At 42.4% G+C, this 72089-nt stretch overlaps 2 protein-coding genes across 5 annotated transcripts; both read right to left on the minus strand.

Annotated features, from left to right (window-relative positions):
• Window positions 1–4530: 4530 nt before the first annotated feature.
• On the minus strand, window positions 4531–22920 carry LOC308658464 (keratinocyte-associated transmembrane protein 2). 2 transcript variants are annotated; one of them, XM_081311175.1, is made up of 3 exons: window positions 22743–22920; window positions 8123–8646; window positions 4531–5959 (listed from the first exon to the last, which is right to left on the minus strand). In XM_081311175.1, exons 1-3 carry the CDS (start codon window positions 22876–22878, stop codon window positions 5828–5830), a joined length of 792 nt encoding a protein of 263 aa, XP_081167301.1. In that variant the 5' UTR covers window positions 22879–22920; the 3' UTR covers window positions 4531–5827. The 2 variants fall into 2 exon arrangements, with proteins under 2 accessions (XP_081167301.1, XP_081167300.1); XM_081311174.1 differs by having other exon boundaries at window positions 22704–22920.
• A 3132-nt stretch (window positions 22921–26052) lies between these two features.
• VDAC1 (voltage dependent anion channel 1) lies at window positions 26053–56289 on the minus strand. Of its 3 annotated transcripts, none has more exons than XM_081303749.1 (9): window positions 56220–56289; window positions 45474–45546; window positions 44863–44912; window positions 43932–44084; window positions 43784–43836; window positions 35578–35805; window positions 28999–29149; window positions 27892–27949; window positions 26053–27026 (listed from the first exon to the last, which is right to left on the minus strand). In XM_081303749.1, the coding sequence occupies exons 2-9, from the start codon at window positions 45538–45540 to the stop codon at window positions 26935–26937; spliced, it is 852 nt and encodes a 283-aa protein (XP_081159875.1). In that variant the 5' UTR covers window positions 45541–45546; window positions 56220–56289; the 3' UTR covers window positions 26053–26934. The 3 variants fall into 3 exon arrangements, with proteins under 3 accessions (XP_081159875.1, XP_081159874.1, XP_081159876.1); XM_081303748.1 differs by lacking the exon at window positions 56220–56289 and adding an exon at window positions 55984–56128; XM_081303750.1 differs by lacking the exon at window positions 56220–56289 and adding an exon at window positions 50931–50955.
• Window positions 56290–72089: the final 15800 nt, after the last annotated feature.

Below are 72089 nucleotides of genomic sequence, written 5' to 3' on the forward strand. Positions count from 1 at the left end.
AATAAACCTAAAGGATATTATTTTGAGTGAAATAAGCCAGGCAGAGAGAGACAAATACTGTATAAACTCATTTATATATGAAATAAAAGTCAAACTCATAGATGTAAAGGCAGAAATGTGGTTACCAGAGCCTGGGAGTCAGGAGTGGTATAGCTGACAAAAGGAAAGATATTGGTCAATGGGTATAAAGCTATAGTTAGTAGGGACAAGTTCAGGTGCTCTATGGCACAGTGAGGTGTCTATAGCTAATAATAATGTATTATATAGTTCAAAATAACAATAAGAGCATTTTGTATGTTCTCACTTCAAAGAAATGATAAATATATGAGTTGATAGAATATCAATTACCCCAATTTGATCATTTCACAAGGTAAACATATCAAAACATTACATAGTACCATAAATATATAAAATTATTTGCCACTTAAAAATAAGACTCAAGCCAGGCATGGTGGTGCACACCTGTAATCCCAATGGTTCGGGAGGCTGAGACAAGTTCACAAGTTCAAAGCCAACTTCAGCAAAAAGCAAGACACTAAGCAACTCAGTGAGACCTTATCTCTAAATAAAATACAAAATAGGGCTGGTGATGTGGTTCAGTGGTCATATACCCCTAAATTCAATCCCCAGTACACCCAAAAAATAAAGAGTAATAAAAACTCAACAATAATAATATTACAATCAACTAAGGGTTCATATATAAAAGAAAGGACTCTCCCAAACTAGTAAGAAAAAGATAGGGCTGGGAATATGGCTTGGTGGTAGAGTGCTTGCCTAGCATGCACAAGGCCTTGGGTTCAATCCCCAGCACTACCACACACAAAAAGAGGAGGAGGGATATACCTCAATAGAAAAATAAATTACAAACAAGCATTTCACAAAAGAGGACAGCCAAATATCTAATAAACATATGAAAAAAATAATCACTATGATTATCAAGGAAAAGCTAAGTCAAACCACTATCCCCCAGAATAGCTGAAATTAAGAATACGAATAATGTCAAGCCTCAGCAAGGCACTGTTCCCTTTAATACAATAGGAAACTCATACAATGCTAGGGGTTGTTACAATCATTTTAGAAAATTGTTTGGCATTAGCTATTCAAGTTGAACACATACATTCAACAACTGAACCTTCTAAGTATATGGCTACAAAGCCACAACAATGTGAGAATATTCCTAATAGTATTATCCATAATTGTTTGAAACTAGAAACAATTCAAATGTCCATTAACAGTAAACTAGATAAGCATATGGCAGTATATGTTTCACAACACATACAATACAGCAAAGAAAATGGACTGCAGCCACCCACAGAACTAATATGATGAATCTCACAATCCTAATGTTGAATGAGAGAAGCCAGTAGTACAAAAGTACATAACACATACTGCATGATTCAATTTATGAGAATTTACAAACTATACCAGATGATGGGGTTTAGGGATATTTACTTCCATGGTAAATCTAAAAAGAAATACAAGGGCTGGGCATGGTGGCACACACCTGTAAGCCATGCAACTCTGGAAGCTGAAGCAGGAAGACTGCAAGTTTGAGGCCAATCTCAGCAACTTAGTGAGACCCTAAGCAACTAAGCAAGAGCCTGTCTCAAAATTTAATTTTTTTTTTTTTTAAGGGATGGGATTGGGCTTGGGTTGTGGATCAGCGGTAGAGCGCTCTCCTAGCATGGGTGAGGCACTCGGTTCTATCCTCAGCACCACATGAAGATAAATAAATAAAGTTATTGGGTCCATCTAAAACTAAAAAATATTTTTAAAAAGGGGTCATGTACCCCTAAATTCAAAAAAAGAGGGGGACTGGGATTATGGCTCAAAAGCACCCAAGTTTGGTCCATAACTTCCAAAAAGAAAAAAAAAAAGGTTGGAGGTGGATAGAAGGGAGTAATTGCCATAAATTAAAAATGATAGCTCCCTGTGGAGGCAGGGTGAAGATAGTGCTTTAGTGCTTGGGCAGAGGGTTTGGGGTACCAGCAAAGTTCCAGTTCTCTACCTGGACAGTAGTTACACAAGTATTTGCTTCATAATAAAATGTTAGGCTGTATACTGATTTTATCGTTTTTTTGTTTTGTTGTTTTGTTTTGAGGCAGGGTCTTGGTAAAGATTAGCTTCGAACGTATAATCCTCCTGTCTCAGTCTCCTGAGTCACTAGGATTACAGGCATGTGCCACCAATGCCCAGCTGATTTTATGTATTTCCTTATGATGTGCTATGTCATAATTATAATAAAATAAATTTTTAAAGGAAGGAAAAGAGAACATACCTAAATTATTGAGGACCTTTAGTAATATTTTCTTCTCACATTTCTTTAGCTGTCTTGTGTTCTAGAGCAATAGGGAATTTGGAGCCTTATCTAAACAAAACAAAACAAAAACTATCTACTCCTCCTAACAGACCTGGAAGGTCATAAATCACCAAGTAGGAACTTAGTAACAAAAAGCTCAATCAAGGTCATCCAGCCCCTGCCCTACTCCACACCCATCCTTTCCCTGCTTTTCTCCCTAGGTCTGTATTTCTAAAGACCAAGTAGAAGCAACATGGGCCAAGCCAACTTTAGCCCCAATAAGGCCCAAAATGTTTGTTATCCCTTGAGAACCCTGACCCTTCCTCACTCCCAAGGAAATGGCAGGAAATATGTTTGGCCTCTTTCTAGAGGCCACAGAATGGCCTGGGGAAGACTCTGAGCCTTGGGGTCAGGCCCAGAATGGGAATCCTGACCTCTGAGACTTTAGGGCCCACCACAGCTCTAACCCGCTCCAAGACACTGCTTCCCATGGAAGGGTCTCAGGTGTCAGTACACCCAACCCTCATGCCTGCAAGAGAGGGCATCCAGGAAGTAAAGGGGTTCCCAGCAGAGAAATTAGGCAGTTGAAGGTTTCAGTGCAGAGATATTAGAGTGACAGATAAAGACTTCCTAAGTAGGAAGGAAGGGCTTTTAAATCTGGAGCTTCATTACTGATAGAAAACAAATCAAGGATTATTTTCAGAAGGAGCTGAAAGAGATATAAACTTAAGAGCTCATTCAGTAGAAGCTGTTGCTTATCCAAAATCAAATCCCTTGAGTTACTTAAGCTGCCTAGACGGAACGTTATGAGAGATCAGGCTCCTGACATATGAGTCAGAAATGGTCCTCATTCCATTCCAGAATCTGTCCAAGCAACTTCCCTTCCTCATGTCAAAGTGAAAACACAGGTGAACAAAATCCTACTATAAAAATTACAGCCAAGGCTGGGCTGGATCAGGCCAAATAGACCTCAAACCTCAGGATAGCTTTCTTCTGTTGACTTGGAAAACATCTTGCCCTCAGAAGACAAGATGAAACAGCTTCAGGTAGAGCCCATAAGAGAGACAACTGTTAGAGCAGCAAACCAGCTAAGGCAGAAGTGCAATCATCATACACACACAGCAGGGGCGGAGAGAGCTAGAAGGCCTGGCAGCTGTGTCAGCAGCAACCTTGACCTCAACAGGCAGCAACTGCTCTAACCAAGACCTGGTATTTGGGGGAAAGGGTGACAATTCATAGCTAGTGTTGGTTTCAGCTTCAAGTAGAAATGTGGATGTGCAGATAATGACTGACAGGCTACATCCTGGCTCCCAAGCCCTAAGAGCCGTTGTGTCCAGTTTGTTAGCATAAACTATATACTATGTGATCCTCTGCAGAGTTGGGCTATCTTACTTTTTCTTCTCAAACATTGCATTGAATATCTTAGAAAGTGCCAGGCACAGTGTTGAATTGGGGGTAGGAAGACAGCAACAGCTACTTCCTATTCTCAAGAGACTCTGGGGCAAACAACATGCTCCCCAAAGAGCTTACACTCGTCCTGAGTTTACACCTAAAATCAAGAAACCCTCATCGAGACATGCCTGCATGCCAGCCTGTACAAATGCTAAATGTCTATTTCTGTCTTTCAAGTTTCAATACATTCCTTTTCAGTTAAGACACAGATGGGAGCTAAAGGGTGACTTATGCCATCAGTACCAACACTGAGTACAGTTTCTACTCTATCCAGAAAGGAGCAGATCATACACACATGAATAACATACATAAATGCTATAAGGTTCAAATGTGAGTTTTCAGTCCTTTGTCCAGCAGATGCCTCTGTGACTCCAACAACATTTTTAATTAATGTATAATCTGAAGCTCCAAAAGTCAAATGCTGCTTGATGGCAGCACGGGAACTTGAGTGGCAAAGACTGGGACATCAGGAAGTACCTAGGAGATCTAGATCCACTAAAGGGGGATGAGCCTCCAAGTTGAAAAGGCTCCCATAATAGGGAGTCCAGGATGCTAGGAAGAGCACATTGAGCAGGTCCTTTCCTTTGCCATCCTACTTTGTTTCATTTTCAATTTTGTTGGAAATTGGAGCTAAATAAGGATTTAAAATATAGGTAGCATTCTTACAAAGTTCTATAGCTAAGAGGGAATGATAGCAAGCTGATCAAGTTTGTTTCCTCTCCCAGACAGCACTGACCTCTGTCACATTACTACTAAAATGAAACACAATTATAAAATCATGGAATTATATCTTGGATTTATTTTTTAAAATCTTATTCAAAATATTAAATAATAAAATTTCAAATATGAAAAAAATTACTGCAATAAAACAGTTTGGGTGTATTTCCATTGTGCTTCCTTTCCTCATTGGGGCAGTCAAGTGTCCAGCCGAGAGGAAGGATGGACGGTGCTGCTTCTTCCATCTCTACACAAAGCACATGACTGTGGCTCGCCCAGGCCTTGTTTAACACATAGTAGAGGTGATGCTTTCTGAAAAGTTGTAGTGACACTTGTAAGTCAAACGTGGTTCAAATCACTTATTTACATACTGATCAATTCTTTGTGATAGAAAGACAGACTCAAAGGAAATACAGTTGCTATAAAAAATAAACAAACAAGAAATAATTTCAAATAATTACAAATAATTTCATTCAGGCATAATTTTAATTTGAAAGACTGAGATACAGTCTTATTTAAGTGATAATGGGCCCTAAAATTTACTCAAACTTACTATACAATAAAAACCAAAATGAACAAATGATATAATTTTAAACTCTGCCCACTGCTTGAAATTTTTGAGGAAACTGTGGTACAATCAACTGCTAACTAAAAGTAATTCTTCGTCTATTTAACATTTTACCAATTTCTACCTACAATTTAATTCAATAATTCAAACCAAAAAATGATATCTATATAATATTTTATCTACAATCACTGAAAATTCAGTCTCTTCTGCCAGAATTTTTAGACACATTTAATATGCTACCTAAAACTGTAGTGGGATTGAGCAGTCTCATTATCTTAAACTGTATTTTAATTGCCTAAAATACACAAAGCAATTTTCTTTTAGAGAAAAAAGTGTGTTACCTGAATGCAAAGTACTATTACATATACCCTTGCACCTTTTGGTTTGGGACTGCAAAGTCTTTAAAAAATAGTACCTGGATGGCAGAGAATGACTCTAAGTCAATAGTACTAACTATGTTAGAATTTAGTTACAAGTCTGGGATCTTTAAAAGTAGCATTACTTCCAGAACAAGTACAATGAATGGAAAATAACAAAAACTACCAGTGTAAATGTAAGGTAATGCTTAACTCACATTTCAGACAACACCTGACTGAATTCAGCTCTAAAAATGTAGATTTAAAAATCATATACTCCCTGTTTGTGACATTCAATTTCCAAAGCACCAAGGCAAAAGAGAGAAATGCGCCTCTCATTTAAGTACCAACTGCCTATGGCAAACAACTGCACAATATCATATAAAAAGTCAAGCAAATAAAATTATATAATGAGCAAACTCAAATCACAGTGCTTTAAAAAATATAATCATTGGTAATCTTCAGAGAAGGCATGGCCTCATTAACGTTCTGGTCTAGACGATGATATTCCACTGTTTTGGAACAAAGGCCATCACGCCATTTCCTGCTTTGAACTAGGAGGAAAATCTGGAATAAAAAAGAAAATTAATTAGATGTACAAAAGAGAAAAAAAAGATATAGTAAAAGTTTTTATAACAAGTGAAATCTCTCTCTCTTCAGTTCCCAAAACTAAAATATCAACAATAAAAAAGGCTATTTTGTTTTTTCATCTTATAAACAAGGTCAGACAGTGCTTCTCAGATGTCAATGGACACAGGAGTGACTCTGATTCTGGGGCTCTATTTTCAGCCTGAATTAGGAGTTGAAATGGAGCCCAGTATCCTACTTTTTCACAAGTCCATTAGGAGTTATAACAAAGATAGTCCAACACCAAACATTAGGATACAATATCACTAGCATTCAAAAATCTGTCTATCTACAAATTCAAAGCCAGTGATAGGTCAGTAATGACAAATAACCTGAGGGTTAGTTTGTTTGGTATTTTCTTTCTTTTGGGGGGGGCTGGGGGGGTGGGGTAGGGGTGGTAACCAGAGATTAAACTTTGGGGCACTTGGCCACTGAGCCACATCCCCAGCCCTATTTAGTATTTTATTTAGAGATGGGGTCTCACTGAGTTGTTTAGCGCCTCACTTTTTTGCTGAGGCTGGCTTTAATCCTCGTGCCTCAGCCTCCTAATCCACTGGAATTACAGGCATTTACCACCACGATCAGCTTTCTTTGCTACTTTCTATTATTAGATTAACTGATTTTCAAAGTTATAAACATTTTTGAAATTGCTCCAATTTTGCCATTTTTTGGGTAAGAGAATGAAGCTCAGAATAGGAAGACGACTTTCCAGGAATTAAAAGCAATAGTCAAAAACTGAGATTTCCTGATTAAAAAGGAAATTCTGTGTTTGATCTCTCTTTGAGTATTCTGAAAAGCTCAACTCTTCAGCCTTTATGAGACTGTATGGTACAGAGATGCACTCTTACATTAAATCACCCAGCCAGTGTTTTAGCATAGAAATGTTTGTTACAATATTATTTATGAACCAAAAATTGGAAATCATCTAAATGTCCAATAGGAAAATGGCTGAATCAATTATGCAGCTATCAAACAATGTTTTCAAAGAATATTAATATTATAGAAAATGGTCAGGATTTGTTAGGCAAAAAGCAAGATAAAAAACTATATAATATTCATTTAAAATTTATACACATGTATGTATGAATTATATATACACTTATAGATCAGAAATATTCCAAAATGTTAATACCCTTGGATAGTAGCTTGAATTTTATTTTCTAAACTCATGTTTTCTGAATTTCCTAAAATAAACATTAAATACTTTTAGAGCCAGTGTGAGTACTATTAAAAAAAAAGATTATAAAATCATAGTACTCACACTGAGATATCAATGCTAAATGACGACATAAAAATTTAAAAAAAAAAAATTTTTGTAACATGTTACAACAGCAACTCAGGAAGCTGAGGCAGGAAAATCCCAAATTTGAGACCAGCTCTGGTAACTTATTAAGATCCATTTCAGGGGCTGGGGATTTGGCTCAAGCGGTAGCGCGCTCGCCTGGCATGTGTGTGGCCCTGGGTTCGATCCTCAGCACACGAAAAATAAAGATGTTGTGTCCGCCGAAAACTAAAAAATAAATATTAAAAAAATTCTCTCTCTCTCTCTCTTTAAAAAAAAAAAAAAAAAAGATCCATTTCAGCCAGGCACTTGGCACACACATATAATCCCAGCAGCTTCAGATGCCGAGGCAGGAGATTCACAAATTCAAAGATAGCCTCAGCAACTTAGGCCCTAAGCAACTTAGCAAGACCCTGTCTCTAAATAAAATATTTTTAAAGGGACCAGGGTTAAGCACCCCTGGGTTCAATCCCCAGTACCAAAAAAAAAAAAAAAAACACCCTGTCTCAAAATGAAAAAAAAAAGGACTGGGGATAAGGCTCAGTGATATGGCACCCATGGGTTCAATCCCTAGTACTGAAGAGAAAAAAAAACAAACAAAAAAATATTGACCTTGCGTTTTACTCATTAAGAAATAATGACACTTTTTTTTTTAGAAACACATACCAGTGTTCTGTCTGTAGTTTGTTAAAATACACCACAGATTTACAAATCAATTAGACAGCTTGATATTTTACCAATTTAAACTAAAATATAATTGGTAAGAAATATAACTGAGCTAATAATACACAACGAGAGGCTGAAAAATCCCCCAAACTTACCTTCCTTTTATTGTGATATGTAACATAAACAATTGCAATACAGAAAGCAAAAATAATAAGATGAAAAAAGAAATGGCTGTCTTCCTCTTCAACATTTGAGGATGGGGCCTTAAAAGATTTCACTGACTGTTCAATTTCCATGTAACCCCTGTTTTCTTCTAAAGTCTCATCGGACTCATCCCTGGGGCTGGTGGTCCAGTCATATTCTGATTCTCCATAATCTCCATTGTCCATAGTGTCTTTGGCTGTAGATGGAGAACTATTCAATGCGAGAAGATCCTCCTCCTCTATGCTCGGATCTTCATTGTTATCAGCTTCCTCTTGGGACAGAGAAGTGGTAGGGGAGGGATGGGGGGCTGCAGATGCTCTTCCACTTTTCTCTGTACTGGTTGCAGGAGGGAGAGTGGTACTGATACGGGAAATAGAAGATTTGGTCAGGTTTTCTTGTATTACAGCTTTCATATTTGAAGTAGAAATATGTGAGCTTTGTACAGTTTGGCCCAGTGAATCTGTTAGTGATGGAGCTGAAATAAAGGAAGAAAGCCATTACCCTGAAATCTCCAACTCATCTCTACCAAGCTAAAAGCAATATTAAGTTCAATTTTTAATTAAGCATTACCCTCTGCTAAATTCTTACAACTTTCTCTCAAGAACTAGTTATTAAGTCTCAATAGCCAGCAATCAGTTATATTTCTTTTAAGTTAATTATTCATCAGGTAACAATTGCTTTGCTGGGTAGTAACAATTTAAGTAGCATAATGAACCCACTGTGGCATAGCCCACCACTGAAAGAAAACAGTGGGATCTGACTTTAGGTCAGATGAAAAAGTCCACATATGGCCCTTACCCACCCTGCTATCTTCCATTCATGGAGAGGCTAGACTTCAGTAATCTTTGTCCAGGCTCCTCCCTATCCCCCAGAACAGAAAGCTGGCTAATCGTGGGTCAAGAAGTCACAAAAAAGATATGTAATTTGGAAACTTAATACTTGTAATATAATTAATTTAAGAGAAGATATAAGCAAGCTGTCCAGCATTCCTAAGTGACACTTGAACTGGAAGACTCCCTCATTCAGAGTTTTTAAAGTACCCATAGAAGAAAGAAAGGGAAAAGTCATAAAGGACAAAAATTAGAAACTGGAACTTGAAAGCTCAGTGACAGCTTTGTTAGACTATGATAATGACTGGGGAAGGGGCAGGATCTGTAACTCAGTGATACAGCACTTTCCTAGCATGTGTGAGGCCCAGGGTTCAATGTTCAGCACCTCACAAACACACCAAAAAAAATATTTACAGCCTGGCGCAGTGGCACACACCTGCAATCCCAGTGACTCAGGGGGCTGAGGCAAAAGGATCCCAAGTTTGAGGTCAGCCTCAGCAATTTAGTGAAGCCCTAAGCAACTCAGCAAAACCCTATCTAAAAATTAAAAAAGGCCTGAGAGTGTAGCTCAGTGAGTACCCCTGGATTCAATCCCCGTATGAAAAGAAGAAGAAAACAAAAAGTATTTACAAAGACTGGAGAAGGCAATCTAGGTATAGGAAATGATATCTAATAGACACCCAATTCTCAGTTCCCTATGGTGCTACCTACTCAGCATGGTTTAGAAAATTATTTATGTAAGTAACTATATAACAAGAAGTATTAATAGAGGCAGACTCAACTGAGGAATTCCTGTTGAAATTAACCAGTGTTTCTAATACATAACCAAATGTAGAATTTGTTGAAGACCTTCAAGGACATCTATTATGCTTTTTTTTTTAAGAGAGAGAGAATTTTAATATTCATTTTTTTTAGTTTTTGGCGGACACAACATCTTTGTTTGTATGTGGTGCTGAGGATTGAACCCGGGCCGCACGCATGCCAGGCGAGCGCGCTACCGCTTGAGCCACATCCCCAGCCCTATTATGCTTTTTTTTTTTTTAAAGGCTTGTGGGATATACATATATTTAGATAATATTTTAAAGCCTATCAAATTAAAATAAAATATTTTATGGGGATAAGATTAAACCAAGCCACACTAGGCCTTTCACAAATGTGTGCATGTACAGACAATCCTTTATGTGAATATATTTGTTTACTTAACACAGTTGATATCTATTTCATGTAGCTGGTTTCAGCTAGGATGAATAGTGTCTCCCAAAAAAATAATTTAATAAATTATTTTAAAAAGATTAGGGCTGATGGATGTAACTCAGTTATAGAGTATCTGCCTAATATGTATGTGCAAGGTCCTGGGTTGGATCAACAGCACTGAAAAAAGTAAAAAAAATAAAATGATAGTAGCCAGACATGGTGACACATACCTATAATCCCAACTACTCAGGAGGCTGAAGCAGGAAGATTGAAAAGTTTAAGGTTAGCCTGGGCAACATAACAAGACCCTATCTAAAAATAAAATTTTTATTTTTTTAATTGTTTTTAATTTTTAAATACATGACAGCAGAATGCATTACAATTCTTATTACACATATAGAGCACAATTTTTCATATCTCTGTTTGTATATAAAGTATGTTCACACCAATTCATGTCTTCATACATGTACTTTGGATAATGATGTCCATCACATTCCACCATCATTGCTAACCCCCTGCCCCCTCACTTCCCCTCCCACTCCTCAAGTTATCTACAGTTCATCTTTTCCTCCCATGCTCCCCCTCCCTACTCCACTATGAGTCAGACTCCTTATATCAGAGAAAACATTTGGCATTTGTTTTTTGAGGATTGGCTAATCACTTAGCATTATCTTATCCAACTCCATCCATTTACCTGCAAATGCCATGATTTTATCCTCTTTTATTGCTGAGTAATATTCCATTGTGTATATATGCCACATTTTTTTAATCCATTCATCTATTGAAGGGCATCTAGGTTGGTTCCACAGTTTAGCTATTGTGAATTGTGCTGCTATAAACATTGATGTGGCTGTGTCCCTGTAGTATGCTGTTTTTAAGACCTTTGGGTATAGACCAAGGAGGAGAATAGCTGGGTCAAATGGTGGTTCCATTCACAGTTTTCCAACAAATCTCCATACTGCTTTCCAATTGGCTGCACCAATTTGCAGTCCCACCAGCAAGTGTGCCTTTTCCCCCACATCCTTGCCATCACTTATTATTGTTTGTCTTCATAATAGCTGCCATTCTGACTGGAGTGAGATGATATCTTAGAGGAGTTTTGATTTGCATTTCTCTAATTGCTAGAGATGATGAACATTTTTTCATATATTTGTTGATTGATTGTATGTCATCTTCTGAGAAGTGTCTGTTCATGTCCTTGGCCCATTTATTGATTGGGTTATTTGTGGGGGTTTTTTGTGGGGGGGGGGTGCATAGCTTTAAAGGGGGGATGGGAATATAGTTCAGTGGTCATGTACTTGCCTAGCATGAGTGAGGCCCTAGATTCAACCCCCCGTGCTACAAAAATAAAAATAAAGAAAATAAAAAATTAAACTCTCTTAAAGCATTCTCAGTTATTGGGTTCCTTGAAATTGTTTACTAGAAGAAAAGAAAAACAGGGGCTGAGGCTGTAGCTCAGTGGTAGAGCGCTTGTCTTGCATGCGTGAGACCCTGGGTTCAATTCCCAGCACCACATAAAAAGAAACAAATAAAGATATTGTGTCCATCTACAACTAAAAAATATATTTAAAAAAAGAAAGAAAAGAAAAATAGGACCTCTGGCAGAGTACACAATTCAAAAACTATTAAACAGGGACTTCTAAAAAGAATTTTTACATTCATCATTTCAACTTAGTTAAGTTCAGGTTATACATTACTATTTTTATAATGCATTTAACTTTTGTCCCAAAGTATAGCCAGTCATGTTTTTAAATAAAATTAAAAATTCAAATAACTGAGAGCCAAGTAATTAACCATGACTTTCAAAACAATTGTTATTCTACATCTGACTTTTTGGATACTCATTTATGTCTAAAGAACACAAGCTGATACCTGGGGGAGTGATTATAAAGAAAGTCTCCATGGAGCACTCTAGAATTCACAATCCTCAGCAGATCTCTCCTTCCATCCTTCATTCTCTTGGTATAACTAAAACCTAACTGTTCCTTAAAGACACACTAGCCCTACAACCCTTTTAATTAATAATTTATTCTCCCACCATCCTTGTACCACAGATTCTGCCTCATACAGATTAGACCATTCCCTCCATAAGCTCCACAAGCTGTGAGTCTCATATCTTCAGCTATCACTCACTTTTGTCAGGTTGTGTCCTCTAATTTTTAATGATTTCAGCTCCTGGCTCTTAAAGTTTAATACAAGACAAGTACTCCTGTCTTGATTTCAACATCCTTAACCTCCCCTCTTCTGATAATCTAGCCCTCCCTCCTTACATTAGTCTCTCTTGTCCATGGTCATTATCTCTTATCACAACTCTTCCATCAACTATTTCATGCATTCTACTTGCTGACACAGCCTCCTATCCTTTCAGCTCATCCCCTGGTATTCTCAATCCATCAAGACTACTACTCTCTGATCCTCACACTTTTCACCCATCCTTGGCCTCCACCAAACCCCACCAAAACATACTCTTCGCTTTTTTAACCAAGATTCAATTCTGTGATCAGCCATTACAATCCCTGCCCTACATCCACAGCCCCTTCCCTCCTTCTTACTCATTTTGACTCATTCATTTGGTGAGGCAAAATCTACCCCTCATTAAATCAAGCTTTCCGACAATTCACCAAGGGCATCAAGAAGCTGAACATGGCTGGAAATAAATATATATCCATGCTACTGTTTTCATTTGATATTCAAAACCAAAAATTCAAATCTATGTTTAAAGATATCATAGACTGTATTTTTCTAGTCCATTTGCTCTCCTCCCCTCTTAGGATGCAATTCACATTTTCCTCTATCAAATTTCCAACACCTTCTCTGTTACTCTCATTTTCAACTGACATCACTTCCTAACTTCTCAGTGAAAAATGAAGCCATCAGAAGGGAACTTTTGTGAACTGCCAGAACTCTGGACCCATACGCCTGCTTGACATCTCCTCTCAGATGTCTGACATTCAAATTAACAGGTTCAAAATGGATTCTCACTGGTTTACAGGAAGACAGATGTACTCTTCCCTATTTCTCCCACTAAGAATCACTAAAACCTTTGAACATTATATACATATAATGTAATAAGACTCTGAAAGGTGGAAAGAACAAGGCAGGACAGTTACAAGACTCAGAACCTAAGAAATGACATGGTAGTGACTTCCCTGGTACTATAGCTTGGATCTGTAATGTTCCCCAAAGGTCCATATGTTAAAGGCTTGGTGCCCAGCTTGGCAGTATTGAGAGGTGGTAGAAACTTTAAGACGTAGGACCTACTGGGAGGTCAGATCACTGGGAGCTCCCTTGAAGGGGATCATGGATGCCAAGCTCTTCCCTTCTCCCCAGTCCTTACCTCCTCAGCTTTGCGTCCCAGCCATGAGGTATACAGTTTTGCTTTACTATGAGCTCCTGCCATGATGTGCCACAACAGAGCCAAAACAATGGGGCCAACCAATCATGAACTGAAACTTCTAGAACTGTGACCCAAAGTAAATCTTTTCTTTTTATAAGCTCAACATCTCGTATTTGTTAGAGTGATGAAAAAGTTGACTCACAGTCCTGAATTTTCTTTTTATCTCATGTATCCCAAACTGGCAGATAAAGAAGCAAGCAACCTAAAAACAAGAAGGGGTATTGTTATGGTTTAGATATGGTATCCCCCAAAAGCTCATCTGTGAGACAACGCAAGAAGGTTGGGAGGAGAAATGATTGGGTTATAGCTTTAGCCTAATCAGTGAGTTAATCCCTAATGGGATTAATTGAAGGGTAGGTTGTGGCTAGAGGGGGGTGGGAATTGGAGCATGGCTTTGGTGTATATATTTTGTATCTAGAGAATGGACTCTCTCTCTGCTTCTTGATCACCATAATGTGAACCTCTTCTCTCTGCCACACACTCCACCATGATGTTCAGCCTCATATTGAGCCCCAAGAAATGAAGCCAGCCTTCTATGGACCAAGACCTCTGAAACTGTGAGCCCTCAAATAATCTCTTCCTCCTCTATAATTGTGCTGGTCATGTCCTTTAGTCACAGCAGCAAAAAAGCTGACTAAAACAGGTACAGACAGAATTGTCCCCCAAAAGGCTACTTTCTCTAGTCAAAAGATCAGGAAAGAATAATGGAACAGTGCCAGAAGAGAACAAATGTACAGTCAAGATTTCAACCATCATCAAACAATAACAAGGCCACCCCCACAATTATGTCAGTGCAGACCCTGAGGGAAGCCAGAATCCTACCCCCACCCAAGAAAAACAAGGAGACCACCACTATTTAGGTGTCAACAGCAAGCAAATGTAAATAACAAGATTTGTACCCCTACACAGAGTAATGTGTGTGCAGCAACCCCTGTCACAGCAGTGTTACAAAAAAAAAAAAAAAAAAAAACCTGAAAGAGAAAGATTAAATAAGTCCCATAGGATAGTACAAAAAAGTCCAGGTTTCAATCCAAAATCATCTGTCATGCCAAGAACCAGGAAGATGTCAAGCTATATGAAGAACACAATCAACAGATGCTAACAGAGCTAGCCACAGTGGTACACTCTGTAATCCCTGTTACTCAGAAGGCTGAGGCAGGAGGATCCCAAATCAGAGGCCAGCCTAGGCAACTTAACAAGAACCTATCTCAATCAATCAATAAATAAAGGCTGGGATGTAGCTCAGTGGCAGATTGTTCCTAGATTCACTCCCCAAAATCAAATGAATAAATAAGATGTTCAGGAGGTGAATTCAAGAGCAGAATGAAGGGAGTCAGGAGAAAAAAAAAAAAAACAGTGAACTGAAAGAACAACAGAAATTATCCAGGCTGTAGAAACAGACTATAGAAAAATAAACCAAACCTCAAAGACCTGAGGGGCAATAACGAAAAAACCTAGCATGTATTAGATTAGAAAGAGAGGAGAAAAAGGGTTAAACCAGATACTGAGGCTAGGGATGTAACTCAGTTGGTAGAGCATGGGCTTAGCATGTGTATGGCCCTGAGTTCAATCCCCAGTATTACAAAAAAAAAAAAAAAAAAAAAAAAGAAAGACAAAACATTTTAATAAAAGAAGAAGCTGGCTAGGTGCAGACACCTGTAATCCCAATGACTCAGGAGCTTGAGGCAGGAGATTGCAAATTTGAGGCGAGTCTCATCAATTGACTGAGACCCTGTCTCAAAATTTAAAAGGGCTGAGGATGTCGACCAGTAGAAGAGCAGTCCCCAGTTCAACTAGGAAGAGATGGAGAGAGGAAGGGAGGAAAAGAAAAAGAAAAATTTTTCAAACATTTGGAAACTAAACAATACACTTTTTTTTTTTTCCTGCCAGTACTGGAGATTGAACTCATGAGGGCAAGGGTTCTGCCACTCAGCCACAGCCACAACTGTGTTAGCATTACTGATTTGTGTTTTTCTTTTTTTTTTTTTTTTTTTTTTTTTTTAAATATTTATTTCTTAGTTTTCGGCGGACACAACATCTTTGTTTGTATGTGGTGCTGAGGATCGAACCTGGGCCGCACGCATGCCAGGCGAGCACTCTACCGCTTGAGCCATGTCCCCAGCCCCTGATTTGTGTTTTTCATATACCTTGACATCTTCCTAGTTCTTGGTATGACAGATGATTTTGCTCCCCACACTTTTTTTTTTTTTTTTTGAGATAAGGTCTTGCTAAGGCTGGCCTGAAATTTGTGATCCACCTGCATCAGCCTTCCCAGTAGCTGAGATTACAGGCATAAACCACAATGCTTTTCTTAAACAACACACCTCTATATAATTTATAAATCAAAGAGAAAGTCTCAAGGGGAAAAAAAAGCATTGAGCTGAATGCAAATGAAAATACAACATGTCAAAGTATGTGAGATACAGCTAAAGCAATGACAAGGAAATTTATACCACTAAAAGCATATAAAAAATAAAAGCATATAAAAGAGGGACTGTCTTAAAACAATCATGTAAGCTCCTATCTCAGTAACCAAGAAAAGACACAAACTCAAAATCCAGAAAGCAAATAATAAAGATAATATAAAATTGAAAACAGGAAAATACTAAAAATCAATGAAACAAAGAATTGGTTCTTTGAAAAGATAAAGATCAGAAAAACTGACAAATCCCTACCAAGAAAGACAAAACAAAATGAGAAAAAAGACATAAATTATCAACATCAGAAATTAACAAGGGATATAAGTCAGATACAACAGACACCAAATGAAAAATAATCATGAATCACACCACACACATAAATATGACAACTTGTATGACACAGACAAAGTTCTTGGAAAGCACAAACTACCACAATTCACCTACTATGAAATATATCATTTGATTAGCCCTATAAATATTAAGGAAATAGAATTCTTAACTTAAAGCTCCTAAGAAATAAATCTCTAGGCCCAGATGGTTTCATCAATTTCTACCACACATTTAAACAAGAATCAATACCAATTCTACACAATCTCTTCCAGAGAATAAAAAAAAAAAAAAACTTATCAATTCATTTTATAAAGCTAACCAAAAAAAAAAAGAAAAACAAAACATATTAATAAAAGAAGAAGCTGGCTAGGTGGCAGACACCTGTAATCCCAATGATTCAGAAGCTTGAGGCAGGAGATTGCAAAAAAAATACTTATCAATTCATTTTTTTTATTTTTTACTCATTTTTTAGTTTTCGGCGGACACAACATCTTTGTTTGTATGTGGTGCTGAGGATCGAACCCGGGCCGCATGCATGCCAGGCGAGCGCGCCACCGCTTGAGCCACATCCCCAGCCCCTCAATTCATTTTTTAAAGCTAACCAAAAAAAGAAAGACAAAACATATTAATAAAAGAAGAATCTGGCTAGGTACCAAAACCAAACACCTTACAGAAAAAGGAAACTACAGATTGATATCTCTTGTGAATATACATGAAAAAATCCTTAACAAATATTAGCAAATAAAAATCTGCAATATAAATGCTATATTTTGGAGGTTGAATGGCGCCCAAAGGCCCATGTGTTAAAGGTTTGGTTTGGGTCCCAGTGTTGTACTATTGAGAAGCTGTGGAACCTCCAGGTAGAGACTTGTGGAAGATCCTTAGGTTATTGGGGGCGTGCTCTCAAAGGAGAATTTTGGATCCTTGACTCTTCCTCTTCCTCTTCCTGCTTCCTGTTTGATGTCTGCCCCTCCATACATTTCCACTATGATGACAGTCCTCACCAGTGACCCAAAGCCATAAGACCACATAATCTTCCAATGGAACCTCCAGAACCATAAGTCAAATAAACCATACTCTATATAAGTTAATAGCCTCAGGTATTTCATTAGAGTAACATGAAGCTGACTAGTACAATAAAAATCAATTAAAAGATCTGGGGCTGTAGCTCAATGGTAGAGATCATACTTAGCATACATAGGCCCTAGGTTTCATCTCAGCACCACAAGAATACAAAAATTAAAAGTATAGACCATGAATAATGAAGTTTATTCTTGAGATGCAAGACTGGTTCAATATTATTAAAGCAATCAATGTAATCTACCATTTTAGATACAAAAATTAACTAAAAATAGCTGGGCACAGTGTTGTATCCTGAGGTAGAGGCAGGAGGACTGCAAGTTCAAGGCTAGCCTGGACAACTTAGTAAGACCCTGTCTTAAAGCAAAAAAAAAAAAAAAAACATTTTTAAAAAGGACTAAGGCTATAGCTCCATGGCAGGGCACCTGCCTGATATGTATGACAAGTTCAATCTTCAGCACCAAAAATTAAAACTAAAAATAAATCAGAAATATAAAACTATGAATCCTTTAGAAAAAATACAACACAATCTTTGAAATTTAGGGTTAGAAAAAACAATCCAGTCCCAAAATAGCCAAAAGACATGAAGAGACATTTCACAAAAGAGAATACACAGATGGCAAATAAGCATATAAAAAGATAATAAGCCATTAGGAAAATGCAAATCAAAACTACAATGAGATATCACTACACCTCTATCAGAATGGCTAAAATGAAACATAAGAACACCACCAAATGTGGTGAGGATGAAGAGAAACCAGATCACTCATATGTTCCTGGTGTGAATATAAAATAGAACAGAGGCTCTGGGAAACAATCTGGCAGTTTCTAAAAAAAAAAAAAAACTAAACTAAATATATAACTATCATAAAAAAAACTAAATATATAACTATCATAAAATTATACGCAAAGGAATTTATTCCAGAAAAATGAAAATTTATGTTCAGACAGAAATCAGTACACAAATGTTTACAGCAGCTTTATTCATAATAGCCAGAAACCGGAAACAACCAGACATCCTTCAACAGATGGATCATTAAAGTATAATATATCTGTACTATGGAATACTAATCAGCAATAAAAAGGAACAAACTATTGACACATACTACAACCTAGATGAATCTCCAGAGAATTGTGCTAAGTGAAAAAAGCCAATCCAATGGTTATATACTACATGATTACATTTATATAAGACTCCCAAAATGATACCATTATGGAAATGGAAAACAAATTTGTGGTTGCCAGAAGTTCTGGAGAGGGTGGAGCAGGAAGGAAGAGGGGTGACCTCAGAGGGGCAACAAGTGTGGCTATGGAAATACCCTTAATTGGAAATGCCAATGGAAATCTTGACTATATCAATGTCAATATCCTGCATGTGATATTATACTACAGTGGGTATGGAAAATCTCTATAATTATTTCTTACAACCGCTAATTATCTCAAAAAAAAATGAAGAAATGAATATCTAAACCCCACTCCAAAAAATTTTTTTTAAAAACCACCTTGCTGTACCCACAGTCTCCATCTCAAATAATGGAACTTCATCATTCTATTTATTCAATCCAAAAACCCTGGAGTTGTCATTTTCTTTACACCTCACATCCAATCTGTTACTATACCTTTAAAATTTGAAGACTTTTCACCTGTCCACTGCTACTGTCTACTCCAAGCTTCACCTGGATTATTACAACATCTTCCTAACTGATTGGCTCCTTCCACCCTAACCCATGCTGTCCACACTCAACAAGATAGCCTGTAAAAATTTAAATTGGATGAGGTCACTCTTCTACTTAAAAAACCCTCCAGGGGCTCTCCCTTTCTCTCAAAAACCAAAGTCTATATAATAGTGCAAAAAGATCTGGCCTGGTTAACTCACTCTCAGTGTCACTTGCTAATCTCCCTACCTGTTCCACCCCCACCACTTATTTAGCAAGTAGTAGGCATTTAATGTTTATTGAATGTGCTCTTCATCCAATTCTCACCACCAACTACACATGGCATCCCAAGTAGCATCTCTACACCTACCCCTGCTCCTGAAAAGCCCAGGAAACACTACCTGCTCTAAAAATACCTTTAATATTACCCTTACTAATGATGTAACTTCAATACCTAGCACCAAGTAGGAGCAGCATGTGTATTGTTCAAGAAATAAAAACTTAAAAGTAATACACAAATACCACACAGGAAAATAACTAAGAATTCATCTGATACATTTGATCCAAAGTAAATCAACTTCCTTGACCTCTTCTCCTTCAAATCAGAGAAGTTGATCCAGTTAGCTATTAAGAGTTTTCAGAACAGAGACAACTCCTGCTTTATGGATTTAATTGCTTAGCTTCTACAAACATACACATTACTCTAGATGTCTAAATCTTCCATTTCTACCCTTTCCTAATTGGTATTACCCCGTTAGCTAAAACTTAACATTTTAAAAATAGGACTTTTTAAATTCTTCTTCTTTAATTTTTTCTTTTTAAAAAAAAATGACTTAAAATTATATTGGCATTTTTCAAACTTGAGAATGAAGAAGACCCTGAGAACTCACTCACATGCTGGTTTAAGAAAACTTGCATTAAAAATTAAATGTATTGGGGCTGGGGTTGTGGCTCAGCGGTAGAGTACTCACCCTAGCATGTGCAAGGCCATGGGTTCAAACCTCAGCACCACATAAAGATAAATAAACAAAATAAAGGTATTGTTTCCAACTACAATTTTAAAAAAAAGTTTAAAAAAATAAATAAATGTATTACAGATTAAATTAAGGTGATCATTAGGGAACAAAGAGAGCAAATGAAGAAAAGCAGGCACTTTTGAAACAGCTCAGCAAGGCTTGAACATAAGCTGGTCATCCAGTGATACAAAATGAGTATTTTTTTTTTTTAGATTTTATCAAAACAAAAACATAAAACTTATGAATTCCTACACACTTCCAAGAATACACCAAGCACTGAAATTTTAAGAAACCTACTATGAAACCAATTTAAATAAACCTAATATGGTAACTTTCTCTAGGCTTATTTGAAATTTGAAACCCAACACATTCTAGATTTAAATTTTCTTATTATAAGAGTGATTACATTGACATTATCCCACATAAGGCATGCTTGCAAAAAAATACTTACATTACCCCAAACTTTATAAATGCTACACTACTGCAATGGAGCTTCTATAAAAAAACACATATATTCATTTTCATTAAAGTTGTTTTCAGTAGGAAATAATCTGAATTTATAACATTCAAAATAGGTATAAATAAAGACAATTTTAAAAGATAAAGATTCCCTAAAATCTTCAATATGGTTACAGCAATATTTAAGTACTCTAAGAAATAAAAACAGAGACAAAAGGACACCTTAATACTTCACAGTCCCCCTCATTTGCCCCTCTCCCCCAACACAAGATTTTCAACCAAAAAATCTATTTCTGTAACTACTTCCTAGCTATACAGACTTCTTAATCATTCCAGCTGGAAATATAGATATTTAAATGTCATTTTGTTCTAAGATAATCAAATGATCCAAACAATTATGCTACTCAAATACTTTAGGAACAGAAATACCAACATTAACCAGGGAAATCCTCATTACATTTTACTAATGATGAAAGGGCCTTGGGAAAATGGATCACAGTGACCACAGTCCTTCCCCTCAGACTTGCAAACAACTCTGGGAAGGCAATGCACTGCCTTCAGTGTTTTTTGAGGAAATATGTACCCAAAGCACTGTAGTAAAATGTATGGCTGGATGTTCACGATTGGCAAAGGAATAAATCTATACAGCATCATGGAGGGGGTGTGGTGGAGGAGGCCCATTTACCTCATGTCAGGGAAGTGAGAGAGAGAGAGAAAAAAAAAATAGGAGTTCCACAGTTCTCTTTAAGGGCGCCCCCCACCGGCATAACTTCCTCTAACAAGGTGCTCAAGAGGGCCAGGGCAAGCCCCTTGCTGCCTCCCACATGGCGGGGTACCATGCTTCCAATAAGAGGGTTTAAAACATTTTTTTCTCACTATTTTTCATCTGAAAACTCAAAAAAAAAAAAAAAAGACATTGGAAGAAAAGGACTGTGTCTTGGACTGAAAGAAAATCGAGACTACTGAACAAGATCCTGCTAAATCATTCTAAATTCTTACTAGTGGAGTTTTCCCCACTAAGTCTCAATCTTATCTTGATTTACAAAGTAAGGGTTACTTTACCTTGTAAGGGTTAGGGTTAGGGTTAAATTGCCATTGGGTTAAATTTAATTGCCATTAAACTGAGGCAGTGTTGTCCTGAATAACCCAAGATACAGAGAAGGGGACCACAGTTTACAAATAATCTTTTTATCTTTTTTTTTTTTTTTTTTTTTTTTTTTTTTTTTTTTTTTTTTTGGTACTGGGGATTTGGGGATTGAACTCAAGGACTGAGCCACATCCCCAGCCCTATTTTGTATTTTATTTAGAGACAGGGTCTCACTGAGTTGCTTAGTGCCTCCCTTTTGCTAAGGCTGCCTTTGAACTTGTGATCCTCCTGCATCAGCCTCCTGAGCCACTGAGATTACAGGCATGCGCCACGGCGCCGGGTTCCCAAACTTCTTCTCCCAAGCTCCTCAAGGGCCCAAGCCCCATACGCTAGCTATTCACCAATGCACCAGGACCTCCGAGACCTCAGAAATGCATCAGTACCCGAAAGCAGCTAGCGCGCTCGCTCGCTCGCTCGCGCTCTCTCTCTCTCTCTCTCCCTCTCTCTCTCTAACATTCACTCAGTTCAGTTCGTCCAGTCACTGGGTCACTGATCCCGCCCACCTCGGTCTTTACTACTGACCTCACTCATGGGGTGTGGGGGGTGGGGGCGGGAAAGGGGAGATTTTCCTTCCAAGACCCTGCTAGGTCCCCGCCCCGCCCTCCTACACACACACACTTTGGGACCCTCCACAGACACCACACCCCGCAACCCCGAGCCCCTGTCACCTCCGACCCCCTTTCGAGACCCTAACTCCCCATTCCAAAAAACTGTGGAAACCCAACAGTCGCCACTCCTTTTGACAGTCCATTCTTCAAGACTGTGAACCACATCACCACTCCCCCGCTCCCCGCCCATCTACATTCTTCTCCCAGCTCCCGGGCGTCTGCATCTCTCAGCCGCACTTCTGAGGCCCAGGAAGACTCCACCGTCTTGGACCCCACCATGTGCCCCCTTCTACGCTGGGCAGACTCTGCCCCAACTAGACACCGTCTGCTCTGGACACTCGGAAGCGCCCTTTCCCCTGGCCCAGTCTGTCTCCAGACCCGCGCCCAGGCCCTCACCTCCTTTCCTCACCCGCCCTGCCGTCGCGCCCCGTTTACCAGTGGACATGGCGGACGCCAGCAGGAGCACGAGGACCAGTATCCACGCCAGCCCTCCGGGGGTCTGAATGCCGGGCCCGGGAAGCTGGTTCACTTGCGAGGCCCCCCTCATCCTCCCCAAGGCGGCTGCGGCCATAACGGACTCGGCCGGGAGCCTGCGCTGTTGCTAGGCTTACGTCATGACGTCAGACCTTGCGTAAGGCAGCGCGGCCCTAGGCATCTACGTCCCAGCGCGATGACGTAGCATCTGGAAACAGGAATAAGGAGGAAAGGTGGTGGGAGTTGCCTCTTGGGCCGCGTTAAGGATGTGGTGAGGAAGGTCCTAAAGAGGGCCAGGGCAAGCCCCTCGCTGCCTCCCGCTTGTCGGAGTACCATGCTTCCAATAAGAGTGTTTAAAACATTTTTTCAAGAAAAATGTAGCTGTTTCAAGTAGACTGATCATGAAAGTGAACTCACCCACCTCCCAAAGGCAATGGAAACGAGAATGGTATAGTGGTCATATCTGGGTGGTAAATATTATTTTATTATTATCGTTCCCACAATCATTTATTATTTCGACAAATATTTAGCACTTCTCCATATTTCAGGGTACAGCAGAAAACAAAATGAACCACAAAGCCTTTGTAAAGTTTATTGGGAGGGAGACAACAGCGGGAAGCATAAGAAGGTAAAGAAGAAACAGAGAAGGTAGCTAGAAGTAGGGGTGAGGGGTTACCATTGTGAAGAGCTTCCAGATTTCCTAAAATACACTTTTGTTACTTTTTAAATTTTGTAAGTTAAAATACAAAACCCCCAGTATATGAAAATGCAAATTTAGAAACTTCCAGGAAGTTCAGTTGGGCCTTGGCATAATGCGTTGGTCTGTGTGTTCCTTCTGTGAATATTTCCTTAATAAACAGCTATAGGCTTCAATTTATAAAGGTCCCATTTGATTAATTGTCACGAAAGTTAGCATGGCATAAAGACATTTATTGTGTCCACAGTTTCACCACTGTCTGTGACTCCCTCAGAAGATTGCTGCTGTCCCCAGAGACAGCTGAACTGCCTCTACAGAGTAGAGAAGGGCCTGTGTTCTGAATCTGTTTTTCCCATAGCATTTATCTGGCTCCAGAGACAGCTCAGAAACACTTAAGTCTGTGTTAAAAAAACTAAGAAGCCATTCATCTGCTTATTTCCCAAAGTCCACCACAAGCCCATATAGACGGAATGGTGCCCTTATTACAAAACCTCCAAGTTAGCCAAAGCACACAGTCCCCCCACCCCCACAGCGCCCAGGAGCTTTCACTCCTGTGAGTACAGAAAACATCCCTCAGGCTAGGGATGAGCTCTATATACTGCATTTACCTAGCGTGTACAAGGCCCTGGGTTCCACCCCCTAGTACTACTGACACAAGATAAAAAGGACCAAGGGTGCTGGGTATGGTGACCTACCCCTGTAATCCCAGCGGCTAAGGAGGCTGAGACAGGAGGATTGAAGTTCAAAGCCAGCCTCAGCAACTTAGTGAGACACTGTCTCTAAATAAAATGCACAATAGGACTAGGGATGTGGCTCCTAGTTGAGTGCCCCTGAGTTCAGTCCCCAGTACCAAAAAATTGCGGGGGGGGGGGGGGGGGTGCCCTGAGGTGTAACTCAATAGATCTTTTGTCTAACATGCTCAAGCCCCTGAATGGAAACCCCAGTACTGCAAAAATAAATAAATGAAGTTTTTGTTGTTTTGTGTTTTTTTTTTTTAAGAAAACAGTTTAACAATTAAACCTCTCAATCCTAGCTCTTGCTTGTTTGGAAATTGCTTCAGATTTAAATAGGATTTTTTCCTGTAATAAACACACCTCAATCCTCTGAACCTTTGTCCACTTTGTTCATTTGTCTTCATAACAGATTGTTTCCAGTTCTCTTAACTAATATTATATACTCAAGACATTTTCATTTTTGCATAGGATATTCCAATGCACAGCATACAAAATAGGCAGACACTTATTAAGTAATTAGTGAGCAAAATGTTCCCTCATATTGGGGGCAGTTATACACTTCAAAATATTTAATACTATACTTGGCACCTGTCCGGATACACTCAGCAACCTGTTTACCAGAATCTCTGGAAAAATTCTAAACATTTACTTAGGAACAAGTTGTAAGTCCTTGTAAACCTGATGAAGATAGTATGACAAACACTAAGGCCCACAGTTCTGTGTAATCAGTTACACAAAATGTTAAAAATAAATCTGATACCTGTTTTGAATGTCACTATTAAACAACAAAAAAAAAAGTCTGCTTAAAAAAACAGTGGGGAAAATGTTCGTATTTGCTGAAGTTGGATAGTTCATTACACTTTTTTGTGTGAATTATCCATCATAATAAAGTTATACACACACACACACACACACACACACACACATACACACACACAAATATATGGAAAAATTCCAAAATGAATGCCTCCATGACCCACAGGGAAAAATCTGTGGATATGATGGTATTTTATCTATGCTTAGGTTACTTTACCCCACAGTTAAATTTATGAAAACATTACTCTCAGTGGGCCTAACCTAATCCACTAACACCTTGAAAGGGATGGGGATCTCCTGGAAGAGATTTGAAGTGTAAGATGAATATGACATGAGAGTTTTGGGGTTTTTTTTTTCCCCTGGCATTGGAGACGAAGGGGACCATGTGGTAAGGTATGCTGGTAACCTCTAAGTACTGAGGGTGAACCCAAGCTGACAGCCATCAAGGAAATTCAGACCTCTATCCTACAAGCAAAAATAACTGAATCTACCACATCTATGTAGGTTTAGAAGGACCACAAGCCTCTTGCTGGGATGAGAACATAGCCTGGTTAACACTGTGAGAATCTTAGCAGAGAGCCCAGGTAGGTGTGCCAGGGTTCTTCTGATCTGCAGACTGTGACAGAAATGAGTGTTCTTTTAAGCTGTTAAGTCCATAGTTATATAGCAAGAGAAAACTAATAAAACATACACACACACACAGTACAGAGCAAGGAAACAAAGAACAAATCTAAACAAGTGCCCTCTTCATTCATATATATATATATATATATATATATATATTTTTTTTTTTTTTAAAGATAGATAGAATTTTTTTTTTAAAGAGAGAGTGAGAGAGGAGAGAGAGAGAGAGAGAATTTTTTTAATATTTATTTTTTAGTTCTCGGCGGACACATCTTTGTTGGTATGTGGTGCTGAGGATCGAACCCGGGCCACACGCATGCCAGGCGAGCGCGCTACTGCTTGAGCCACATCCCCAGCCCCTCATATACATTTTTGTTAATAAGGACAATAGGAGGAGGAGGAGGTTTCAATATTTTATTCAAGTTTTATTTTAAGTGTTGTTAATTACAGCATTTGAAGGGGAGGATCTAATTCCACACAAAATGGAAGACTCTAAAATGTACCCATTAAACTGCTAAAAAATAAATTGAGTGGTGAGAATATAACAGAAGTCCAATTTAGATTCCTAGTGTTGTCACTGTGTGATTACAATCACGCAGACTCTTCCCAGCCTATAGCTGGAGCTCCTGGAAGCTATTTCAGACACTGGTGCAAGGGCAAGAAAACCACAACACAAAAAGGAATTAAGTCCTGAATTATTGGCTTCATCATGTCCACCCTCTCCACTCCAAAATGGCACGAAAAAGAAACAGTGACCACACCCTGCAGACTACTTTTGGTGTAAAAGAGGTGACGATGGGCTAGAATGGAAAAAGGTTATGAAGGTCTGTCTAAAAAAGTCCCTTTCAGATGAGTTTGTACACACCACCAAGCAATGAGCTCCTCATCAATTAGGGTTAGGAAACCAAGGTTTGATTTTCAGGAAGTCACAATTCCATTCATTTACTCAATACAGATTTACAAAGTGCCTATACATTATCATCTTCCATTTGCAGCCATTTCTAGATTAAAAAAAAAAAGTAAACCTGGCATCTCTAGAGGGGTCACCAAGTCCCTCACACACACACACAAGTCTACAGCTGAAAGGACCTTTTTTTGGACTCGATTTCTTCTGTACCTCTGAAATGGTAACACTTTAAAGCTGAATCCTCTTTCACCTGGAGGTCTAACATGATTTTTAGCAATTCTTGCATCCCAGACATACAACATTAAAAGGTACACTAAATTCTGAAGGTAACTATGCTGCAAAATAGTTTAAAATTAATGATTGTACAGTATTCATTTATGCTTGAAATTCCAGTCCTAGACCAAGCTTGTGGCCACCAGCATTGACATTCTTGCCATCCAGCAGAGCTGACAGTGTCAGTTTGATACCTGAAGCAGGAAAAGGAGAAAGGACAGAAGAAAGAAAAGGGAAGAAAGGTTAACACCAAATTCAGAATCTATATACTACAGTGAGCTTATACAACAAAATTACCATTATTCCACAGACCAGAAGGCCTGTCTAAATCTACCCTGGAACTCTACTTCCTTCTCCTCTCACCATCCCCCAGCTACAAGTAGTCTATCTACTGCAGTTACTGCACAGTAGGCTTCTTCAGCAACGGTGCCTTGAAAGGGAATCCCAACACAAATCAGTCCCGAAGTCTTACACTCACCTCCACAGCATGCATACATGTATAGCATGCATATATACATGAGCACGCACACACCCCCCAAGTGATTTTCCCAAGAGTAGCTTGTAATCTTTGATCTAAAGGGCTGATTTTCCCAGGAGTAACTTGATTCTAACATCATATAAACCTAGCCTTCCCAGATTGAAAGGTGGAATTATCTCCTAGAGCTCTCACACATCTAGCAGACTATACAGAAGACAACCTGCAAACCACTTTTCCTGTTTCTCTTTCTACAATAGGAATGATTTATAGGCTAGTATCATTATTTATATACACTGGAAATAAGTATCATTATTTATATACACTGGAAAAAAAGATGGAAGAAAGTAACCAAAATTGTAACATATGTTAATCTCAGCCTTTTTTCCTCTGACTACTATTTTTCAAATTCTCCAAATGTTTTAAATTTGCAGTTCCTTTATAAACATTTAATCATAAAACTTTATACACACACTTTTATAATGTCCTATATAGGCATTTTATAAGCCACAGCATAAATCAACAAGCTAGCATCACAATTTTCTTAAGACTGAGAACTGACATCACCCACAAGCAACACATACCTGGCTTTAGGGTCTGAGTATATCCTAAACCAATCAGGCTGGAGTTGTTCACTTTGGCCTAGATAGAAAAAAGATACGAGCACGTGAAAAGCTAAGTGTTTCATACTTCCACCTTCAAAATGGGTAATTAGAGATTTTTATTCAACCAACTCAGGGCATCAGAATCAAATCATCTTTTTTCATAACTGCCTCATTTACAGGATTAATTAAATTAAATATGAAATATCTCAAATGTAGGTAATGTGTCTTCCTGCTTGAATTGTTAAGAACTCTAGCATTCTTCATAAGAACAAAGCAGAAAGAATGAAGGCTGTTGGCAGGCTTTGTCCCTTACAACTCTTTCTTTTTGTTCATAACTTCCAAACAATGAGGCCCTTTCTCCCTAATGTGCCTAATGTTAAGAGAGCCAAATTCAATTCCCTGTTCAGGAGATTTTAAATGGACTGTCTGTAAATTATACAAACCAGCGGAAACCATTCTGCAACATGAAACTTCCTCATTCCACCCCAAAATGAGTAGAGCCTACAATGCCCCATGACCACAGAAATGAGCCCAACAGAATTTACTGCAAACACTGTGCACCAATTCAAGGACTCAAGAGCAAAGCCAAAAAGACACCAACTGACCACTGATTTCTTAATGTGCACTGCAAGAACTAAAAACAAGAATGGAAAATGAGAGTGAAAATAAACATTTAAAGCCCTACCGGTTCCTGTTCCATAACACAAACTGTAAAAGGGTGCCCCCTTTTACAGTTTGTGTTACGGAACAGGAACTGGTTAAAGGAAGAAGCTCATAGCGAGGCTGTCTGGTCAAATTCAGTTCTTTCCTGCTGGAGTGCCTTTGAGCAACTTAATCAGCTTCTCTAAGTTCCTCATTTGTAAAAACAGAGATGACTTTAAAAAAGCAAGTCAGTATCTATCTTAACTGGAATTAAATGCAATAATTCACAGGTAAAAGGTTCCATACAATGCCTCGCATCCATAGTAAGCACAATTGCTATTATAATTATACTCATGTGGAACTCTTTTCACAGTGAGAAAATCTCTAAGTGGAAGTACAAAACGCCAACATTCTTGGGAGTTGTGGGATTCCACAGGTACCCACCGAAAAGCAGGCATCAGGGTCAATCTGATACTTTGCTGCTATTCCAAAGCGAGTGTTACTGTTTCCTGCTGTCCAGGCGAGATTGACAGCCGTCTCCAATTTCTTGTTCACCTTCTGATAAATGGAGCCACCAAACTCTGTCCCGTCATTCCTGCAAATAAGTACAACACAGATGCCAAGCTGCCCAGAGAATGGGCAAGAGTCCATGCAGAGCTGCCCCTTATCAACCAGAAAGCAGGGATGCTGGAAATGCACAGAATCCATCACTGGTATGGAGAAGATCACCAAATTTCAAAAAACAGGTATTAAATTATAATAAGCCTAATAAGAATGGGAAACATACCAGAGTCAGGAAAGCTCAGAAAGTAGGAGCTATTTCAACCGTCACTGGGAACACCCAAAGGCAGTCCAGTCAACTACTAGAGCTGTCAAGAACCTGAAGTTTGCTTCCAAATGTTCTTTAAAATAGAAGCAACAACAAGGACACTGGGATTGAGTGATTTATTTTTTCTGTTGCTCTTGTCATTACTTTTATAAATGATTCTATCATAAAAACGGGACAGGAAGAAACATTTCCTCACTGCAGAGGGAGTGGGGCTATATGGCCAAGTTGGTGTCTGGTATCTGTTCAGACCTGTTCCACCATGTCAAAGGTTTCCTTTAAGATCATGCTGACATCAGAACTGCCCCTGTTGTACAAAGTTCTCAGTGTTTCTGAGAATGATCCTTTCACAGCAGTCTTAAAAGTTGCAGCAGCAGAAGCAGGGTGCGATGGTACATGCCTGTAATCCCAGAGGTTCGGGAGGCTAAGGCAGGAGGACTGCAAGTTCAAAGCCAGCCTCAGCAATGGCGTGAGACCCTGTTTCTAAATAAAATACAAAATAGGGCTGGAAATATGGCTCAGTGGTCAAGGGTACCTGAATTCAATCCCTGGTACACACACACACACACACACACACACACACACACACAAATTGCAGCAGCAGAATTTAAAGTTCCTGCAGCAACAGCACAAATATCACCAATGATGAAATGGGACTAAATCCTGCACAGATTGCTAAAAATGTTTTTCTAAACATGATTCAGGACTTTGAATTATTCCTAGAGATTGTGTTAGAAGTTGCCAATATCTGATATGGGGAACATAATTACTTTTCAGACTAAATATTGGTTATTTTGTTGTTATTAAACTGAAATCATGCATTTAACATGCTACACAAACACCAGAAGTCAATGAATCAATGAAAGGTGGACTCTTTGACCCCTCTTTGTTTATGCTCTTTATGTGAAGAGGGAACGTTTGTGAGTAGGACACCACAGATGTCCATTCAGTCATTGATTGCTACCTCTCAATATAAGCAGGGGTTCATTTGTGGAAAATAGATTACCCAACTGTGGTTTTTTTCCATGTAGGATGATTCTGATCATTCTGAGAACTTTTGGAAAATAAAAAAGTTAATAAATCTTACATATTTGTCTTTGAGTTAAAAAATGTAAAGGTTTGAGCAGGAGTTGTGGCTCAGTGGTACAATGCTTGCCTAGCTCGTGTAAGGCACTAAGTTTGATCCTTACCACCACATAAAAATAAATAAATAAAATAAAGTTATTGTGTCCATCTACAACTTAAAATATTTTTTAAAGAAAGTAAAAGGATTATGGATTATAGAAGGCAGTTTAATGGATAGCATCTGACTGACAGACTCTTAAACAGCTTGGTTCTTAAATGTAAAGTTTCTGATGATGGTTACAGACCTATCGATGATAGTTAACTATCTTGACTTTTTATCATTTAGGTTTTTTTAAGTTTCAAACTTCATTTGTTATATAAATTTTAGTATCAACAAAACAAAAATCAAAAAAAAAAATTTAAACAAGAGTTTTTTTTTTTCCCAGTATGTTGTTTGTCTTGTAATTTTATGGATTTGTTTATTTGTTTGGGGTGTTCTGGGGAATTGAACTTAGAACCTTTTACAAGCTAGGCAAGCTCTCTACCTGTGAGCTACATCCCAGCCCCCAAAAATCAAATTTTACCTAACTTTTAGATGTATAATAAATTCACATCACACAACAAATAGTTTTAATAGTGAACTTGCAGAATTCAATATTATAAGAAAATTCAAATGAATCAGCATCTTAAGGCTGATATATATTAGTAGTTTAGAAAATTACCAGATATTATTCACAAATTTGATGAATGACCAACAGAATTCCAAATTATCAAAGAAAACAAAATTTGCTGGGGCAGTAGTGCACACTCTATAATCCCAGAGGCTCAGGAGGCTGATGCAGGAGGATCAAGTGTTCAAAGCTAGCCTCAGCAGATTAGCGAGGCACTTAGCAACTCTAAATATTTTCTCTAAAGAAAATATTTAAATATTTAAAAAAGAAAAAACGGCTGGGGATGTGCCTCAGTGATTAAACACTCTGGGTTCAATCCCGGGTACCCCCTCCCAGTGCTGCAATATCCAAAGCCCTACAGGATTTGAAAGGGAGTTTCTTGCTATGTTACAAAATGTTTCTATCTTGGGCTGGGGATGTGGCTCAAGCGGTAGCGCGCTCGCCTGGCATGCGTGCGGCCCGGGTTCGATCCTCAGCACCACATACCAACAAAGATGTTGTGTCCGCCGAGAAGAAATAAATATTAAAAATTCTCTCTCTCTCACTCTCTCCTCTCTTACTAAAAAAAAAAAAAAAAAAAAATGTTTCTATCTCACAAAAATATTCTAAATGAAATCCCACCTGGCCAAACTCTCTCCTCTTTTCCAAACATACTGTACTGGAAATCCCTCCCTATCCCCATCCCAAGTCATTCAGATCCTCCTCCTCCTCCTTTTTGGGGGCACTGCTCAAGTTCTTTGACTGGGAAGTCTGCCCCACCCAGAGAACTTGCAGAACAGCATGCATATGGTTGTGTGGTCACTGCCATCCATAAAATGTACATGAAGAGCTGAAGGTCCATTTTTCCTTCTCAGTCAACCTGGGGTCTGCACACTGTCTATCATTACTGCTTTTGGATTATTGTTTATATGCACAGTACATACCAGGGCCCAGTCAGAAGCATCCTTTCTACAGCAGAAACCATAGAAAACATAAACTGTTCAAGTAGTCACTGCAAGCAGGTGGAGACAGGCTGGAACCACTGCTTTTCCTAAGCACCTCTGTACGTTTGATTTCATAAATATGGGCTCAGACTCCTTTGAGTAAAATTTAAGAAAATATTTAATGGTGTAATTTTTTTTTTTTTTTTTTTTTGTGTGTGTGTGTGTGTGTGTGTGTTTAGGAGATTAAACCCAGGGATGCTTAACTACTGAGCCACATCCCTAATCCTTCTTATATTTTATTTAGAGACAAGTTCTAAGTTGCTTAAGGCCTCACCAAGTTGCTGAGGCTGGTTTTGAACTCACAATCCTCCTTGCCTGAGCCTCCAGAGCCACTGGGATTACAGGCATGCACCACTAGGCCTGCTAATGCTGTAATTTTAAACAGGGGGTGGGGATAAGCATCCTCCAAGCATCAACTGGTCTTCAAGTTTGACTGAACACTCTCAAACATTTTTAACATAAAATCAATGTCAAAGTTCTGCCTCATCACTTTAAATACTTCTGGTGGAAAGGGCATGGGTGAGATGGACCAGCAAAGGGCTTAAGTACTACAAATTCTTGCTGTTTCATTCCACTTTGCTCTTCACCATACCCTCTCCCTGAAGTAGATGCGCACTAAATGCTTCTAAAGTCTTTACGTTTCCCCCCGAAACTCAGCCAGACCCTATGCTTCCAGCAAGTACAGAGAGCGCCCAGGCACAAATTCTCTGGGAACTCTGTCTTCCTCAAAAGCTCAAGCATGCTACAGAATGGCAGCCTGTTGAAAGTAATAGAGTTTCTAATGGCTTTAGTATGATATTCAAATAGGGAAATTTCTTGGGCATAAATGTGTTTTTTTTAAAAAAAGGCATAGTTTCCAGAATATTTTAAAACTGGGTCTACAATATTGCTTTCCTACACTTAGCTTTTAAAACATTAAGCAGAGGGAACTCCGTGTTCACATTTACTTACGGGAAGCACAAAGAAAGTCTGTTCCACATCTGACCTCCAGCAACACCAGGGCAGCCCCGAGAAGCTGGGCCAGCTACCTCCATGCCAGTGACAAAACTAAACTCTGTCGACTTGTTCCTTCTTGAAAATACCAAAGTTCAGGTATGAGGGTAACGTCCAATAGCCATTGTTCCTCCTAGAACTGGTACCAACTCCCAGTTCCAAACTGAGGAAGCACTTACCATTCTAGCCAGAATTCTGAATTTAAAAACATTTCTAATGCCTTAATATTTTTCCTATGACTTTTATTTTTTGTATGTCACTTTTTTTAATTAAAAAAAAAAAAAACAGCCTGGCATGTTGGTACACACCTCCCATCCCAGCTACTCTCTGGGAGGCTGAAGAAGGAGGATCACAAGTTCAAGACCACCCTTGGCAACTTAGTGAGACCCTGTCCCAAAATTTTAAAAAGGGATGGGGATGGAGCTCAGTGGTAGAATAGTCGAGGGTTCAATCCCCAGTGGGACAATTTTTTAAAAAAGGAATCAACCTGTGTTGATGCACATTTCTATGACTTTCAACACATACAGATTTGTGCAGCTATCACAGCAATAGGGACACAAAGTAATTCCATCGCCAAATTCTCTGGTGCTGCCCCTTTGTATCACACCTCCTCACCTCCCTGGCCATCCCAGAACTGCCTCTATTAGTTTTTCCTCTGACTTTTTAGTTTTAAAAGACTCAAATTTTTAGTTGGGCATAGTGGAGTACAACTGTAATCCCAGCGACTCAGGATGCTGAGACAGGAGGACCCCAAGTTCAAAGCCAGCTTCAGCCACTTAACAAGGCCTTAAGCAACTTAGCAAGACCCTGTCTCCAAATAAAACATAAAAAGGGTTGGGGATGTGACTCGGTGATAAAGCTCACTTGGGTTCAATTCCTGGTGCCAAAAAAAAAAAGACTCAAATTTTCAAATTTTAAACTAATGATAAAAAGTTCTCTATAAATAAATAATATTATTTTATACATTAATGCTACTTAATTGGTCTTAAGTTTAAGAAGTGACTTCTTAAACTTCTGTAGTGACCTCTAGTGGAAAGAAAGAAACTTGGTAGAGCTGTACTCATCTAGTACCACAGGTTCATTCCTCATTGGAACTAATAAAAAAATATTTTTATGATTATAATCTTTGTTTGGGGCTGGGGATGTGGCTCAAGCGGTAACGTGCTCACCTGGCATGCGCGGGGCGCTGGGTTCAATCCTCAGCACCACATAAAAATTTTTAAAAAAATAAAGATGTTGTGTCCACCAAAAACTGAAAAATAAATACTAAAAAATTCTCTCTCTCTCTCTCTCTCTCTCTCTCTCTCTCTCTCTCTCTCTCCCCCTCTCCCTCTTCTATCTTTAAAAAAACAAAAATCTTTGTTTGCTTTAACCTAAATCATGACTCTATTTCAACTCTCAAGTCTAATTATAAGGAGCTCTCTCAACACTAAGCTTAATCCTTTCTTCCCTTCCTCACACTGTCCTTAATTAATAAACTTAAATGCTCCACCATCCTTGGCACAGTGGTTTGCATGCTTCCTACTCAACTACTGGGGAGGCTGAGGCAGGAGAGTCACAAGTTCAACACCAGCCTTAGCAAGACCCATCTCAAAATCAAATAAAAAGAATAAATATGTAGCTCAGTGTTAAAACACCCTCTGGGGCAGGTTCAATCTCCGGTACCCCTCCAAAAAAAAAAAAAAAAAAATGCAGAGAAGACCTTTGTACTTCACTGAGATAATCACCTCCTAATCTATCTACCATGTGTATATTCCACTAAGCATGAAAGCTGATCCTCAGGCTTATGCAAGCAAGAGAGCTTCATCTTCCCTATCCTGTACCCCCATTTTGTTAACTAAAACTGAAAGGACCTCCAGGGTCCAGAACGCTGCAGGGAAGGGACACCTCCTGGACTGACACCATGTCTTGTTATAACCAATCAGTCATCCTGGGTACCAGTGGCAGTATTTGCTGTTCACAGAACAGAAACTAAGACACTTTAGGAAACGGATGGGTGGGAAACAGAAAAAATGCCAAGAGGCCATTTGATTCATCTGATGCCAACAAACACTCATTATAGTGATTAAAAATTGCACTTAGAGGACTGGGGTTGTGACTCAGTGGAAGAGGGACTGGGTTTGATCCTCAGCACAACATAAATAAACAAAATAAAGATACTCTATCCATCTATAACTAAAATAATTTTTTTTTTTAAATTTCACTTAGACCAAGCACAGTGGCACACACCTGTACAATCCCAGTAGCTTGGAGGCTAAGACAGGAGTTCAAAGCCAGCCTCAGCAACTTAGTGAGGCCCTAAGCAATTTAGCAAGGTTCTATCTCTAAATAAAATATAAAAAGGGCTGGGGAGATGGCTCTGTGGTTAAGCACTCCTGGGTTCAACCCCTAGTACAAGAAAAGAAAAGAAATTGTGTTTAGGGAAAAAAAAAATGAAAATCACCCCCCTGTGAGACACACTCAAACTCTGCACGTGCACACTTACACATTAGTGTGAAGCTGGAATTCGTCAGTCTTGTAGCCAACTGCAAAGTTGCTCTGGGTCACTCGGGACTTTGCGGTCTCGAAATTCATCTGGTAGCCAGCCAGCCAGCCCTCATAACCCAGCACCAGAGCGCCCCGGATTGAAGGCCCAGCAATGTCAAAGTCCACGTCGCAACCCAGGTTGATGTGCTCCCGCTTGTACCCTGTCTTGATTTTAGCATTTTTTTTCCTGAAGGAAAAGAAATTAAATTACAATCAGAAGCTAACTCACCTTGGTATCATCATGCCAAGGAATGCAAATTTCTTTTTTTAATCCCAGTTTAAATGGGGTAGAGGGGGTGGAGATGAAGTCAGGGCCTCAGGTCTTTGGTAAGCAGCTACTGGTCACATTGGACAGGATGTGGCCTCTCTTCAACTGGACTCCAGTCTGCAGAGGCACAGTAACAAAGTGAGAGCACAGCAGAGGGACCTGAAAAGTAAGCACTCGGTAATCTTTCTTTTCTCTCCTCTCCTTAGGCTTAAGGAGCAGCCTACACAAGCATTTATTAGGCAGAGCACTACTATATAATTATGAAACAGATGCATCTTTGCTATCTTCCAAACCTGTGGGAAAGATATATCTGTCATGAAGGCAGCTACCTAAACAGCAGTTTTAAGGAGATGGTCATCTTCTTTGTGGATCAGCCAGTAAGTATAAAAGCAAATACTACATCCCTTCTAAGTGAATACGAAGGTAAGATAGCTTTCAAGGACATGTTTGTGAGACCCTGCTGTGTATATAATTCAGAGAACTGGGTGCTGATGTGGAAGCTGGGGCCCAGCAGTCATGGGGGCCAGAAGTCCTGGTTGGCTGCACCTGACCCCAGGTCCAGGCTAATGGTGCCACATTTGAGTCTATGACCAGTTCAGTGCCTCTGATGCCTGTTCCTCCAGAACCAGAAACCCCAAAGAAGGGTCATATCACCAGCAAATATATTGTCTTTTACCAAAAGCAAACATTGGAAAAAAAGATTGAATGAATCAAAGGAATAGGAACTATGTTCATCTGGTTGTTTCTGTTGTTCAGCTATAAAATGGCCCCATTCTGCGGCCATCTGCATTTTCAGCAGAGACCACAGGAGAAATCAGATCTGCTTAGAATGCAGGGACTGCACAGCCTAAATAAATAAAGATATTAAAATATATATATATATTTTTTAAATTCCCTCCTCTGAGGAACCACTGCTCCTTGAGAAATGTCCAATTACAAGTCTGGGCAGAAAATATACAAGGTGATCCTGCACCAGCTACCACAGCTATTAAACATTCCTGGGGTTGAGCAAAAAGACTGAAGAGCTCATATGAAGGGGCTTTGAAGGAAGGGCTTTGGTAAAAATAATATCATGCACTAATGAAAACTTTTTTAAAAAATAATAATATTGGGGGCTGGGGATGTGGCTCAAGCGGTAGCGCGCTCGCCTGGTATGCGTGCGGCCCGGGTTCGATCCTCAGCACCACATACAGACAAAAGATGTTGTGTCCGCCAAATACTAAAAAATAAATATTAAAAATTCTCTTTCTCTCTCTCCCTCTCCTCTCTCTCACTCTAAAATAATAATAATAATAATAATAATATTGGCAGTAGATTAAAATATATTAAGTATGTTTTAATCTACGAATTCATAATGACACAAAAAAATTATCATCTCTGAACACCAGAGAATCAACTTATTACTCTGAAAATAAAAAAGGAGTCAATTCCTCTCCTGTTCTAACTATGCCTCAAGGTCACCATATAGTTGATGAGAATTTTCTCTTTATTATAGTATTCTACCAATAAATGAAGGAGGAATTATAAAAGTAGGCTTATGAATAACGCTGACATCATACAAATAGAGGGCCTATGTGTGCATCCCACAGGCAACAGAAGCACACAGCACTACCTCTATTTTTAGTCCCTGCACCCCGTAACAGAATCCAAATGTGACAAAGCCTCTAGACTTAACAATTCACCAAAAAAAAAAAAAAAATGGGGGTAGGGGAATGAATGTGTTAAATGATACTACAGAGATACAAACAGTAAAATCCAGTCTATATGTAACTATGAACTATAGAACAAATTGATCTCCTTATAATAAGTGGTGCTGCCCCCGACCAGCACAGGCATCTGAACTTAAGATCACGGGTATGAATTTGCAGGGACACCAGATAACACAGACACAGTTTACCTTTACACAAGCTTCAGGACAGCTTCCCTGCTCTCAGCCTCAGGCTCAGGCTCCCCAAAAGGGAGAGCAAGAGAAAGTCACGAGAGGCTGGCGAGAGAGAGGGAACACGTTCGGAAGTGAGCTTTTATTGGGGGGACTCTTGTTCTTAGAAAGTTCTATCCAAAAAAGGGCAGAAGAGGCAAGACTACAAGGGACAGGTGAGTGTAACTCAACCCTAGGGCACACCCCACAAAGAAGACCCCTTACTATCCGAGCTAGACCCCTCCCAAGCCACAGTGAATGCAGTGGTTGGTCAGAATCTGAGGCATCAGGATTGGAAGGGTGTGGTCAATCATTGTGGTTCCCCACAGTAAAATCCAGTCTATACGTAACTATGAACTAATGATCACCTTATAATAAGTGGCAAGAGGAAAAAAAGAAAATTGGAAAATTAAGACTGAGAAGGTATCTAAACAATTTTCCCAATTTTACATACACAATTTTTTAAAAATATTTATTTTTTAATTGTAGTTGGACACAACAACTTTATTTCACTTGTTTATTTTTGTATGTGGTACTGAGGATCGAACCCAGGGTCTCGCACATGCAAGGTGAGCACTCTACTGCTGAGCCACAACCCCAGCCCTAGACAATTTTTGATTCTATTAAAAAAAAGTCATGGGACTGGGGCTGGGACTCAGTGGTAGAGCGCTCGCCTAGCATGCGTGAGGCACTGGGTTCAATCCTCAGCACCACATAAAAATAAAATAATAATAAAATAAAGATACTGTGCCCACCTATAACTAAAAAATAAATATTAAAAAAAAGTCACAAAAATCATGAATATTTGAACAGACTAAAGACTTGACAGTATAGCCAGGTGTGGCTGCACACACCTGTAATACCAGCAACTCAGGAGGCTGAGGCAGAAGAATGACAAGTTGTTGAAGCCAACCTTGGCAACTTAGTAAGACCCTGTCTCAAAATATAAAGGACTGCACTGGGGGTGTAGCTCAGTGGTAGAGCACTTGCCTAGCATGTGAGAGGCCCTCGGTTTGATTCCTGGAGCCACAAAAAATAAAAAAGGACTGGAGATAATAGCTCAGTATTAAAGCATCCATGGGTTCAATCCCCAGTATTGACAATATAAAGGAATTCTGGTTAACTTTTTTCAATTAATAACAAGACAATGGTTATACTTCTTTAGAAAGAACACTTACCATTTAACGATACATACTATAATATTTACATATGAAATTACGTGCTGTTACTTACTTAAGTAATTTTCGAGTGGAGAAGTTATTTATGGCTGTCTAAATAAAAAATGACATGGGTTGGAAATTATTAAAGGCAAATAATGAGAAAACGATTAGAGCTTAGTATACTTTTCTGTGTAATTTTGTGTATTTGAGATTTTCCATAATTAAAAAAAAAAAACTTTAAGTTGAAACAATCCAAGTTCTCAATGAGAACAGAAAGCCAACACCCTTCCCAAGTGACACTTGGGGGACTAGGGATGTAGCTCAATGGCAGAGTGCCTGCCTAGGATGCACAAGGCTCTGGGCTCAATCCCCAGCACTTGAAAGAAATGACAATGAAACTCTGGGACCTCAATTCTGTTCAAGTTGTTTCTGTACATTTTGTTTGTTTATTTTTACTTGTTTATTTGTTCTAGTTAGTGATACATGACAGAAGGATGCACTTGGATTCATTGTACACAATTGGAGCACAATTTTTCACTTATCTGGTTATACACGAAGTAGAGTCACACCATTCCTGCAATGTACCTAGGGTATTGATGTCCATCTCATCCCACCCTCTTTCCTACCCTCAGTTTCTGTACATTTTAAAGAGGAGTAATAAACAAATTACCTTTCAATGAGAAAAATTCTAAATCCACCTACCCTGGTCTGCCTATTCTTTGCAGGAAGAAGACTTGGGTTTGGGCAGGGTGACTGATAACAAGATAGCTATCAAGAGGCTGACATGTAAGAGAACAGGAGGCCACGAAATGTAGAAATAGGGCATCTTATGAGCATCAGATAAAAAGCTGCTGTCAATCACAGAGTTTTAATGTCCATGGCAAAGCTTCTGACCAATGTATGCACCACCCACACCAGTTTCCATGGCACCCAGCGTCTCATGGGATCCTGACCAGTGACCCAAGCTCCCCAAGAGAAGGAGCAAGGCTGGGACAGTGGCTCAGGCTTCTACCAAGGTTTCTGTTCTTTCTAGCACAGTGCACTACAGCTGTGGAGCCTTTCTATTCTCGAATATCATTGGGGTTTTTTTTAAAAGCTATTTAAGCAGTGGTGCTAATCTGACAAGCACCAAGAGAGGCTTGACTCTGATTTGTGGTTAGCAAGCAGTCTTTATCTGTTACAGATACTCTAGGATGAGTGCTGGTTCAGATGTGGTCACAGTCAGCATCTTCAGGAGCCAGGTGCTTTCCAGGCAGCACCCCTCAGTGGCTTTGGAAGCCAATGTTCATCTCCAACCTTCACCAAGAGTCATCAAAACTTTCCTCAAATACCCAGCAGGAAAATGTACACATAGTTCCCACAACCTTATCTTCTAAACACCATTCTCCAATATAAGAAACCAGGTCTCCTTGGAGAAATGGTTAATAGCAAGTAAGAGCAAATACAAGATGAACCATGTACATCTTCTAAAACCAGAAATAAAGATGAGCTCAAAAAAAAAAAAGAGAGGAGTTCGTCAAAAGCACAAGGTGTCAACCTGAGGGAGCACCCAATGGACACATCTCAGATAATGTGAGCAACAAAATAAAAGAGACAATGGGTTATAACCCATAAAATAAATACTCATGAATCACACTAATATAAATTACTAACATAAATAACCAATTAAATAAATGAGGGACAAGGGAAAGCTCTTCCTTATAATAGATCCCAAATTATAAGTGAAGGAATGATAGGAATAGAAAAAAATCACCATTTTCCAAACAGAAGTGTCACAGGCAAGAATCACCCAAGGCTGCTTTTATCTGTGCCAAAGCAATGATGAGAAACAGAATGTTTGCGGTCTTAAAATATCTTCCCATCAGATACCTACTAATTACAAAAAGAAAGAACAATAGCTTTACAGTAAAGAGACCTAGCAAACACTACTTTAACCATGATCAGAGTCATTTTCATCAGTAATGAGGCACACTGACATATTCTTCCTGAGAGCATCTACTGAGGACACAACACAACATCACTTCTATGGTTGCTAAAAACGTGTAATGTGAATTTTGTTGTTGTTGTTGTTGTTTTGGGTACCAGCAATTGAACCCAGAGCCCTTTTTATTTTGAGACAAGTTCTTACTAAATTGCTGAGGATTTTGCTAAGTTACTAAGACTGTCCTTGAACTTGCAAGCCTCCTACCTCAACATCCTGAGTCACTGGGATTATAGGCCTATGCCATCACACCTGTTTATAACCTGAATTTAATCATGAGGAAACATCAGGCCAATCCAAATTAAAGGACATTCAATGAGATAATCGGCTGCTCTTCAAAATGTCAAGAGAGACAAAGAAAGATAAGAATATTGCCCATATTAGAGAAGACAAAGGACTAAATGCAACATAGGATCCTGATTCATGGACCAGAAAGAAAACCTCAGTGGGACAACCATTAATAATACAACAGCAACATTAATTTGCTGCTTCTGATCATTACAGTCATGCTTGTTTAATGACAAAGACACATTCTGAGAAATGCATCATTGAGCAATTTCATTATTTAGCAAACATCATAGAGTGTACTTACTCAAACCTAGATGGTCCAAGTCAGTCACTCAATACAGTGGGTAAATATATACATACGCGTGTGGGTGTGTGAAAAACCTCCCTTTGGGGAGGTCTGCAGAGAAGTCTCTAAACTTGCTACAAACCTCTTTTCTGCAGACCTCCCCAAAGGTCATGGAAAAACCCAAAGTGTGCTATCTCAGAGCAGCAAGCAAAGTCCAGGCAGCAAATTCAGGCATGTGGTCTTGTCCTCCAGCCCCTCATCCTGTCAGAGGATCTCTGTGGATAACTGCTCCCTGGTATGATGGCATGATGCCTGGGGGAAGTGGACCAGCAAAAAGGCAATGCTCCTGGCAGGAGGAATCAAGGCAGAGAAGGGGACAAGAGTTAAACAGCTCCTAACCAATCATCCAAAACCATCTTACAAAAAACATTTTCAGTGGTGCATGGTGGCACACACCTATAATCCTAGCAACTCAGGAAGCTGTAGCAAGACAACAACAAATTTTGAGGCCAGCCCAGGCAATTTAGTGAGACTCTGACTCAAAATAAAATTTTAACCAGGCAAAGAGGCACACATCTATAATCCAAGCAATTTGGGAGACTGAGGCAGAAGGATCACAAGTTTAAAGCTAGCCTCAGCAACTTAGCAAGACCCTGTCTCAAAATAAAAAAATAGAAAGGATGGGGGTGTAGCTCAGAAGTTAAAAACCCCTGGGTTCAATCCCTGGTACCAGAGAGAGAGAGAGAGAGAGAGAGAGAGAGAGAAAAGAAGAAGAAGAAGAAGAAGGAGAAGGAGGAGGAGGAGGAGGAGGAGGAAGAGGAGGAAGACATAATTAATTAATTAATTAAAAATAAAACAAAATTTTAAAAGCTGGAAATGTAGCTCAGTGGTAGAACACCCCTAGGTAGGATTAATCCCTAGTACCATTAAAAAAAAAAAAAAAAAAAGGAAGAAGAAGAAGAAAAAAAAAGAAGAAAGAAGGTCTTATTTCCAGAGAACAAGAATCATGTCAGCCAGTCTAGTTGCTTGTGGTCACCCCATACCTCGCACAGCATCTGGCATTAGTGGATGCTTTTTCGAATAAACATTTGTTAGAAAAGAAAAAAAGAAGATAACATGGAATGGCAAAAAATGAAATTCATAACGCCAATGAACTATAGACAATGGATATGATGAATTTTATGTATCTTGTTACCAAAAAAATTGTTCAACTTAAAAATTAAAAACTTAAATTCAGTACGTGCCTTTGATCCCATCATCAGTGTAAAAAACAACGTTCCTCCAGTTGAGGGGACCCACCATTCTAAGTGGGAAGAACAGGTGTGTATTCCAGAAGAGAACAGTTCCTATTAGCCACTCAGGCACTCTGGAGCTGAGGCAAGTTAACTTGATGCATTAAGAACCAACAAACCTACCAGAGGGTCCCACCACAGAAAGTGCAGCCTCAGGAGCTCTCTTGTAGTGAAGCCCAAAAGGTCTCAGTGGGAGAAGGACCCCTAGCACCCAACAAATGGGCTGGCAACACTGATCAGTTAGCCGTTCCTTCCAAATGTCACCTGCTGCCCTGTGGCCCTAACCATTTACGATTACCAGCAGGCTTGCCCACATGAAACAGCATTACTGAAGCAGACATTCTGCAGCCTGCAGCCAGAAGTACAGGATAGTACAGAATCTTATTCAAAAGCATTGCTAAACACGAGTCTGCATCCTCCATTAAAAAGGAAGCTCCTTGGGGCTGGGGATGTGGCTCAAGCGGTAGCGCGCTCGCCTGGCATGCGTGCGGCCCGGGTTCGATCCTCAGCACCACATACCAACAAAGATGTTGTGTCCGCCGAGAACTAAAAAATAAATATTAAAAATTCTCTCTCTCTCTCTCTCTCTCTCTCTCTCTCTCTCTCTCCTCTCTCTCCCCTCTCTCACTCTCTCAAAAAAAAAAAAAAAAAAAAAAAAAAAGGAAGCTCCTTGTGGTGAGGAGGAGGGTAGCAGCCTGGCCTGGGCACCCTCAGATTCCCAGATGAGTACAAGGTCAAGGACAGGTACACCAAGACCTGGGTTTGGGTAAAAAACATTTTTAAATTAAAAAGTGCTGGATGGATGTGGATGTGTCCTGAAACCAAATGAAAACCAAAGAATTTGTATCTCTATGTCTTGGAGGCTGCCTTATAGGTAACGTCAGCCCTGTTCTCAAAAACCTTTGTCTCAAAAGGCTTTCAGGGCCCCTAACACCACAGAAAGCCCTCACAGGGAAGAAATGAGAGTCTTACCCAGTGTTAGGTGAGAAGGATGAATCGAAGGTCAGCTTCAGTCCACGTGCAAGCTGAACAAAAAAGAAATGTGCCACCAGGTTTAGTCACAGGGCAGGCCGGCAGGTGTGAATGAATGAAACCCACGTCTCTTCACAGGGGCTGTTACCTGATCTTCCACAGTGATCTCAGTGCCTAGTGTGTTGTCAGTGTTCCACTTCTCTGTAAACGTCAGGCCATATTCAGTCCACCTGTACTTGGTTTCCAGGCTGCCCGTCACTTTGGTGGTCTCTGTGTTGGCTGAGCCTGAGCTCGTAAATTCCTTCAAAAGAGAGGGAGAGTCACAACCTGCAGCCCACCATGTCCTTGGTACCACTCAGGCCATCATGCAACAGTTGAGACCTGGAGCGTGGGCAGGCGACAGCTAATCTCACAATTCAATTAGATCTTTAAAATGTACAGAGGCGTAAAAGAGTCTGTGCTACCTCGAGGAGTTGGGGGAATGCTTTGTCAGGAGACAGATTCCTTCCTCCCCTCTTACTCTTAAGTCTGGCCAAGAAGGCCTCCCTTCCCTCCTATCTCCTGCCTCATTCAGAGAAGAAGCAATAGGCTGAAGTTGACAGATTAAGTAATGAAGCCAAGGGCAGCAACTCAACCCAAATCTTCTTTCCAATCATGACTACACACACAATCTAAAAGGGACTACTAAGATTGTTTCTAAAAGAATTATATGGCATTAAACACAGGTTGATATTAAAATAAGAAATACAAGGAAGGGTCTGGGAGTGTGGTTCAATGCTTGCCTAGCACACTGGAGGCCCTAGGTCTGATCCCTAACATAAGAAGGAAAGAAGGGAGGGAGGGAGACAGAAAGGGAAGCGTCAAGTGAAACCATTGCTATTTCCTGTATTAACAGCTGCTAAACGGGGGGGCCTTTGGGCATAGTTCCCTGGACCACCCATTACACACAGATGCAATGAGTGACAACCTCAAAACCGACACAATCCAAAAAGGAGCTTTTGGTTCTGCCACTCAGCACAGGGTAGCTATCTGCCAATCAACAATAAATACCCATGTTCCATGTGAGTTGGATAACTTACCAATCCATTCTCAGATTTTGTCTTCAAATCGAGTTTGATTAATCCAAAGCCTAAAGAAAAAAGAAAACAGTAAACAGATTAAGTAATGAAGCCAAGAGCAGCGCCTCACTCATAGCTGTTTGGAAATGCTTTCTACAAGGAAGAACACGGAGGCCCTGAAGGCTGAGGACCCAGCCCCTGCTTCTGGTGGCCTCCATGGAGCTCAGCAGCCATTGAACAGAGCAGAGAGGCAGGCACAGCCCACCTGGGCTCCACATGCACTCCTAGTGAGGCCTGAGAAAGGTGCCTACAGCTGGCAGAGACAGTCACCAGGGCCTCGTGGGCACAACAGGCTATATTTAGAAGCTGCGCTCCACTGCAGCAGCATCCAGGGCTGCTCCTTGCTTGCAAGAAAAAATGAGAACATCCGCTTGTTAGCAGCAATCCACAAGCTGCCCCTACTGGGTACACAACCAAAACTGCTTCACAACCACAGAAAGCTGATCTCTTTTCCCAGACATAGAAGTTCTAAATAGTGGACCAACCCAGGTCTTCCACACTATTAAGGTAAAACTGCAAACATGCCACTGGGTTTGTAGCTGAGGCGCCCCCTCCCTCCCAGCAGCACTTACCATAGCCCTTGGTGAAGACATCCCTGGCAGATTTGCCAAGATCAGCATATGTGGGAGGCACAGCCATCTTCTGCTGCAATAAAAGAACCACCAGAATAAATACATTGGTAATTATGGAAATTAGTTTACCATCAATAAAAATTATTAGACACAATTAACAACCAATAAAAATTATCCACCACTAAGAGTTTCAGGCACTGTATCCTCCCAGGTGTGGGCAGAGGAAGCATGTAAGGTCCTGTCCTTCACTTTGGGGCCAGAGTTGAGACACTCAGTAAATCTTTGTTGACAGGCCATCAGCCTCCTCTGGGTATCCCCAGGACAGAGCACAGGCCCAGAACATAGTGGGAGTCAGTAAATTTTTGCTGAATGAATTATCTATCAAAGACACATTCCCATGAGCCAGCTATTTTACTGGATTGCAGGACTCTTGCCAATAAAACATATCTTCTTACAAAATGTCGGTTGCTAGAACATTAAATGCACTGAATAAAAATCAGTTTTTTATGATGGCGCATTTCTATATGGTTCTGATTTTATTCAACCAACAAATATTACTGAGTACCTATTATGTACCAGAATGAGCCCAACTTTATACAAAACTGGGGATTGAACCTAGGGCCTTGAGCATTCTAGGCAAATACCTACCACTGAGCTACATTCCCAGACCTTAGGGAATCCCGCTTTTAGAGTCATGTTCCTCACAGAGAATAAAATAAGATCTAACTAGTTAGGCAATCCCAACATGGAAAGAAATTCAGCCATATAATACAAAAAGAAAAAAAATTAATTTAAACAAAACTTAATTGCACTGCAGCATCACTTCATTTTAAAACCAACTATCCAAGTACTACTTGGGGGACTGGGAATGGAGCTCAATAATAGAACACCTGTTTAGTGTGTGTGAGGCCCTGGATTTGATCCCCAGCACAAATTAAAAAAAAAAAAAAAAAAGCACTATTTGACTTGTTACATATCATAAAGTCAGTCAACAAATATTCATCAAGCATCTTGATGTTCAAGGAAAGAGAGTAACTCAATCTTTGCCTGAAAGACAGACAACACTACATCCCTGGAAGGCTTTTTTTTTTTTTTTTTTTTTTTTTTTGCAGGGAGGGGTATCAGGGATTGAACTAAAAGGCACTAGACCACTGAGCCACATCCCCAGCCCTATTTTGTATTTTATTTAGAGACAGGGTCTTACTGAGTTGCCTAGCACCTCACTTTTGCTGAGGCTGGCTTTGAACTCTCAATCTCCTGCCTTAGCCTCCCAAACCGCTGGGATTACAGGCAATGCACCACAGCGCCTGACAGCCCTGGAAGGTTTTGCTTTGACAAGCTATGTACATAGAATTAAAATCCTAATCCAGGAAAGCCCACTCTATGTACCCCGTCCAAGAAAAGAAGGGGTCATAAGAAAGCACCATTTCCCACACCTTCTCCATCCCCAGAATTATTACAGAATAGTAGTCTCATTAACCTGAAGGTCGGTTCCATTCACTTTTAAAAACATTATACCTAATTTTTCAAACTGAATCTGCATATAACCCATCTGAAATCACACATAATATGTATGCAGTTACACAAATAAACACATTCATGGCATGTTCCTAGGGAGCAGGAGCCCACTGAGGAGGGGTTCAAGTGATCCCAGGGGAACAAGATCACAACTAGAAGCTGCATTCCTGACCAAGGCCTTCACTCCAGCGACACTGCTGAGAGCCCACTGAAATGCTGGGGGCACTGCCAAAAAAAAAAAAAAAAAAAAAAAGACTATATACCTCCACAATTTTAAATCATGAAATTGTGGTCCAGGCCCTATTTTATTTTTTTCAGAAGCTTTGCTAATTTTGTCCCAGCTCACTTATGTGTCACAGCAGAGAAGAGCAGTGAGCTGTTTACTCTGTCCTATTTTTGCTGCTGCTGTTATTTCTTGCACATGAACAGGCTGGAACCCTGGGTCAGAGCACAGAGAAGAGGGGAGGAGATCCAGTTCAGGCTACCCCTACGGGCATTTTCAGGTCTGAGGAATCCCCTCCTCCCACTTGTTCTTTCCTCTCAACTAATCCTCTAGGGACATCAACCCCAGGGTCACACCAGGAACCACCTACCAAGTCCTCAAGACATACTACCTGCCTAAGGATAGAGGGTCTTAAGACAGATAAGCCTGGCCCCTCCTAGGAGAAGCCAATGCAAAACAGTCTTAGATGGAAAGCTGAGGTAATAGGGCCCCAAGCAGACTTGCAGACATCTTGGCAAAGGACCCAGAACATTCTCCATCCCTGCCAGGGTTAACAAGCCAGTGGACAGAGCACCTCCATTTGGTGTTATTGCTCTGTGGATGGGCCTGGGAAAGAGGAGGAATGTCCAGTGGTGGTGCCTTGGGTTATCTAAATCCCTCCAGCACCTCAGCATCCAGGGCCTTCCCTCTACTCTTCCCTGGCCCCACAGGAGAGACCCTCCAGGACCTGCCTGACAGACACGGAGGCCTTTGCATCTGGACTGGTATCTCCCTCAGGGAAAAAGGCAGAACTCTCATCATTTAATGCTCCCCAAATACCCTCTCTTATCACTTAATCTCCAAAACCCAACAGGCAAAGCCACCCATCAAAAAAAAAAAAAAAAAAAACTCCACCCACAGCAAACATCAGCCTAAAAGCCTGAGGTTGCTAAGGAGATTACCAGGCAAGGACAAGGGGGTCGGGAAGGCAGAGCTCAGAAGAGGGGCCCTTAGGAGCTCAAATAAAGCCAGCCCTCCCAGGGCTATGGGCTCCCTTCCTTGAAGTCCTGCAACACTTCCTTTATTTGATACCAGATGCATGTAAGTGAAGTTGCCAGTTAACTAAAACACAACCCCAAGTGCCAACACTCCGTGTTAACCATTTCTGGATGCACATCACTTCCCGGTCTGCTTAAACACAAAATAATGGAGCATAACACCCCCATTCTATGCCCTCAGGCAGGCATGCTCCCCATTCAGGTAAGGGTGCCCCATGCTTAGGCAACTCCCCAGCACAGCACCTTGCAGGGAGGACTGCTAGCTGGGCAGTCAAACCCACTCCTGAACCTGAGAACTAAAGGATGGCTCGCCCCTTCACTACCCCCACCTGCCCCATTGCTAGGTAGCTGAGGCTTTCTCTCTGCCTTTTGTGCACCCACACCCCCTCCTGTGCTTCATTATTTGACAGGATTAAGGAAGGCCCTGAGACAGATAGCCCTGCCTCCCCAAGAGCTCAGCCTTCTTACAATTATGAAGAAAACACCCATTTTTATGAGTCTCAGAACCCACTTCAGAGACAGTTTTATGGCAGATATAATGATCTATATTGTTTCTTTAGGCTAAGACTAGATAGAGAAGGGAGCACACAGCTTTCTCACTTAACCCTGTGAGGGTGCTGGCTTTGAGGTTGAACCCCGGCCCTGACCCATCCCTGCCTTTCCCACCCAGACCTGTTCCCAGTTACTATCTGTGCAGTTTACCAATGCACACTGTCTTGCATGCACAGCTGTCTTTGCAGCATCTGCCCCACGTGCCTCCAGAAGCCCAGCCTCTAGAGGCCAAGCAGGAATCAGAGCAGTCTGATGCAGGCCAGGCAGCCAGCCCTGCACAGAGAAAAAGAGAAGGCAGCCTGGGGAAGACAGGACCACACTTCTCTGCCTGGACAAGGGCTTCTGGGCAGAACCGGGAGCTTCACACCCATGACGGAACAGGAAACAGAAGGCTGGGCAAGGCAGGGTATGCAGACCTGCCTGCGGTCACTGATGACTTTGAGAATGACCAGCAAAGCACACCAGAGACAGTAGTAGTAGTCCCTAGTTCCCCTCCACAGCCTGCCAGCCTGCCTACCCAACCCTTCCCTGGCTGACCTTGAACAAATTATGCAAGCTCCACTCCAGCTAAGGAATGTAAATCCAGCCATACTGGAAGCACAAGAGGGGAGAGATAGTATATCACCCAGCATAACACACTTACATAACCTCCATCTTGGGGGGACACATCCTCCCTGACTCATCAGCTGCATGTCAGTGATAGTTGCTCTGCTCACCATGCCCCTACCTTCCCACACTTATCCCCAAATCACACCTTTGAACTCGAAGTACCTCAAAGTCCACTATGCATAAACATCCAAATTATGGAAAAAGCTAGATGTAAATGATTCCAAGGCCTGGCACAAGATAGGTATTCATTATAAATTATGTTTAATGAGTGAATGAGCAATGAACATCTAAGTATTACTGTACGCCAGGCCTGAAGGCACACACCTGTAGTCCCAGCTACTTGGGAGGCTGAGGCAGGAAGACTGGATGAGCGCAGGAGTTAGAGGCCTGCAGGGCAACAAAGCAAGACCTTGACTCAAAAACAAAAAAGCAATATTGTAAGGGTGGTAGGGATAGAAACTTAGTATCTAACAATTGGGACTAAAGACATTACAATGTAACCAGAAAATAGGAGCTCCCTGTTCAGGGCAGCTGCAGCACCCTGAGTGGAGAGAGGAAGAGACTGGACTGGCACCCTGCACACACCTGCCTTAATCCAGGCCTAAGGACAGTTAAACCCAAGGTGAGCAAGTGCCTTCAGAAGTGAGAATCAGACACTTATGGTCTCAAAACCAAGCACGGTCCAATTGCCAAGCGGCAATTGGCAAAACTAAATGATACCCAATGTTGGTGTGGAAGTCACTCCTGTTCACACCGAGTGTAAATACTAGAGGTACACTTTTTTGGAGGGCAATTGCTGAGCAATAAACCCAGCATTAACCCTAGTGCCAATTCCACTTCTAGGAACCCACCAAAGTAGTATCCATTGCAGTCAAAGGTGTGCACAAGAGGATGCACACACATTACTGGTAATGCAAAACCAGAAGCAACCTAAATGTCCATCAACAGGGAAACAAAAGAAGAAAATTCATTTTCACAAGTTCATACTTACTAAAATAAGGAGAACCGCCGTGATCATTGAAAATAATGAGGTGGATTTATATGTGGTGACACAGTCATCTAAAACACAACTGAATTTATCTAAGTTTGGGGAAAGTATGGAGTTCAAAGAGGACTTTCATTATTCTACTTCATTATTTAAATTGTTTGCATACATTGATAATTTTAAAAGCCAAAATGTTCCAACAGGTTGTTGCAAGTAGAGATGCCAGAAGGAAAAATTATGTAGATAATGTCCATACTGAGAATATATTCAAACTATACTGAGATGGTAGGGTTATCAGACAAAGTCTACAGGAGATTCCACTCCCAGGTGACCACCAATGGCCTGGCCACACTGCCCAAAAGCAGGAGTGGGACAAAACTCCTCGTGTGCATGAGAATCCCCCAGGGCAAACAGACCCCAATCCTCCTGTCTTCCCACCCCCAGCCTCTGGTTGTCCGCATGCAGCATGGCCCCAAATGCCAACAAGAAGAAGAGGCTCACTTCGGGCACCAAGCACCTCTTAGAACCCCTACCTTGACATATGCTCATTTCTCAGCAGATCCTCCCCCAGAAGGATTCAGGCAGGTGACCCTGGGTGCCCTCAGAGAGCCAAGAATGGCTGCAGTGGTTAAAGCAGGGAGTGGGGTGGCTGTGGGTCCCCAGAGCTCAGCCAGGAATAGCTGGGAGAAGTCCCTTGAACACAGGTTAACACCCCAGGGGTTTAAGACTCCACCTCCAAAGACAAAAGGGCACCAGGGGGAGGAACCACAAACCAGGAGCTACCCTGCCATGGCATTTCCCAGCCCATTCAGTTGTCCACAGGGCACAGTGACTACAGAAAGGCTGAGCCTGGCAGAAGATAGCCAGGATATTAATAAACCCAGGTCCACACCCCAGTCAGGTACCCTGTGCCCTGCCTCTTACTGGCTGTGTGACCTTGGACAAGCCACTTCCGCTCACAGGTTCTCATATTGCTCATCTATAAAATGGGGCTAACGATGGAGCCTCCTGAAGGGAAGTGTTCCAAGGAATAAGTGAAATAGATGGAACACTGAGTGTTTGGCACAGGGAGAAAACTCAATGATGGTGGTGACATAATCTATTATACTAGATCCTCTTTGCTCATCCAGATGTACTTTTCTCCATCCCATCCTGCTCTGTGCCCAGAGCTGATCATTATGGACTGTTATCAATGGGTTTATGGTTGGGTTCACCAAAAGTGAGGCACATGCAGAAGACGGGAGTTCAGGGGAGAGTGGGATCAGGTCCTTGACCCCCAGGTTCCCTCCCTTCCTGGCCTCAGGTGGATAGCAACTGCTTTCTCCTACCCAAAAGCAGAGCCCCTGACAGGGAGCCCCTCCCGCTGAAGGCCTCAAGTTGTTAACAGACCCAGGAGTACCCCCCTTGTGGGTATCCTATACCCTGCCCACCTATCTGCAAGTGATCCCCTCATTAAACTCTCTCGGATCACCATGTAGAAATGCATGTCTGATGCCTGCTAAGACAGTGACCAACACAACAGTCAAAATCAACAAACATCATCATCCCAGGAATCCCCTCAGGAAGGGGGGGGGGGGGACTTTGGCCATTCCAGGGCAATAAGCCTTACAGAAGGGGCATCAGACCCACTGGGATTAGATTAGACCAACAAGACTTTGCCCCCACCCTGGGGACCAGGAAAAACAACTTCCCAGCACAAGGTAAGCCTAGAGGCCAGCTCTGAAAGCCAGAATGTTGGGGGGATGGATCATACTCAGGAGCCTCCCCTCAACCCCCACATACAGCACTCTCTCTCCAGGAAGTGGCAGCCCAGGGAACATTCCCCACTTCCAGATGCTGGCAAAGCCAAGGCTCTGTGCTCTGGTGGAAGGTTTGTGTTCTCAAAGCAGCTGCCCTCTCCCCCCCCACTCCCCCTTCCACAACAGTCGCAGAGGGCAGCCCGGCTTTCCAGCCGTTGCTTCTATTTTAAAACACACTGGAAGCTAGGCCACCAGTTTGGCCTTCCAGGAGACACAGGAGAATGTAGCTGACTAGGAGACAGCTGCCTACTCACCCACCCACCAAGGGAAGAAGGCCTGGGCTGGCGGCAAACACAGCAGGGTCCAGGGTCCAGGGTCCAGGCACACCAGGCACTCCTGCCTGACTTCAGGCACCTCATTCTTCTGGAGCCTTGCTCCCCGTTTGGCCCACTGGGATTACACAGACTGCATTTGGGACAGGTAGTAGCCTCGGGAGTCAAAAAGACCCAAGTCTCAATCCTATTCGGCTAGTTTCTAGGTGTGTGACCTTGAGCAAGTCAACACCTCTGTGACCTCACTCTTCTTCAGCTTTAACATGGGGAAAGAGCACCTGGCTCAGCATCATTCAGAAACACATTAGTTTGTTAATATAAAGCCCTCACTCTCATAGCTCATTCACATCAAGCTTGCAACAAACACAGCTAATGTTTTATTACAAGTTACATTTTGTAAATTTCTTATTATAATAATGGCTGCTGAGCATGTTGCCAAAAAATCACCCTGAACCGCAGGGTCCAGAGTTCTCCCTTGTCCATAAAGAGGCATTGTTTAGCTGAACACTGTTGGGCCAGGTCCTGGAAGAAAGCCTCCTGCCTCAACCCACGGAACACTGACCCTTCTAAAAGACACCAGTACCACTGTCCTTGCCACAAACAGGGGTGACCTGACCATCGTCCACTGCTGCCTGGCTTGCACTCAGTCATGTACAAGCTCACTCCAATTGCTGTGAAAGAATAACATCTCCCATCCGAACAGCAATTTCTAATTTTCAACAGGCGTTCATGTTTATTAGCTCCTTGAAATGGCCCCTGGAGCAGGGACAACAGTGTGAGAACACCTGCATGGAACACCACCCTGCTCACCTGTGTGACATTTACCTGTGCCCAAGCTTCTTGACCAGTGAAATGTCAACCTCAGAACCTCTCTCCCAGGGTTGTAAGGAGGTGAACTCAATGTCATAGAACATACATACATCCCCCAGAAAGGCACTGAGCAGACTCTCAACAAACAAAGTGACAATGATAATCATACTTTTGCAGCAGAGAAATTGAGGCATAAGAAAGTGATTTAGCCTATACTAGACCCTATGGCTCATTTTGGACCTGTTTTGCAAACTCAGGTTGCTCTCTCTGTTTCTTTCCAAACCAGTTGTGAGTAAAGAGCATAGATTCCCTCTACCCCTACCCACTTTATAATAAAAAAATATGCCCAGGCCCAGCTGAAGGTCCTCCTGCTGACTCTTAGTGGATCCATAGGAGCCCAGGGGATCCCAAGACCAAAGACTGCAGATCCTTGGGGCATCCTGAGAGGCTGCCTCCTGGCTTGGGCCACTTCTCAGCCACACATGCGCCTCTCGGTCACTACCACCAAAGACATCAGACTATAGGAAATTCTATCAAAGTGAACTTCAGTGCCTCAGGAGCATCTTGCTGGCAAAGGTGGGGGATGATGCCCCTGATCACCACCAGCCTAGAGTTCAGAGTCCACATGTGCTTATTATCCAGCAGGGCCAGAGGCCCAATGTACCTCCTCACTGTATGGTCCTCCTGAGTCCAAGCTTTCTGTGCTACCAATAGCACCTGCCTATAGCCCAACTCTAGAATAGCAGAAATAAAACAAAGTAATCAATTGTGAGCAGTAACTTCCCTGGGCCAGGCATGTTACTCTGGACAAGTTGGGCAGAAGACATCAACCCACCCACCATTAGAGAAGGAAAGGGCACCAGGCCCATATCCTTGGATAGAAACCCACTCATCCATGTCACCCTGCCTTCAAGCCTAGAAACATCAGTTCAACAAGTTTCCCATGGGACTTGGGACATCAAGGAATGAAAATCAAGTGTTTAAAGAAGTTTTTTTCAAATCAGAAAAGTTTTGCCTCCCACAAAATGCTCTAGGCTGTACATACCACAATAGTTCTTTAAATATTTATGACTGTCTACTAGGCAAGACTATTTTCTGTGAGATAGCTATGTTCATCAAAAGGATGTCCAGGATCAATGGACAATGGCTTGGGTCTTCAGCCCCTACATAGGCCCATTCAATAATTCCAAGAATACTTAATGTCACCTACTATATGCTATGTGCTAGAATAATAATTAAAAAAAAAAACTCTTTCGATAAAGGTGGACAAAAAGAGTGCACTGACTCCCACAGACCCTCTGAAGAGCCTACTGTGTGCCAGGTAGCCTAAGTCTGACCCTCTAGGAACTGTCAGTCCAGAGCTGGGATGGAGGAAAAGAAGGCTGACCCTGGGTAGTTTGCCCTGATCTTTGCAACAGCAGAATATTAGGCAAAAGAGGAGCACTTTCTCCTATCTCCCCTGGTGAAGGGAGGCTGGTGGAGGGGACTTCAGGTGAGAGAGGCCTAGGTGAAACTTGTCTGCTCCTGCATTCAAGGACTGCACATGCAAACTTACTGCTCCAGTCTGACCTTGTCATTTGCAAACTGAACATGATTTCTCATGAATTATCCTGAAAGTTACCTGTATAAAATTCTTGATGCTAATACAGCAATAATGTTTACAATAACGGAGCTATATTTATTGAATCCCTTTCAGAATACCACATGGAGCAAAATGGTCTGTGGGGGATGGGCTAGATCCTCTTCAAAAGTCTCAAGGGTAAATGTCAGGGTTTCTATGGAGGCCTTGTGCACACTAGGCAAGTTCTGAAGGCATCAACTCATTTTTCCTCAGAACCCAGGGAGGGAGAGTAGAATTGCTCCCATTTTACAGATAACAAAACTGATGTTTGGTATCTTCCCAGCTCTATGACCTTGGACAAATCACTAGGGCTGTGGGCCTCAAATCTGAAGTCGGCTCAGAACTAGTTTTTCTAAACGCAGAGTTGCAGTTGCCGAATGAATGAGCCACCGAATCAGAAATTCCTTCTAAGGACAAGGAGGCCACATTGCTTCCCGGAGGATCTCGTTTCCGAGGCCAAACCTACTGCCCAGGCCCGAGTCCTGGCGTCTGAGGCCTAAGTCGACTCTCCGTTCCGCCCGGGAAGGCGCTGGCACGCGCTGGAGTCGCCGGGCGCCAGCTTCTTCGGGCGTGGGCCGACCGTGTAGGACCGGGGGCTCGGGGCACGTCACAGGAGTTCATTCCTGCGGGGGCATCTTGGCCCACACAGACCCGGGGTCCTGGACCAAGAAGCGTGGGAGTCGGGAGGGTCCCCACCGGACCGACGCTGACAGGATCGAGGGCCAGAGGGCGCAGGCCGAGGAAGGTCACCTAGACCCGAGGCCGGCAGGGCCTCCACGCGGTGGCCCATGCCCTTCCGCCCGCAAGTCCGGCTGGGCTCTCGCCCCCAGCCGCTGGCTCCTCTGGACCCTAGTTCTCGCGCTCCTCAGCCAGGACCCTCTCGGTGTCCACCCGCAGGACTTCTCTGCCTGCTGCTGACCAGGCAGGCCCGCGCTGGCCGTCCCTGCTCTCTTCCCCGGACCGTGCTCTTAGGCCCTTCGCCCTCGCCCGCTCCTCCCGCCATCGCCTCCCTCTCAGCTCCCCAGGAGCCCGGCCCGCGACCCGGGGCGCAAGCAGAGCCCAGGCCCTTTTCTGCTGCGCCTACCTCGGAGGCGGTGGCGGCGGGAGCTACGGAAGCGGTGGCGGATACAGCCCGGGATGCGGCGCAGAAGAACCGAGGGGAGCAGGCAGCGGGGCCGAGGGCGGGGCCCTGTGGACAGCGGCGGCGCGGACCCGCCCCCGCCCTGCGCGCCCAGCAGAGCGAGCTCCGCCCTAGGCCACGCCCCGGGCAGCGCCCCGGTGGGGCCTGGGTCCCTTCCCTCCGGCAAACCGCGCTCTTACCCTTCTGGTTCGCTCTGAGCCCGCAGCGAACGCGCAAGCCTGCAGAAGTGTGCGGGCGCGCGTAAGGGCCTGCGTGCGCCCGGGCACGGAGCGACCGAGAAGCGTGAGACTGACGTGCGCGTGGTGTGTGCGTGCGCGGGGACACGCGGGTCATTGCCGGAACCTCGGGCCGGGTGGAAGCATTTGGGTAGGGGAGGGGGATCTTCCGGTTAGCTGAGCGGTGCCCTGGGTTTCCCAGCGCTGGAAAGGCGCGGGGTTCCTGTGCCTACGGTTCGGTCTTGGAAACGGAGACCTCCTCTCCGGAGTTGATGGGGCGGCTGGCTCTGGAACGGGTCCGCGCCTGGGTGGACTAGGTGGCCCTGGTGCTCCGGTAGCAAAGTCCGCGCGAGTGTTAAATCGGGCTCCGAGTGTCTGAGGTCAGTCCACGTCTAGTCGGAACACTGGGCCCCCGAGGCGGTGCAGTATTGAGCTGGTGGCCACTGTTGCTCTGCACTCCAGGATCTGGACACAATGTTTCCGGTGCCTCAAACCCGCCCGCGTGCATCAGCTTTTAAATGGCAAAGAAAACTCCCCAATGCAGCCGAGTTTGCCTTGCAAATACCTCACTAAGATAAGGTCACCTCGGGTCCGCAGGCCAGCAGAGAGCCTCTCAGGGACCCCTGTCCCGCCAGGACCTGTGTAGAGTGAACTATCACCTTCTCCCTGCTAGGCCTAAGCTGGGGGCCTGGTTCATCACTGTCCCCATTGTCCCGCGCCAGACCACCTGAAGCCGGCTTAAAGGATTAATGAATTCTAGGATGAATGAAGATTCTGCACACCCTTGGCCTTGGACCAACGACGTACTTAAGGCCCCGTGGAAGAGATGCCAGGTTGCAGAATCAGGACATTTGCTCACAGCCAGCTGTGACTAAAGAAGTAGGCAGCAGGGACATTGGCAGAGACAGGGTAGACTTCTGGATGGAGGTGGCAGAAGAAATGGGAAAGTGACCACCGGAGTTAGAAATGGTGTTAAGGGCCTAGGATGTGGCTCCGTGGTAGAGCGCCCCCAGGCTCAATCCCCAGTTCAGGAAGGAGGAATGACGCTCCAATGGCAGAATGCTGAGAAAACGGAACTGAGGAGGGGAGGGCAGATGTATGCTCAGAATCAGGATGTGGTGTGTAATTCCAAATTGGCTAGGAGTATGTGTAGCAAGTGGAGCCCTGGGTTTGATCTTCAGCACCCCCCAAAAGAAAATTTTTTTAAGCAAAAACAGATCCTAGGGAGCAAAAAATAAATAGATGATTTGCCTCCCAAGCCCATGAGTCGCCCCATCTCTGAGGACTTCCTGCTTCCCAACCTGGGGTCTTCTGCCGAACACAAAGGCCCAACCACTCCCAGAGACTGGCAGGCAGGGAAAGCTGCTGAGTCACTCAAGAGTGCAGTAAAGCTAGAGTTTAGGAGGACAGGGCCGAGGGAGGGAGCTCAGGACAAGGAAGGGGAGGCCTCAGCCCTGCCGCAGCCACCAGTGCTGCCCAGTTGTGAGGCTGGGAGAACCGTCCTCCTGCCCTTCCAGCATCACCTCAAACCTGCTTTAAGATCTCTCACCTGGAGGACTCCCCAGGCCTCCTAATCTCAGCTGCTGTGGGTGCTATTTTGGGATTAACCACCGGATGCCCTCTGAGACACTCTGTGTGACCCTGAGAAAAACTCTGACGTGGCAGAGTCTCAACTTCAGAATGTTGGTATAATTTAAAAATGGGACAGATGATGAGCAAGCACTCATAAACTGTGAAGGAAATCAACTGGGGGCCCCAAGGAAACCTGGAAGCTCTGGGGTTGGAATCTAATCAATCGCACTACAACTTGACTCAGACCCCTCCCCTGGCAGCCCTGAAGGAATGGGGAGCAGGCAGCAATTTATACCAGATTTGCCACCACCACCACACCCTCAGCGTCCCCTCCACTCGGTTTGCCACAGCTAATTGGACTGTGGGTGGACACTCGACCCATGCTGAGACAGTCAAGCCTTCCCTCGAAAGTCTGAAAGAAGAAACCCAAAGTGAAATAGTAGGGAAAAGTCCTGGAGCCTCACTATCCTCAGGCAGTCCTGAGTCTGGTATCTGGGTTTCCTCATTGGTTGACCTTGAAATAGCTAAGGAAACCAACAGAACAGAAAAAGGAGCAACTCCAGGAGAGGGGAGGTGGCTCTGGAGCCCTGTGTCCTGAATGGCCCTGTTCTTCCAGCGCTTGGGTTTGCCTGTGTCATTTTAATAACCCAGCTTCAGCTTGACCCAGCTACAATGAATCCCTGAGGAGGACTCTTGGGTGGCATTGAGTGGACAGAAGGACATTTGTGGGGACAGGTTAGTCCCGCCTGCAGTTTTTTGTTTTCTTGTTTTGTTGGTTGGGTGCAGGAGTATTGATCCTAATTCACCTTCCCGGTCCACAAGCTATGATGGGGCCTAACCAACTAGAGCTCCACATTGCCCTAGCTACAGGGAGGAACCAGTGAAACTGGATGAGAGTTCCTGGGACTGATGAAATAAAGATTTTTCTTAAAAATAGAACCAGCCCTTAAAAAAGAGGCAGAGATCAGATCACGTATGTAGCATGCTCCTGGATCTAGCCATATATGAGTCTTGTACTTTCCAGCCCTCTGAACCAAAAGATACCTTTTTTGCCTTGTCTAGTTTGGATTGGGTTTTCTTACAGGTCCTAACTGCCCTTCAAATAGAACAATGTACAACATCCAGAAAAGAAAAAAAAAAAAACAGTTTTATTGTTGTTGTTGTTATTATTGGGAGTGGGTAGGTATGGGGAGTTTTGTTTGTTTGTTGCAATACTGGAGATTGAACCTAGGTGCACCTAACAACTAAGCCACATCCCCAGCTCTTTTTATTTTCTGTTTTGAGACAGGATCTTGCTAAGTATCTCTGAGCCTTGCTAAATTGCTGATGCTGGCTTTGAATTTGCAGTCCTCCTGCCTCTGCCTCCTCTGTCACTGGGATTACAGGCTTGGGCCATTACTCCCAGCCATAATCTATTTTTCAAAGAGGAAAATATTTTACTTATAAATGGCATCAATTATTTGTTTTATAAAGCTCAATTGTCATAAAATTTAAGCTCTTTACCTATTTTCCAGTGAACTCTTCAGACTTCAGATTAAGTAGGGGAGTTAGGATTTATGGGCCCCACCTTAGACCCTGACATTCATCACCCAGGGAAAGAAGGATCCACCAGCCTTCCAGATTCTGAGTGACATAGAAGGTGGTCATCCACAGGTTAAACAGGATGGAAACCATCCCAAAATAAGCACAATAAAATATTCGTAAGCACTGTGGGCCACTCCTGTAATTCCAGCAACTCAGGAGGCTGAGAGAGGAGGATCTCTACTTCAAGTCCTGCCTCGGCAACCTGGCAAAACCCTATCTCTCTCTCTCTCTCTCTCTCTCACACACACACACACACACAAAAGGCTTGGGGTATAGCTCAGTTGGTAGAGTGCTTGCCTAGCATGTGCAAGGTCCTGATTTTGATACCTAGTGGTGTGCAGAAAAGAACTTTTACATATCTAAAATCATGAAGAATCTTAAATCTAAAAAAAAATTCCTAACATTATATTCATGTTTTTTAAAAGTCTCACACACTTGCACACAGAGAAGTATTGAAAAGAAATGCATTTCATATTAATGAAGTATTTACAATATTATAATTAGGTGGTGTTTCATTTTATGAGATTATAAAAGATTTTTCCCCTTTGGCTCTTTTTATATTTTCCAAATATTCTTTAATGAGGATATAATGCTTTTATTATTTAGAAAAGAACTTTTTTATTTTTAAGAAAGTCAAATGGGATTCTTCAAGAGAGGCTGTGTAAATGGATAAAATCCTTCTAGAAGGCCTCTAGGCAGTAAGTAATAAGATTCATAAACCTTTTCCCCCCTCCTGACCTGCTGCTGGGAATCTACGCTATGGCAATAGTCCTAAATATAAGGGATGCTGGCTGCAGCAAAATGTAGCAGGGTCAACAGTCTGGTCTTCAGTTTGAGCAATCTGAAGCAACCCCTTATGCAGCCTTGAAGAAAGATGGTTACAAAGATTTCCTGTGGGGAAATCTTTCTGTTACAACCTTAATGGAAAGGGGACAAAAACCAAACCTGTATATATGTAACATGTTCATCTCAATGAGTTTACAGATAAGTAAACATCCTTGAAAACACTTCAACAAGACAATAAAGAAAAGTCATAAAGTGCTGGGGCTGTAGCTCAGCCATAGAGGCTTGCCTAGTAGCATGTTTGATCTTTAACACCATGTAAAATAAATAAACCACATAAAAATAAATAAAATAAAGGTCTATCAACAACTAAAAAAAGAAAGAAAGAGATAGAAAAGTCATAAAGATGCCTATCACCTCCCACAGTCATCTCCCCCGACCTTGTTTTTTTGTTTGCTGCTAGAACACATTAGATCTACCATCTCAACTATTTTAAGCTTGCAATATAGTATCCTTAGCTATAGGCACAACGCTACATTGTAGATCTTTAGATCTTCAGGACTTATATATATCCTGCACAACTGAAACTTTGTGCCCTTTAACCAGTACCTTCCTATTTTCTTTTGCCCGTGCCCCCACCACCCCTCACCCCACCCCACTCCTGGAAACCATCATCCTACTTATTCTCTGTCTTTAGGACTTTTCTTTAGGCTGGCTCTCACTATGTTGCCCAGGGCTGGCCTCCAATTTGTGATCCTCCTACCTCAGCTTCCTGAGTAGCTGGGATTACAGGCGTGGGCACCACGATAGGGAGCTGAATATAACTATTTCAGATTTCATGTTTCAGTGGGATCATACAGATACTGAGGATTTGGACAAGGGAGATTATCCCAGGTTATCCAGGGGGCCCAGTGTGATCACAAAGTACCTCATGAGGGCTGGGATATAGCTCAGTTGGTAGAGTGCTTGCCTCGCATACACAAGGCCTGGGTTCAGTCCCCAGCAACACACACACACACACGCACACACACACACACACACACACACACACAAGCTCCTCATGAGAGTCAGGTGTGGATGCCTATGGTCCCAGCTGCTCGTAAGGCTGAGGCAGGGGCCCAGAAGTTTGGGGGCAGTTGGGCAACATAGTAAGACCTCATCTCTCAAAAACTAAACATATAAAAATTAAAATGTAGATGGGTATGGTGGCACATGTCTATAATCCCAACAGCTTGGAAGGCTGTCCAGGAGGATGGCAATTTCAAGGCCAGCCTCAGCAACTTATCGAAGTCCTGTCTCCAAAAAAAATTTTTTTTAATATTTATTTTTTAGTTTTCGGCGGACACAACATCTTTGTTTGTATGTGGTGCTGAGGATCGAACCTAGGCCGCACGCATGCCAGGCAAGCGCGCTACCGCTTGAGCCACATCCCCAGCCCTCCAAAAAAAATTTAAAAAGGACTGAGGATGTGGCTCAGTGGTTATGCACCCCTACGTTCAATCTCCAGTACCAAAAAAAAAAAAAAAATTAGTTTAATTTAATTTAATTTAAAAGGGTCCTCATCAGGCTCAGTGGTGCACTCCTATAATCCCAGCCTCAAGAATCTGGGGCAGGAGAATCACACATTCCAAGCCAGCCTCAGTAATTTAACAAAGCCCTCAGCAAATTATCAAGACCATCTCAAAATTAAAAGGGCTGGGAATGTGGCTTGGTGGTTTAGTGCCCTGGGTTCAGTCCCTGGTACTGTTGGGTTAGTTAACCATGAATAGACAGGTAGATGGAAAAGGCAATGAAGGACAGACACCAAGAAAAATTCAGGAGTCACAAAACTGAAACTGTGGGGAACCTTATCTAAATAGGCAAGCATTGGGGAATGGGCTATTCAATGCCTAACTTTCCCCAAGGTGTAGAGAAAATCCCTTAAAGGAATTATTATTTAAAGTCCTGGGGACCCTAACTAAAACAGATAAGCATCAGAGAAGTTATCTGGTACCTCAAGGTACCCCCCTAGCTACAGCTAATTATAACCCCCCCCCCAGGGACACCATGATTTCCAGAAAAATGCCATCACTGTCTCTTGCAACCAACCCTCCCTTATTACCAAAACTGTCACAATCACACTGTCAACCAGAATACCAAGACCCTCCCAAAGAAAGCTTGCTGATGGCTATCCAAAGGAAATAAACCAATGAAGGAGGAACAGGGAAACTGAGGCAAGAACAAATGACTCCATTTCCTTAAAAATCCAGCCTCATCGTCCTCTCTTGAAGGCAGTCCCCGCAGTCCCCATGCTGTACATTCCACTCGCTTCTCACTCCATTAAACTTTTGATTACTACTCTGTGTCTCACTCAAATTCTTTCCAGCAGAGTCACCAGAACCAGCACCTAAGGATAGCAGTGGCTGCCCCTGCTCCGCCCAGCTGCACAACAGTACCCAAAAATAAATAAAAATTTCAAAAAATAAGAAAGGATCCTTAAAAGAGGGTCAGAGTGAGCAAAGGCAATGTAATGACAGGAGCACAGATAAGAGGGAGGAGAGAGAGAGAGAGAGAGAGAGAGAGAGAGAGAGAGAGAGAACACGCAAGGAAGCGCACGTCTTGGAAGAGATGTGCCTTTGAAGGCAGAAGAAGGGGCCATAAGCCAAGGAAAGCAGGAAGCCTCTAGAACCTGGAATAGACAAGGCAATAGGTTCTCCCCTCAAAGCCTCCAGAAGGATCTGGCCTGGCAACCCCTTAAATTTAGCCCAGTGAGACTGGTTTTGGATTTCTGACCTCGAGAACTATAAAAATAATAAATGTGAGTTGTTTGAAGGCTCTAAATCTATGTTAGTCTGTTATAACAGCCATAGGAAATGAATACACAAACCTCTTGAACACAATTCTGTAAAAGATTCGTTAGAATGTTGCTGTGATCAGGATGCATATTCCCCTTCCCCACAAATTCACATATGGAAGTCCTAATCTCTAAAATTATGGTTTTAGAAAGTGTGGCTGTGAGAGGTGGTTAGGCCATGTGGGTGGGACCCTCGTGAATAAGATTGGTGCCCTCATAAAAAACCTTAGCGAGCTATCTCATCCCTTCCACCTTGTAAAGACAGTTACAAAGTGCTGTCTATGACCCAGAAGTTTGTCCTGACCAGACACCAAATCATGGCACCCTGATCTTGGACTTCCAGTCTCCCCAACTTTTGCTTAGGAGCCACTCAGTCTATAGGACATTTGGTTATTACAGCCTGGATGCACTAAGGCATCCTTCTTTGGTTTTTTCCACTTTCCAACTTTTAAAGAATGTGGTAAATGTATCAAAATCAAGCCATCATGAAAAGACACAGAGACTTCCTGCATAAAACTGAGATTTGAAGTGAATGCAGACATTCCAATTATTTAGGTGGCAAATCCAGGCCTCCATGCACAGTTCTGGTAGCTGTGCCGGTCTCAAAGATGGATGAGGGTTTGATTAAGTAGAATTGACAAGGTCTGGGTTTCTACCAGGGATTCTAAGCCAGAAGGTTTCCCCTTTGCTAAACAAGTTCTGGTTCCTGAGAAAGGATAAGAATAAAAAGGGGTGCGGGGAACTTCAGCTAGGATCCTGTTTTATTGCAAGAGATTGGACTCCTTTTTTCTGGCACCCCCAATGAGTAGGACGTATGGTTTACCCTGAAGACAAAAATGCACTTGCCTTCCCCCCCCCCCTTGACTTGCAGGCACTGTCTAGATGGTTGCAACTTGAAGAATCCCCCAAATTCTGGCACCAAGACCTCCACAAACAGACATAACTTTGTTTTTCATTATTTAAAATATGGGCAAGGTCAAACGGAGTTAAAATGACCAGTGTCTTAGTGACAGCCTGGTTTTATTACTCAGGGGTGCTGACTTTCAGGCACTGGCTGGCCAAGTCTGCCATGTACGGTTGTATGGTTTGCATACTGCGCCAGCACTGGCCAACAGATTTTTAGGCTGAGGTCCATGCAAAGTTTATAAAGCCTTGGGTCCTGAGAAGACTATGTCAGCCACAAGGAGGGGGCTGTTATTCTTGTTTCACAGTCTGCATAGAGTTATCAGTTGGTAGAAAAGACCCTGGTGCCCCTCTGCCAAGAGCTTAGACTTCTGCCACCGCTGTTGCCCTTTAATTCTCTGGGCAGCTTATGGGACCTTTTCAAAGCTGCCTTCTCAGCCACAAAATCAAAGGCAGATCCTTTTTTTTCCCCCTCCATCAATCCTGTTTGCTTCCTAGCACACATCAAAGCTTCTAAGTATTTCATTGTTCAGTGGCTCTTCATTATCTGATTTCCACACTAGAAACGAATGCTGTGTGGGGCAGACACAGGCTCTGATTTATCCACCCTCATGTCCTCCCTACAGTGCCTGTCACAGGGCCCTTGTTCAGTATATGGTGAGTCCATGAGGAAGACGTTCAGCATAAAGCCAGTTGACGGCTTGGGAGTGGCTTGCCGTCCCTCTATATGGGTTGCACTCCTGGGAATCATGCCCAGTGAGTTGTCTGTTCTCAGCCTGTGTGACTGCCTATGTAGTAAAGAGCTTGACCTTGCCAAGGAGAGGTCAGCCTTCACCCTCAGCCTCCAGAAGGTCATCTCTAAGTTCCTGCAGTGTCATGCTACATACAAGTATCTTTATTTAAGGCAGGAGCTGGCCACACCCCCCTCAGCTAACAATGTGATTTAGGGTGGGGACCGGCCCCACCAGATAAACCAACGGTGTGATTCAGGGTGTGGGCTTTGAGTCAGACATGATCCGCTGGACCTTGGAAGGACTCCAGACTGATCTAAGCCACATGTGGAGTCCCAATACAAACTCCAGGTACAAAGGCTCAGGTGGGTTTCCCTGGTTGGCAGTGCTCCCTGTGTGTTGTCCCACATCGTTGCTGGGAGAGGTGAACAGCAACTGTGACCTCTGGGGAGAGGCCAAGGGCAGCTCTATCGGGAACCCTGCCTGTGCCTGTCCTCCCTCCGCTGATTTGATTGTATCCTTTCCCTGGAACAAACCATAATGTGAGGATAACAGATCTCAATGAGCTCTGTGTATCCTTCTGATACCAAGGATGGCCTTATGGACTGTTCCCTAACCTGGCCTTTGGCGCCTGCCCTTCCGCACCTGGCACTGTGCCCCTGGCAGTCATACGCATGCGCACATTCACACACGCGTGCTCTGGCCAAGGGGGCGTGGCTTCTGGTTTCTCTCTGCCGAGGGGAGTACAGCGTCAGGCCAGGCACCTGCCCCTGCTGAGACCACACTGCCCACCAGTTCTTACTCCCCAAAGGTTACCAAAACTATGTCGCAACCACCCTGTCAACTAGAATATGAAGACCCTCACAAAGAAAGCTTGCTGCTGGAGCTGCAGAGGGCTGGCAGCTTCACGGTCCCTCCCCAATGCCTCCCACCCCTCCCCAGCCCACCCCCTGACTCTACTAAAGGGGAGGATTTTCTGTTTGTTGGTTGGTTGGTTCTTGAGAGACAAATCAGGTCTCACTATATTGCCCAGACTGTTCCTAAACTCCTGGGCTCAAGTGATCCTTCTGGGGGCTGGGGATATAGCTCAGTTGGTAGAGGGCTTGGCTTGTATACACAAAGCCATGGGTTCAATCCCCAGCACCAAAAAAAAAAAAAGCAATCCTCCTGCCTCAGCCTCCCAAGTGCTGGAATTATGAGCATGGCACCCCACCAGGCTAGGGATTTTCTTTCTGACATAGGCAGTGACAGGGAGACAACAAGTCAGGAGCCAAGTTGGCCACTGAGTCCCACCGGTCCCTGCCTTTGTCCCCAATCCTACCTGTCATGCAACGTGAGACCCACCTGGCCTTTCATGCTGGAGGAGGGACGCAGGGTTGGGCTGACCTCAGGATTTTCAGGAAATGCTGTGGTTTTCCTAAAACCCATCAGGTCCTTCCTCTCAAGCCAGGGTCTACCCACCTGCCAAGGCTGAGACTGTTGAACCCTAGACCCAGCCCTTCCTGCCAGAGGCTGCAGCCTTAGATGCCTCTCCGTGTTCAAAAGTTTCAGGTTTGAATCTAAATTTAGCAGCCCTGCTGCCCTGAAGTTATAAAACAAGTTCTTCCATGACTCTTACATAAGAAGATTAGACCTTTAGTCCTCCCTCAACCTCCCACCCCTGGGGAAATACCTGTTTTCCTTAACTATGCTCAAAGCTCCCCCTTGTCAAGGAACCCACCCCTTCTCTGCAAACCCCAAGCCCCAAACACAAACTCCACAATCCCACACTAGTAAATCTAAAGTGGGAGAGAACCTGCTTTTATTTCTTCCCTACCTGGTCTGGCTTCAGTGTGATCCTGCCCAGCCCCAGGGGACTGGACTATATGACCTCTCTGTAGCCCGCAAAGGTAAGTAGATACACTGGTTTTCCTAGGATTATAGAACAGGCTGCTTGTTCACAAAGCCTTCTGGGGGAAAAACTAAAACCACCAAGTTCCTAAGAAACACTGAGTATCCTAAAGGAAATGCCAGCCCAAAAAAATCCAAACTTGGAATATAGAAATAGAAAGACAAAGATTCCCCAAATGTGGTGTGCCTAGGAGTTACCTGGAAGGCTGGGGAGTCCTGAAAATGGTGAGACCTCTGGCCTGAAGGTCCCCCATGAATATTTCTGGGGCAGGGAGGGCACTGGAATTTTTCATAAGCACTTAAAGTAAACCTGGAGCTACAGGCCCATAGAAAATCTGTGATCTTACATAATCACAGCAGAAATTCAAAGTGTAGCTGCTCTAAGCACTAGCTCCCTGGGTTGGTGGGTTGGTGGGCTGGTTGGTTGGTTTTTGTTGTTTTAATCAATTTGGAACATTTTAATTTATATCCATCTCTTGGCCATTTTGCACTGCTACAACAGAATGCCAGAGACAGGGTAATTTGTAATGAATAGAAATTTACTGGATCACAGTTCTGAAGGCTGGACAGTCTAATATCAAGGTGCCAACATCTGGCAAGGGTCTTCTTGCTGCATCATCCTATGGCTAAGGGCATCACAAGGCAGAAGGGCAAAGAGAGGGCAAGAGAGGAGGGGGATGAGACAGAAATACAGAAAGAGAGAGAGAAAGGGGGGGGAACACAAGGGTTTTTTGCCTTTGAATGTATAAAATGATGTAGTCCCCTTCCCCAGACCTCTCACAGTAAATGGGCTATGGTCTGTTGTGCTAGCTGTATCTTCATCTCTTTGTTATAGAAGGTTTAGCAAGTTACAATAACTAAATTACACTTGAATTATAATTAGAGAAATTGCTAGTGTAAGAATAAACATTTACAACAAATCCACATTCAATAACAGCTATAACAGAGGGTGTTTATAATCCATTCTTGAATGGAGATCCCTTATAACCTAAACATCTCTTAAAGTTCTCACCTCTTAATACTTAATATAGAAGAAATAAAATGTCAACATAATTTTGGAGATGAGCATTCAAACTGTTAGCACAAAATGACGGAGCCAGGTGCAGACTTCATGGACCAGCAAAGCCTTTATTCAGCAGTGGAGCCATGCATGTGGTAGACACACTTTCTTGATGGAAAATGAGCCACTGACCGAGGGAGGAATCTGTGCTTATATATGCTACACTCCGAGGTGATTTAATTATTGACAGAGTGTATCAGTTTGGGCACTCAGGAAACGGGTTGTGAAATTTGAAATTTGTTTTCACTGGGCAATGTTTTGTGGAAGAATGGAGAGTCTGGGGTCAGCATTCAGTGCTAATTTCTTTCTGTTCAGGGTCCCATTGTACTGTCACTGGGAAAGAACTTATTTGGGGAATAATCAATGCTTTGGCTTCCTCCCAAAGACTGCCATTTTAGTCTTGATGGATATCTCTTTCCCAGGAATTATCTTGTCTCTGGATGATGTTTGCTTCCTTTCCAGGGATTGCCCTGTCACTGGGAAAGGATCAATGTTATCATGTGTTGCCTTCTTCCTCACTCCCTCTTCCCAGGCCACACTACTTTGGGGTTTGTCATTTTTCCATATCTTACACAAACTATAGCAATACATCTTCTTCAAGACCCAGCATCTGTGTGCTGTGAAGAGAGATGCCTCTACCATGCCTCTACCATGATGCTTCACATCTTGGCTTCCTTCCTGTTCCTCTGACTCTGATTCAGCCAGTATTCCTCAAAGGTCACTATGTCCCACACAGTGTACCAAGAACTGGGGATAGACTGGGTAGGAACAGACCCTGTTCCTTCCCTTGTGGAGCTTAGAGTCAAGGGAGAAGATAGACTTTGCTCAAATTGCCATACAAAAAAATGTGCAATTATGGACTCTGATAAGTGCTATGAATATATTCTTGAGAATATTCATTCATTTAGAGGCCAAGGATGTGCCTCAGTGATAGAGCGCTTCAATCCCCAGCATATTCAGTCTAAGTTTGATTATTCACATCCCCAGCCCATTTTTAGTTTTCATTTTGAGACAGAGTCTTGCTAAGTTGCTGAGGCTGACTTTGAACATGCAATCCTCCTGCCTTAGCCTCCTGAGTCTCTGGGATTATATGCATGTGTCACCATGCCTGGCAGTGACTCGGGAATTCCCACAAGAATCCTTCCTCGAGGTCTTCCGTGCTCTCCAGTGGACCCTGGATGCCGATGAGGATAAGCAAGGTGTCTTCATCGTCTTTGCTTTGTACACTATAATCAGGCTAAGAGCTGTGTCATGCTTCACATGAAGGCCAAGCAAGAGGGGATGGCGGGAGTGTAATATAACCTGGCTTTTGACAGAATCACTCAGGACAACTGGGGGGCTGTTGCTGATGGTAAGTGAGATCTATGTATTTGGGTTTTTTTTTCCTTTGAATATATAAAATGATGTAGTTCCCTTCCCCAGTCCTCTCACATTAAATGGGCTTTATTCTGTTGTGCTAGCTGTATCTTCTGTCTTTGTTATAGAAGTGTAGCAAGTTACATTAACTAAATTATACTTGAATTATAATTAGAGAAATTGCTAGTGTAAAAATAATAAAAAGTAAACATTTGCAACAAATCCACATTTAATAACTGGAACCTTGTTTATAAGCTTCTCTATTTTAAAAACATTTTTCCTAAGGTTGTCATCAATTGTACTAGGTACTTCTGCTAAGTGGAATTAAAGCGTGCATTTTTGTTTCTGGAGTGTCCTTATCTTTCTTATAAATGGATAACTTACATCATTAGTTAGTTAAGCTTTATTTAATTTAATTTATTTATTTACTTATTTATTTTGGTACTGGGGATTGAACTCAGGAGCACTCTTCCTCTGAACTACATCCCCAGATATTTTTCTTTTTTATTATGAGACAGGGTCTTTCTAAGTTGCTGAGGCTGACTTTGAACTTGTGGTCCACCTCCCTTAGCCTCCTGAGTGGCAGAGATTATAAGTGTGTAACCATGGGACATCAGAAAGGGACATTGTGCCAGTTGTGGGCCTAGATGCTCTTGTAACCCTGAGGCCCTCACATGATAAGTCCCTGCTGCAGAGAGAAGACCAGCTGCCTCCCCAGCACCCTTACCATCTGAGCTATCAGACTTGTAAATGAGCCATCTAGAAGAGTCCAACCTTGGCCAAGCTCCTAACTGAATCAGCCATGTGCATGACCCCAGCCAACAACATGGAGGACAGAAGAATGACCCAGTTGAGCCATTGCAGGTGGATTGAGATACAGGAGGCTCAATCTAAGATGAGAATACAATGAAGTGAGGAGAAATAGAACTAATTTAGGAAACAAAATTAGTTGAATTCAAAGATGGAGGTGATGTTTCTAGCTGTGGAACTCCAGAGCTGGTGCAGGCAAACTGAGTTGGAAGCACCAGAGGACATGTGGGTTTAGAGAAGGCTGATCAGTTTGGGTGTGGTCACTGGTGGTGTCAACCTCCTGCCTTTTCCACCAAGCCCAGCCTGGGAATCACCTCTGGAATCACCACCAGCCTGGCCAAGGAGAGTTATTGACAGGCCAGAAGCCAGCCATGTTGCCAACCATCAGGATTCCTGCTCTGATGAAAATGTGTACAGATAAGACTCGAATCAGAGGGAGTCTAAGGAAAAGGGATCATAATGTCTGCAGGAAAAAAAAAAAAAAAAAAGAAGGAAATAAAGGCCTGGTTTTTCTGGGTTTTGTTGTTGGTTGTTTGGTTGGTTGGTTGTGGGGGAGGTGTTTGTTTTTGTACCAGGCATTGAATCCAGGGCACTTAAGCTATTGAGCCAATCTGCAGCGCTTTCTTATTTTTTATTTTGACACAGGGTCTCGCTAAGTTGCTTAGGGCCTCACTAAATTGCTGAGGCTGGTTTTGAATTTACAATCCTCCAGAGTCACTGGGATTACAGGCACGGGCCACCAAGCCAGGCTGATTTTATCTTATTTCTTAACATTGCCAAATATTTGACCAAAATAATCGGAAAAGTCTCATTCCCATTAAGTCTCTTGGCTGCTGAACACCCTGGCTGTCCTTATTTGGGGCTTCCCTGGCCCACTCTTGGTGGCAGGCCCTTACCAGCCAACACATCTGCCGGCTACCTCCCCAGGCAAGTTGTTTCACTGAGGCCCTGAGAGATTCATTCAGGTGCATTCCCACACACTTACCAACAGGTGGCAGCACTCCCCAAGTCTGTCACCCCAAAACCTGCAAGGCCTCTGAAAAATAAATTGTGGTGTCAATTTCTCTTACTGCTGAGGAAACCAAGAATGGTGAGGAAATACTTCTACACCTAAGTGCATCTTCGTGCAAAAAGTTAAGATCTGACTCAGTTCCTAATGCATCTCAATCCTTGACCTCTGGAGGCATTTGGCAATATCAGTAGATATTTTTGATTGTCACCACTTGTGAGTAGTGGGTGGTGCTACTGGCATCTGTTGGTTGGTGGCCAGGGATGCTGCTAAATATTCTCCCCAGGACAGTTCCCAACAACAAAGAAATGTCTAGCCCAAAAGAACAATAGTAATAAGATTGAGAAACACTGATGTAATCACATTCTCAAGTATCAATGGCCACGAAGAGACAGGAGAGAGACTTCCATTGTCTCCTTCACCTTCATCATTTCCCACATTTCCCTCAGACTCAACTCATTCCTGTTTCTGGTGACGCTTCTGAGCAGCATATACAAGGCCCTGTGCTGGACCCTGGAGAGACCACCAGGGACAAAGGTGATAGTCCCTGCCTTCCTTTCCAGAGCTCAGACTTCAGGGAAATGCATTATGCATTTGCAAATGTGTCAAGTGCAATGTGGGGACAAAAAAGAGACTAAGAATGATATAGAGGGAACCAACTTTAACAACAATGGTGGGGGACTGGAGGTATAGCTCAGTGGTAGAGTGCTTGCCTAGCATGCCCAAGGCCCTGGGCTCAATCCCAGTGCTGAGGAAGTGGGGGGAAGGCAGTGGGAAAGGCCTCTAAAAAGTTGACAATTGAGCCAAAGTCTGAAAATAGAATGGCCTCTTGAAATATAACAAGGGTAATATAACACTAAATGCATTTCTTTAAATAACTCACAGTCTTTTCTCCCCTCCAACTATATTGTAATTATATTCTTTTGCATAATTAATTCATTTTTAGACCCAGTCCACATATTTATGTAAGCATTTTAACCATCCTGTATGTATGTATATAGGATGTAATCAGGATTTTTCTCCAATGTTGTTATGGAATTTGGTGTTGATAAATAGTACTCAGTGTTTATTTCTTTGACCTGAAGGCCTTCTCATGGAGATGGAATGACTGCCACCTCACAATGGGAAGGGACCCTGAGGTCAGGCCATCTCATCAGTGCATGGATTCTGGGACCCTGCCCCATTTGCCCATTCAGAATCTCAGGTATGGGCCAGTGAGGAGAGTTTAAAAGAGATGTTTCAAAATTCCTCAACAATCCTCCTTTTGAAAGGGGGATCCTAATTCCTTTCTCCTTGGATGTAG

Source organism: Spermophilus citellus (assembly GCF_964194105.1).
Source record: "Spermophilus citellus genome assembly, chromosome: 1".
NCBI classification, from domain to species: Eukaryota; Metazoa; Chordata; class Mammalia; order Rodentia; family Sciuridae; genus Spermophilus; species Spermophilus citellus.

Coding starts and splice junctions, on each gene's coding strand:
- LOC308658464 (XM_081311174.1), bottom strand. CDS start 22,878: ATGGCCGCAGCCGCCTTGGGGAGGATGAGGGGGGCCTCGCAAGTGAAC. Junction 8,647..22,703: donor AGGGCGGGTGAGGAAAGGAG/GTGAGGGCCTGG, acceptor CCTTTATTTCAG/CTCCATCACTAACAGATTCA. Junction 5,960..8,122: donor CATATCACAATAAAAGGAAG/GTAAGTTTGGGG, acceptor TTTTTATTCCAG/ATTTTCCTCCTAGTTCAAAG.
- VDAC1 (XM_081303749.1), bottom strand. CDS start 45,540: ATGGCTGTGCCTCCCACATATGCTGATCTTGGCAAATCTGCCAGGGAT. Junction 27,950..28,998: donor ACCCTGATGCCTGCTTTTCG/GTGGGTACCTGT, acceptor TTTTCTATCTAG/GCCAAAGTGAACAACTCCAG. Junction 27,027..27,891: donor TACTCAGACCCTAAAGCCAG/GTATGTGTTGCT, acceptor TTCCTGCTTCAG/GTATCAAACTGACACTGTCA.